At 37.2% G+C, this 54312-nt stretch overlaps 4 protein-coding genes and 1 pseudogene across 4 annotated transcripts; 3 read left to right on the forward strand and 2 right to left on the reverse strand.

The window, feature by feature from the left end:
* The first annotated feature begins 369 nt into the window (after positions 1-369).
* LOC146480731 (uncharacterized) lies at positions 370-7197 on the forward strand. Its single transcript, XM_085109077.1, has 2 exons — positions 370-1506; positions 7079-7197. Exons 1-2 carry the CDS (start codon positions 663-665, stop codon positions 7105-7107), a joined length of 873 nt encoding a protein of 290 aa, XP_084965203.1. The 5' UTR covers positions 370-662; the 3' UTR covers positions 7108-7197.
* Positions 7198-9685: 2488 nt separating this feature from the next.
* LOC146480732 (sphingosine 1-phosphate receptor 1-like) lies at positions 9686-11290 on the forward strand (annotated as a pseudogene).
* Positions 11291-12259: 969 nt separating this feature from the next.
* On the forward strand, positions 12260-13632 carry LOC146480733 (adenosine receptor A1-like). Its single transcript, XM_085109038.1, has one exon. It carries the CDS (start codon positions 12546-12548, stop codon positions 13554-13556), a length of 1011 nt encoding a protein of 336 aa, XP_084965164.1. The 5' UTR covers positions 12260-12545; the 3' UTR covers positions 13557-13632.
* Positions 13633-17447: 3815 nt separating this feature from the next.
* LOC146480734 (adenosine receptor A1-like) lies at positions 17448-18690 on the reverse strand. Its single transcript, XM_085109064.1, has one exon. It carries the CDS (start codon positions 18420-18422, stop codon positions 17448-17450), a length of 975 nt encoding a protein of 324 aa, XP_084965190.1. The 5' UTR covers positions 18423-18690.
* A 4575-nt stretch (positions 18691-23265) lies between these two features.
* On the reverse strand, positions 23266-24237 carry LOC146480735 (adenosine receptor A1-like). The gene has a single exon (XM_085109065.1). The coding sequence runs from the start codon at positions 24235-24237 to the stop codon at positions 23266-23268; it is 972 nt and encodes a 323-aa protein (XP_084965191.1).
* Between the last annotated feature and the right edge of the window lie 30075 nt (positions 24238-54312).

Below are 54312 nucleotides of genomic sequence, written 5' to 3' on the forward strand. Positions count from 1 at the left end.
CACCTCTTAATTAATGCTGATGACACCTACTTAATGTAGTCATAGATATCGCAGCGTCGGATGATTGCCCTAAGAGTCGTGGGATGTACTTTAACTGCCAGAGAACTGAGGCCGAACTGAAAAGGAACTTCCACCAAAACGCATTTCAAATTCAAGCCGTTTTGATATGAGTTGTCTGGAACAAAGTGGAAAGCTCTTAATGTCATTGGTGGTGATTCAATATATATTCATGATTGTGCGATTAGATCCCATCCTGTCTAAAGGCAGGTGTTCAATCCCATTTGCATTTGTTTGTATTGTTTTTGCTTTTTTTTTATTAGTGCTCAATAACCTTCAAAAACATCATTTTCTCTTTTAAGGATAGCCTACCCAAGGGATGGCGAATAAATTTGCGTGTCCAAAGATGTTCAGTATAAATTTGTCGTTCATGTTTTGATGTTTTCTCCAAAACACTGAACAAGACAAACGAATTAGTGAAGCTATTGGTTCCGCTTCTTTATTTATTAATGGCGTGTGAGAAGAATATGAATCCGAAACGTGATAATAGTTTAGATATAGAAAATTGACTGCTAAAAAAGCGACATCTCCCCTCGGCGTTCTGGTGCAAATTTACAGAGCCGCTCTTATCAGTACCGCAAAATTTCCTACAATTTCAGTTCTTCATGGAACGCGATTTTGAAAAGTCGCTCTGTCTGGGTACGGGAATATCCCTTCTGTTTCTTTTATTTCTAATTTCAGTTCCAAATGGTTTCATCTTGACTGTGCTTTACAGAAACCCTTTGCGATGCTTCAGGAAAGCGTTTTCCGTGTTTTTGGTGTTCATTTTTGCAGTGGATCTCTTTATCGGCATTGTAGTGTGTTCTGGGGAAACACTGATGCGATTTCTTTGCGCTTTTGGCGATCAAAGAATTCCCCAAGAGGGTGACATTCTACGGATTCTGGGATACATTGGAGTTAACAGCTCTATTTTACTGGTAACCGCAATGTCCGTCGACCGCTTTGTAGCTGTTATTTTCCCCCACTTCTATCGCCGTAAAATCAAGCCTAGGACACTAGTGATGTGCAATGCAGCCATCGTTGTGTTTTCGTCGATCTTTGCCTTACTGCAACTTTCTGGCATTTCAGTAGATGTCTACCGTGTAATAGATCAACATTTACACGCGACGTTTCCTCTTTCCACAACTTCTTTGGCCTATCTGGGAATATTTTACTTTTTGAGGAAGCAATCGCGAGTTTCTCTTCAGAACCAACCGACCTTGTCCAACAACACAGCGCTTCACAGCAGGCGACGAGAAGCAATGGCCATAAAGGAAAGAAAGTTGGCTATAACTTCCTTTTTTATTTTACTGTTTCTTGTTATTTCTCTAGTCCCATATTTTGTGGCTATCATAATTGAAGTAAACTGTCATAGCTGTGGCAAACAGAACTGGTTTTTCGCGTTGAGAGAATCGTGTGTTGGGTTCCTGTTTCTCAATTCCATCGCAAATCCTTTCTTGATGACATTTCGTATCAACGACTTGAAGAAGTCAGTTAGGATTGTTCTTGGTTTGAGTCATTAAGGCAGCGAACCAAGAGAGGATCAGGATGATTCCCACCTCCCGACAACTTCAATGAGGAACAATCGGCTTGTTCTATATGACCTATAATCAGGAAAAACCGTGATGTAAAACTTTGTACTACATGCAAAATTGGTTTTAATTCTAATGTGGAGTACATTATAACTGTTTCGCGACTTGCCTGATAATAAAAACAATTCGAATTTTATTTGCATTTCGGTCTTCCACCTGAATGTAAATTGCGTCTGTTTAATTAGAAAAATATGGCCACCTACGCATGCATTATGTGTTCAAACGTTTCAAGAAGGTAAACAAGAAAAATACATCAAGCAACAGGAAAATGATAACGACATGGCAGTTCTGAGGCCTCTACTCTAGGAACTTATTGATTGAAAATAAACTCGGGTTAAGAGATAAATATAGCGAAGAGATCTTAATTTCAGCTCCATGTTTGACGTTACGAACAACTGTCCTTCAAATAATAATACTAAAAAACTAAAATGCCACAAGGCAATGCCCAGGCCTACGCGACCTTATCTAGTAATGGTCAGTCTTATGTCAGAGGCATGGGGTCAAATAAGAAAGGGGGAGAGTACGTACCCGAATCCAGACCAGGTCAACAATGTAGCAACATAAAGTGGCAATTTTACTTTACATATACTTCAGCTTCAAAATTATGGGAAACCGTATCAGCAAATTCGAAACACTTCTTAAGCTCTTCTAACAATTTTAGAAATAAATCCAACATTTCAAGACTCATCTTCTTCGCTCTCGGTTATACAACATTTCTTTTTCTGCTTTTTCAATAACATTTATTTCTACCCATTGCCTACCTACCTTTATCTTAAGAAAATTAATAAAATTACCTGGATAGCATAGTGTAAAATAATTTTATTCAAGTTGAATTTTACCTCTAGTTTTTGTTACAGTAACTAGTTACTTACCGATTCTTAATTAATTTATTATAATTGCTCAATATTTCTTTCCTTTATTTATAAATAAACAGCAGCCAACACGAAAGCTCTGCTAATTTGCCTGCTGCACACTTATTTTAATGTATATATTTATTAGTTATATAACCTGTATTTATGTTTAATGTATTTTTTCTCCATGTTGTATTTCTAACCAGATAGAGTGAAATAAAATGATTTCATTTGAGAGTTTGTCCACATTATTATTATACAACAGCCGCCAAACAAGGAAACAAAGATAAGACCAAATCAAAGAATGTGTTTCTTTCCAATATGGTGCCAGTCAGAACTTCAACTTACTGTTGTCTGGCTAGATATTTCTCAATTATACCAAAATGTTCTTGTGAACATAACCAAATCATATTTGTAATGTCCCATTAACAATTTTTAGCAAAATTTGTTTTCCGAAAGATGATATTTAAAGATTAGTCTGTTCCTTCTGAGTGATTTGAGTGTTACTACCTTTTGTTCCACAAACTTACACAACTTGCCATTAAAGGGACACAGTCACCTGGTGCACATGCGCATTAGATACCATTTCTTAGCTGATTTGCATATTACACTTCATCCGAAAGTCTGGCGCTGAGAAGCGCATCCTTTGAAAAATCTAAACAAACCTTGTCGAGTCGAGGTGTTTGCGAGTCAAAATTATTATAGTGATTATAGACCTAATGTCATATTAAAACACTCATTTTCTTGATACCATGGAGTATTTACTGATCAATGGACTTGTCCAGGGAAAGCCAAACGTCAACGAATACCTCTGAAGTCGAAGAATCATTTAATTGTTTATTTCGGTATCCGGTCGTGTGAAAAATTATCTTAGCTGTTTCTACGTTTCACAGTGTTTGCATAAGAAGCAAATTGAGTTCAAATATTAGGGAATCGCCTGAACTGCAGTCATAGTAGCGAAACGACTTTGTAACGAAACTACCGGTAGGCTTTATTTATTTCTGCTTTCAATCATATATTTTGCGTTTATTATAATTTCGTTTCTACAACTTCTCCGTTATCTAGATTTAGGAACCAAACCCATGTCACTACAAGAACGCTTGCTCGACCCGTAGAAAACAAGGTTGTAATAGAGGTTTTCCTTGTCGAGGAGATAATCGACTGTGTACCGAAGCTTGTCTTCGTCTGAGCTCCAAACCAAGCAGCTAATAATGACGCGAAGTTCGAATCGTTTACGAAGATTCCCTTCGCGGACGAAGCTTTCGCCAGGTAGAGAAGATGCGATTTTCCAAATATATATATAATGGAGATTTGTTCTCCAGTGTTTTTGATTGATTTCTCTCGTTATATTGGTCAACGCAGGCGATTTCTTCCGCCCGGCGCCTTCACGTTTCCCACCTCTTCTTTTCATGTTCCGTTGGAGACGCGATCCACACTGTTTTTAATATAGGATGAGCAAAAGCATACTCAGAAACAGGTTTCCAGTAAAAGATTGAAAATCCAATAAAACACTGGGAAGATTGAGCGGATTTAGATGTATTCGACGCGTACTTTTGATTTCGGGTTGAGGTGGACGTTTTTCAAAATTGACAAAACTAGTGTCCAGGTCAGCACGGTCACGAAGGTGACTGTGTCCCTTTAAGACATCTATCGTCATTTGTCAATCCCTCTAGAAATATTCTTCTTTTGTCCGCAGTATCCGAGTTTGCAACAATCTCCCGTCAGACGCTGTCAATGTCCAATCCTTTTTGTCACTAACCATCAAACGGGTATTACCCGGACAGCATAAATTAATTTAACAAAATAGGCTGCTTATTGCCTGTATTAGCTTGCTATTTGGGGTTCAACTCTTGAATAAAAATGGAAGATTTACAAGGCGTTCCATTTTTGTCACGTGACCTAATATAAAATTGCCGGTAATTCGAAAGAGGTAAACATTTTTGCTATCTAGATCCTAATTTATTCGGTTAATAACATTACTTCCTACTCATCTTCGGGTGTCGAAACATAGCAACTTTCGTTCTAAGTAAAAACGATTTCACATTATTTCTTAATTAATGTTTACGCCAAATACTTAATGTAGTCATATATAGCGCAGCGTCGGCTAATTGCCCTAGGAGTCATGGGATGTACTTTAACTACCAGGAAGCTGACGCCGAACTAAAAAGGAACTTTCACCAAAAGGCATTTTAAATCCAAGCCGTTTTGATATGAGCCGTCTGGAACAAAGAAGAAAGCTTTAAATGTCATTGGTGGTGATCCAACATATATTCATGATTGTGCGATTACACTCCATCCTGTCTAAAGGCAGGTGTTAAATGTCATTTGCATTTGTTATTCCTTTAGTGCTGAGTAACGTTTTAAAACATTATGTTCACTTCTAAGGATAGCCTGGCCACGGGTTGGCGGATAAATTTACGGGTCCAAAGATGTTTAGTATACATAGGTCGTTTATTTTTTTATGTTTTTTTCCGAAACACTGAACAAGAAAAACGAATTAGTGAAGCTCTTGGTACCGCTTGTTTGTTTATTAATGGCGTTTGAGAAGAATATGAATGGGATGAATGATAATAGTTTTTGGATATAGACAATTGACTGCTAAAATAGCAACATCTCCCTTCGGCGTTTGGTGCAAATTTAAAGATCCGGTCTTATCAGTACCGCAACATTTCTTACAATTTGAGTTCATTATGGAACGCGATTTTGAAACGTCGCTTTGTCTGGGTACGGGAATATCTTTTCTGTTTCTTTTATGGTTAATTTCAGTTCCAAACACAGTGGGGCCAAACCACCCCTCAAATTAATGGATCGTTTAGATCAATTTTGCTTCTTTTTCGTATTTCGTTTCCAAACTTGGCAAAAAACCTTAGGTGGTCGCCCAATTTATTTTTAGTATGAGAATGTCAAAAATGTTCAAATTGTGACGTCATAATGTATGACGTCACAAAACGAGTTAACTGAAAATTTCAAATTTGGTATAAAATGTTATGCCATCTGAAAGAACTTGGCAAGAGGTGTAAAATGCTGAAAACAGTACCTCGCTACGACAAACGTATCTTGAGTTATGGCAATTTAAAGACATTTTAAGAGTCCACCCCGGAACCATACTTTCCTTCTAAAAACAACCCTGTTTATTATTTTTTTACAGTTTTTTTCCATGCAAGCTAATAATCTGGTAAAATGGACTTCTTGTTGTTCCAAAAAATCGTATCATTTTAGATTTTAAGTTTTTGGCTTGAAAACGATAATATTAGCAAGTGCATAATTGATCACGTGACACTTAATTACGTCACAAAACTGGTTTGGGGGCTCTAGCTCTGGCAAAAATAAAATTTTCTCAGTTTTTCTTTTTAATTTAGCTTCTGTCATTTAAGACATCTTATCTGCAACTTAAATGGCGTCGTTGACGCAACAAAGCAACACTCAATTTCAAACATATTACACAAGGGGGGCCCCTATTTTGAGACTGTGAAATTTTCAAAATCTAAAATGCCATATCTTAGCCATTATTTGTCACGTCGACAAACTGTTTACAGCATTCAACTCCTCTTTACGTGTTCTTTCTAACACACTAGAAAGAATTTAAAAATTCTAAAATTTTATTTTAGAGATTAATATGACGTCACCAATTATGACGTCATAATTTAACATTTGGCATCAATATTCATGTCAAATTGTTTGGCACAAAGTTCCACTTTAAATTACCAAGTTTAATAAGGAAATGATGAGAATAAACAAAATTATCGAGAATTAACCAAAAACCCCACGTTTTAATGATCCCTTTAGGGGGTGGTCTGGCCCCACTGTGAATAGTTTCATCTTGACTGTGCTGTACAAAAACCCTTTGCAATGCTTCAGGAAAGTTTTTTCCGTGTTTTTGGTGTTCATTTGTGCAGTGGATCTCTTTATCGGCATTGTAGTATGTTCTGGCGAAACACTGATTCGATTTCTTTGCGCGTTTGGCGATCAAATAATTCCCCGAGAGGGAGACATTCTACGGATTCTGGGTTACATTGGAGTTAACAGCTCCATTTTGCTTGTAACCGCAATGTCCATAGACCGCTTTGTAGCTGTTATTTTACCCCACTTCTATCGCCGTAAAATCAGGCCTAGGACACTAGTGATGTGCAATGCAGCCATCGTTGTGTTTTCGTCGATCTTTGCCTTACTGCAACTTTCTGGCATTTCAGTAGATGTCTACCGTTTAATAGATCAATATTTACACACAACGTTTCCTCTTTCCACAACCTCTTTGGCCTATCTGGGAATATTTTACTTTTTAAGGAAGCAATCGCGAGTTTCTCTTCAAAACCAACCGACCTTGTTTAACAACACAGCGCTTCACAGCAGGCGACGAGAAGCAATGGCCATAAACAAAAGAAAGTTGGCTATAACTTCCTTTTTCATTTTACTGTTTCTTGTTATTTCAATCTCTGGTCCCATATTTTGTGGCTATCATAATTGAAGTAAACTGTCATAGCTGTGGCAAACAGAACTGGTTTTTCGCGTTGAGAGAATCGTGTGTTGTGTTCCTGTTTCTCAATTCCATCGCCAATCCTTTCTTGATGACATTTCGCATCAACGACTTGAAGAAGTCAGTTAGGATTGTTCTTGGTTTGAGTCATTAAGGCAGCGAACCAAGAGAGTATGATTCCCACCTCCCGACAAGTTCAATGAGGAACACTCAGCTTGTTCTATATTGACCTATAATCAGGAAAAACCGTGATGTAAAACTTTAATGGTTTGACTCATCTTTAAAAAACAAAAAGAAAAAACAGGAGCAAAACAAAGCAATACAATTAAAAAATTCTGATTCTTTAGCACTATATGCAAAATTGGTTTTAATTCTAATGTGGAGTAGATTATAACTGTTTCGCGACTTGCCTGATAATAAAAACAATTCGAATTTTATTTGCATTTCGGTCTTCCACCTGAATGTAAATTGCGTCTGTTTAATTAGAAAAATATGGCCACCTACGCATGCATTATGTGTTCAAACGTTTCAAGAAGGTAAACAAGGAAAATATATCAAGCAACAGGAAAATGATAACGACTTAGCGGTTCTGAGGCTTCTACTCTAGAAACTTATTGACTGAAAGTAAACTCTAGTTAACGGGGAAAAAAACTACAAGATCTTAATTTCAGGTCCATGTTTGACGCCTTACACTCAAGTGTCCGTCAAATAATAATAATAAATAAAACTGTAAAGCCACAGGGCAATTCCTAGGCTTACACGACTTTATCGAGTTAAGGTGAGTCTTTTGTCTGAGGTATGGCGCCAACTGTGAGCGGGTGAGTACCTACCCGAATTCAGACCAGGTCGACAATGTGGCAACATCAACTGACAACTTTACTTTACATACGCTCGCTTCAAAATTATGGAAAACCGTATCAGCAAATTTGAAACACCTCTCTAGTTCTCCTAACAGTTTTAGAAATAAATCTAACATTTCAATACTCGTCTTCTTCAGTGTCGGTTATACAGCATTTCTTTTTCTGCTTCTTCAATAACATTTATTTCTACATGTGGCCTACTTACCTTTATCATAAGAAAATTAATGAATTACCTGGATAGCATAGTGTATTATAATTTTATTGAAGTTGTATCTAACCTCTAGTTTTTGTTACAGTAACTAGTTACTTACCATTTTTTCATTAATATTTAATGATTGCTCAAAATTTCTTTCCTTTATGTATAGATTAACAGAACCCATCTCGAAAGTTCTGCTACTTTGCCTGCTGCACACTGATTTCAATGTATATATTTATTAGTTATATAACCTGTATCTATGCGTTCTGTATTTTTTTCTTCCATCTTGTATTTCTAACCAGATAGTGTGAAATAAAATGATTTCATGAGACAGTTTGTCCATATTATTACACAAGAGCCGCTAAAGAAGAGACAACAAAGATAAGACCAAACCGAAGTATGGTGTTTCTTTCCAACATGGTGCCAGTCAGAACTTTAACTTACTATTGTCTTGCTAGATATTTCTCAATTATACCAAAATTTTCTTGTAAACAACGACAAATCATATTTTTAATGTCCCATTAACAACTTTTAGCAAAATTTGTTTCCCGAAAGATGATATTCATAGGTTTGTCTGTTCCTTCTGAGTGATTTAAGTGTTACCACCTTTTGTTCCACAAACGTACACAACTTGCCATTAAGACAACTATCGTTATTTGTCAACCCTTAAAGAAATATTGTTCTTTTGTCCGCGGTATCCCAGTTTGCAACAATCTCCCGTCAGAAACTGTTAATGCCCAATCCTTATATCACTTACCATCATACTGATATACCGACCACAAGAATTAATTTAAGAAAATAGACCCTTCGTTGCGTTTATTAGCTATCTATTTAAGATTCCACTTTTAAATAAACATTGAAGATTAACAAACAATTCCATCTTTGTCACGCGACCTGATATAAAATTACCGGTATTTTAAAAAAGGGTAGACATTTTTTTCGCTAAAAAGATCCTAATTTACTTGGTTAATAATATTACTTCCTACTCATCTTCGGGTGTCGAAACATGGCAACTTTCGTTCTAAGTAAAAACGATCTCACATCATATTTTAATTAATGTTGACGCCACCTACTTAATGTAGTCATAGATATCACAGCGTCCGCTAATGACCCTAAGAGTTGTGGGATGTACTTTAACTGCAAGGGAACTTACGCTGAACTAAAAAGGAACTTCTACCAAAAGGGATTTTAAATCCAAGCCGTTTTGATATGAGCTGTCTGGAACAAAGTAGAAAGCTCTAAATGTCATTGGTGGTGATACAACATATATTCATGATTGTTCGATTAGACTCCATCCTGTCTAATTTGCATTTGCATTTGTTTTTCCTATTAGTGCTGAATAACTTTTTAAAACATTATTTTCACTTTTAAGGATGGCCTGGCCATGGGTTGGCGGATAAATTTACGGATCCAAAGATGTTCAGTATAAATTTGTCGTTCATTTTTTTATGTTTTCTCCGAAAGACTGAACAAGAAAAACGAATTAGTGAAGCTATTGGTACCGCTTGTTTATTTGTTAATGGCGTTTGAGAAGAATATGAATGCGACACATAATAATAGTTTTTGGATACAGACAATTGACTGCTAAAAAAGCGACATCTCCTTTCGGCGTTTGGTGCAAATTTAAAGAGCCGCTCTTATCAGTACCGCAACATTTCGTACCATTTCAGTTCATTATGAAACGCGATTTTGAAAAGTCGACGGGAATATCCTTTCTGTTTCTTTTATGTTTAATTTCAGTTCCAAATATTTTCATCTTGATTGTGCTGTACAGAAACCCTTTGCGATGTTTCAGGAAAGCTTTTTCCGTGTTTTTGGTGTTCATTTGTGCAGTGGATCTCTTTATCGGCATTGTAGTGTGTTCTGGGGAAACACTGATGAGATTTCTTTGCGCTTTTGGCGATCAAAGAATTCCCCAAGAGGGTGACATTCCACGGATTATGGGCTACACTGAGTTAACAGCTCTATTTTACTGGCAACAGCAATGTCCCTCGACCGCTTTCTGGCAGTTATTTTCCCCCACTTCTATTGCCGTAAACTCAAGCCTAGGACACTAGTGCTATGCAATGCAGCCATCGTTGCATTTTCGTCGATCTTTGCCTCACTGCAACTTGCTGGCATTTCAGTAGATATCTACCTTTTAATAGATCAACATTTACACGCGACGTTTCCTCTTTCCACAACCACTTTGGCCTATCTGGGAATATTTTACATTTTAAGGAAGCAATCGCGAGTTTCTGTTCAGAATCAACCGACCTTTTCCAACAACACAGCGCTTCACAGCAGGCGACAAGAAGCAATGGCCAAAAAGGAAAGAAAGTTGGCTATAACTTCCTTTTTCATTTTACTGCTTCTTGTTATTTCTCTGGTCCCTTATTTTGTGGCTATCATTATTGAAGTAAACTGTCATAGCTGTGGTAAACAGAACTGGTTTTTTGCGCTGAGGGAATCGTGTGTTGTGTTATGGGTTTTCAATTCCACCGTCAACCCTATCTTCATGGCATTACGCATCATGGATTTGAAGAAGTCAGTTAGGATTGTTCTTAGTTTGAGTCATCAAGGCAGCGAACCAAGCGTGGATGATTCCCACCTCCCGACAACTTCAATGAGGAACACTCGGCTTGTTCTATATGACCGATAATCAGGAAAAACCGTGGTGTAAAACTTTACTGGTTTGACTCATCCTTCAGAGACGAAAAGAAAAAAAAAAACAGAAGAAAAACAAAGCGATACAATTAAATTTAATTCGATTTCTAATTCTTATCTTTTACCACTATATGCAACATTGGTTTTAATTTTTAATGTGGAGCAGATGAAAACTGTTTCGCGACTTGCCTGATAATAAAAACAATTTGAATTTCACTTCTATGTTAGAGGTTATCTGGTAAAGGTATACATGCACCGCCACGGACATTTGTGTTCAAAACTATATTCATGAAGGATTGGAAATCCGCAAAGTAAGGCAAGTAACACGAACATATTTTCAAGTGACATTTTCGTTGGCGTTCCCGTCGCGGTTACGGAAAGTTCCCAATATTGTCCAATATTTCAGTTTCAAAGTTCACGGAAGTCATATAACTGAAATTCGATCTTTATGTTACAAGGAAACTGCCCAGCCTTAAAGCATTTTTAACTGATTTGTTCTGTCTAAATTGGGTGTTAATTTTTAAAAAGAAAACGTGTATCATTGCCCGCGAACATAACAGTACTGTATTTTTAAACTGACATATGTTCCTCTGTGCCTTTTTACAAAAAAATAAGCACGGACGGTAACACACCCACGATGCTTTCAGGTTCAGTCGTGCGTCATCGGAACGCCTGTAATTGCCTTTTATGCTTAGAGTAATGATGTTTGGGCTAAAAGTATTTGGACCGACAGTTAATTTCCGTTGCCAGACTAAAAGTTTTTTGTCACAATAAGCGAAAGCAGTTTCTTTTAATATTTCATGACAAATCTAACCCTTTGCTTGCATTATCGGTCGTTTCTATAGTACAGAAAATTTGAGATGCACGAGCTGTTTATGACTAAAAAAAAAAAAGGAAAGAAAATAAAGAGAAAAAGGAAAAAAAATGCAGAAACATAAAATAGCGAAAATTAAAGGTAATTTTTTTAAATATAGTGCCACCAGTCACCATCTGTTTGTTAAATGACCCACTTGAAGTGCTGATGTATAATAAAAAGGCAACAAGCAAATAGAGAAATTTAGAATCACGTTTAAGGCAAACGTGAGATTCGCGTTTATATTTTCTTGACAGAATTAGTACTCAGATTAGAACAGTAAAAATTATTCTGTCCTTTGACGCTCACGCAAAATTACGAAATTATACCTAGAAACTAAAAACAGGGAGCGTTTGGCGATATAGTGTAAACATGATCACGTGGTCATTTCTGCCATTTGCATTCTGTTTGCCATAAATCTCTCTAATATCACAGGAAGCAACATTAAAATAATCATGTTTTTCGTAATTTGAAAAAGATCTAGAGTGAGCTATAGCGTTCGATGTTATCAAAAAGAATTAAATTAACGAAAAAAATTTCAAGATGGGTAGATTCATGATTGGAAAGATTTTGAAAGGCATCTCCAGCACAGTCCTTATAGTAAGTCCACTTTTTCGTAAGCTTGTGAAACACCACTGCACTGCAAACATAAACCATAAATGTTTAATGATATTGAGACTGGACTTTTTCCTTTTATGTGTTAATATCTTTTTTTAGAGTTTCCATCTGTCTTCTCAAAGTAAAAATTACAGAAAGCAATGAAAAAACCCTGCTTGTGATTGGGTCAACAAACAGTAAGCTCCATGTATGTCACACGATGAGGCAGCATTTTTACTGATTTACGGTTAGTTTTTGATTAAGTTTCGATGCGAAACAGTGTTTTTAAGAGACTCAGAACTGTCACAATCGGCTGCTCTGTGTGAATCCACGGCTAGTACGTTCACTGAAGAGATCACGTAAGTCGAAGAATCTAGACGGCGCACAAAGAACAAACTTCAAGGTGACCTGAAATTACGTTGTTCATAAATCTTCCAGTCATGGAGCGAAATTCTGAAAGATCGCTTTGTTTAGGCAGTGAAATACCTTTTACGTCTCTGTTTTTCATCATTGGGCTTCCAAATGCCTTCGTTCTGTTCGTGTTGTACAAAGACCCTCTCCACTGCTTCAGAAAAACTTTCACTGTGTTTCTGTTCTTCATTGCGATGGTGAACGTTTTCAACGGTGTCATTGTGTGCTCTGGAGAAACTGTGGTGCGGTTTCTGTGCGCTTTTGGCAGCTGGCGAATCCCGAAAGAAGGAGACATTATCACGGTGTTAGAATATGTTGGAATTAACAGCTCTATTCTCCTAATGACAGCGATGTCCATTGATCGTCTTGTAGCTGTTGCTTACCCACATTTCTATCTTGGCAAAATCAAGCCTCGGAGACTTGTGCTATTCAATGCCGCTATTTGTGTGTTTTCCTCAATTTTTGCCTCAGTACAAGTCACTCCGATTTCAATGGATGTTTACCGTTTCATAGATGTTTACTTGAATATTGCATTACCCATTGTAACAATGTTCCTAGTATATTTTAAAATGTTTTTAATTTTGAAGAAGAGATCTCGTGAAGACTTGAAGAAGCACACGATAACGCCAGCTACCAATCCAACACTTTACAATTTGAGACGACTAAGAATCGCAAAAAAAGAAAGAAAGTTCGCAATAACCACGTTCCTTATTTTACGTGTTCTACTTCTCTCGCTTCTTCCTTATTTCGTTGCAAATTTTATTGAAGCCAAATGCCATAAATGTAGAGTTCCAACATCGTTTTTCACGTTCAAGGAATCAGCCCTGGTATTTCTGTTTCTAAATTCGGCTGTCAGCCCTTTTATAACAGCATGGCGCATCAATGAACTGAGAGAATCCGTGAAAATTGTGTTGCGTTTAAGACAGCGAGTCGATCAGAGTGATTTCCACCTAAGAAGTCTTACACAAGAACGTAACAACAAAATAACAAGCCAAGCCAATGTTACCGAAAAAGAATTAAGAGAAAAAATGACAACATAACATGTCGGTGTTGCTTATCAGCTACAATAAAATGGCGTCTCTGTTTAAGCTATGTGCTCGCATATATGACGAGTCATAACTGGCTAGAATTTAAAAAAAATTAAAACAATAAAGCAAGAAAATAAATAATTACTATAAATATCGGTTTTACGTGGAATTACTCTCTTATTTACGAATTTCGCCACGTACAGGCTGTTTATAATTATCCGTGGAGCTACGATTCCAATCACCTCCACACGGTATTACTGGAGCCATTGCCTCCAAAGGCCACCCCTGCACGAGCTCCTCCCGTCACCAGTTTTGCTAGGTATAGTGGGGATGGGAGGACCATCTGTATTAATTTTAATCGTCCGCGAGGCTGCACTCTTTATGAGTGCCACTTTGCTCATGTGTGTAACCGTAAGGTAAATGGGAAGGCATGTTGGCAGTCGCACCCATCCCATACCCATCCACAGGGGGGCAGGGCTCCCATGCAGGGTCAGGGTCAGGGGCATGCACAGGGACAGGGTTCCCCACCTATGTCCATCTGACTCCCTCTGGCCTCACCCCTAAACACCAATCTCTGGCTGGCAGAATTAACTGGCGATGAGGATGAAGCATTCCTCAATGATGGCATAAGCACTGGCTTTAAGTTGGCACCCCCTAATTCCAATTTTTCCCCTGCTCAACAAGACAACTACAAATCAGCCACTAATGCAGTCTCTCGAGATGCGGTTGAGCAGACTATTTTGGACAAAATTGCAGATGGTAATTATGTTATTACTAAGAGCAAGCCTATCATTATCAGCGCATTAGGAGCTATTCCTAAACCGGACTCAACAGAAGTCCGCCTTATTCATGATTGCTCACGACCCATTGGCAGGGGTCTAAATGACTACATTGAGACGCAGTCCTTTCAATTTCAAACCTTAGATGATGCTATCAAATTGCTAGGGCCAAATTTTTTCATGGCAAAAATTGACCTGCGGCATGCTTATCGGTCAGTCCCTATTCATCATACTAATTTTGCAGCTACTGGGTTACGCTGGCAGTTTAAGGGACACGATCATTTCACTTATATGTATGACACCCGCTTACCCTTCGGGGCCAAAAGTTCACCTGAAATCTTTCATCGATTAACCCAGTCGGTACGGCGTATGATGGCAAGACGGGGCTTTAACGCAGTTGTGGTTTACCTGGATGACTTCCTGGTGGTCGGGCAGACGAAACAAGAATGCCAGCTCGCCTTTGATACCTTGCTACAGCTTCTACAGGACCTAGGATTCCAAATCAGTTGGCGTAAGGTGATTGGTCCCACTCAAAAACTTGCCCTTCTTGGCGTGGAGCTGGACACCCTGAAATGCGAGATGGCCCTCCCCCAGGCTAAACTAGAAGATTTACACCAGGTAGTGACGGCCTTCCTCTCCAGACGCAGAGCCAACATTTTGAATAGTTTTATTATTTAACAAATAAATTTCATTTTGCTGTGTGTCGGTACTCTGATAACGCACTGATGACGTCAAAACGTGGTGATGACAAAGAAGAACGCGACGAGCCGCAGGCGAGTAGCGTCACTGATGTTCTCACCACGCTTTGACGTCCTCTGTGCGTTATCAGAGCACAGACACACGGCAAAATGAAGTATATTTGTTTTATACAATAAACAAGATTTTTTGCCATATTTCGTGAGCAAGCATCACGTTGACTGAGCCGAGTCAAAAACTTTCCAGCAAAAGTGAGACCATCTCTACACAATACAACAATACTTTCAAAACTAACCTTTATTCAAGAAGGAATTTCTGTCTTTAAAATATTACAGCATATCAGTCGCTTCACAGTGATTTGTAATGGATTATTCGCCATTTACCGGATATCTATTGGCGACATAAGCTTGTTTGGACAAATGCTTCTTTTCTTGTCACGTCACAACAAATTTCCTGGTTGAGTTCACTTTCAACAGTCATTGTCCAATTTTTCATCAGACAATTTTCTTTTCCTGCGAAAATTTGCCTCTGTTTGTCCGCTTCTCGCAAAAACGGTTTGCAAAACTTTGTTGACCAGTCGCTCTGGCTGGACTCTAGACTCTGATCACCTGTGCCGGTCACACCACTCAATGTGGTCAACCGTGCGTCTATACTCTAATCACACTCTTCTCTGGACAAATCAAAACGCAAGTTTTACGCTGTTCATTGTATAATACGTATTTTTGTAGTGGTAACTTCCACAACCAGAAATATTTCATTTATGTTCATTGCTTACTTAGGATTATGACAAGGGTTTTCACTATAGTCAACGGGTTACGCTCACTCGTCCTATCATACTATTTAATGATTGTACATAGCATACAGACGTTTCTACTGCTTCATAATAGTAATAATAATAATAATAATAATAATAATAATAATAATATTAATAATAATAAAAACAATAATAAGTATCAAATGGGAAAGATCCATTTGTATCCTAGTTAGCTGAAATGAGGCAAAAATCAAAGTAAAGGCACAAATTATTGCAATGAACACCAGAAGTACTGAGATGGCTTTCTGACTTTCTGAAGCGATAAAGAGAGGATTTCTGTATATCACCAACAAAAGAAAGCTATTTGGAATTGAAATAAGAAGTAACACGAGCACAAAGAATCGGTTACGCTAACCTCAAAGAGCAAAACAGGGTAATTGCATAGCCAAGGAAGTGCTGAGTTTCCTTTTCAGTGCTGCCACGACGTACCGTATGGAACCTTAGTCCGTCATGAACAGCTCCTGAACTAACAAAAGAAACAAGGCTTAACTAAGGTCATATGTGTTTGGCCAATGGACTTATATATCGTGTTGAATACATAAGTTCTGTTTTACTAAAAAACACAGTATAAGCCCGACTACTAAGCATTTTCCATATATTATACTGTTCAGAATTTGGATCGAGAATGTTGAACAGAGAAGAGGAAGTGCTTGTCACAAATTTTAAGAGTATACAGTATATAGTATACTTTACATTTTACATTTTTAATAATTTGACTTTCAAGAGAATCTAGGACAATGACAAGAAGACGAAACTTTCATTAGTTGCGATGATAATATATATACTTAGTAGACTACATATTATGTTTAATTTCTCTCTCAAGAGAATCTGGGACGATGGTAAAATGAAAACGCTTTCATAATTATTTTAAGTTACAGTCGTAGAAGACGAGGGAAAAGCTGTATAAATTGTCGCTGGAACTAAAATGCCTCTTCAGTAAACTTTGACTCACTTTTAACTATCTGGTGCTAGTAACTCAAACTTAATAATTATATATGTAGATCATTTAAAGAAACCTCATACAATCATTCAAAAAGCGCACAGAAATCGGTTCAGTCTTTCTCGAGGACATACAACGGCCCCTGTTGACACGTATTATAATTATCTCCAAACATAAATATTTATCAGTCAAAAACTTATGGTAATATATGATGAGAGATTTTTCATTAGAGGAATCAAAGCGTAACACCTTTAGAAGAGAGAATAAAGCTTTACAAATTGACATTTTTAGAAATATTTATCTTTACACATCGAAAATTATCATTAAGAAAGCATTTTCCGATTAAGGTTTAATTCGTTGTAATAAGCCGGGGGTACTGAATTATTTATCACTAACTTAAAGATATTGCTTTCACACAAGTTCTGCCAGAAATTGAAATTACCTTCGGAAGAGACAGTATCTTCCCTTGGGGCATACATTTTGTAGGCAAAGTTTGTTTCGCATTTTCAACGAACAGCGAAATAGAAATGCCATAAAAAAAAAAAAAAACATCACCAAAATCTTTTCTCATGTTTGATTTGTGAGACTGAATTACACATATTTTTTTGACAAATCCTATGGAACAAAATGTCAACCGAAAATAATTTAATCTTTTTAAAAGATTTATGTTGCTATCACATAGGAAGGTCATTAATTGCCAAGGAGTTTTGCTGATTGCTGCAGTTACCTGAATGATTTAAATTTTTTTGACGACTCAAATGAAGAACAGTTCTTACTGACTGTTTTAACTCGTTAATGCGAAGAATTGTTAAGAGTGGATTAACAGCCGAATTAAAAAACAGAAATACAACACACGATTCCCTTAATATGAAAAACCAGGCCTGATTACCACAACTAGGACAATTCACTTCAATAATGATAGCTACAAAATATGGCACAAGGGACAAAATTATAAACAGTAGAATGAAAAATGAAGTTGATGCAAATTTTCTCTCCATTTGCGCAGTTCTTATCTTTCGCATTTCTTTGAGATCTTGATTGTTTGGCATTATCGTTTGCCTTTGAAAGCCGACTCGTGCACGCCTTTTCAGGACGAGGAATATTCCCAAATATGCAAGCGTAGTCAGGACAAGTGGAAAGGTGGTATGTAAATGTATGTCAACTGTAAGGTAAATATCCATCGGAACATCTTTGTCAAGTTGAATTAATGAGAAAATCGCTGACAAAACAACGATGGCTGTGTTGCAGAGCAGAATTTTTCGTGGCTTGACTTTGCGATGATAGAAATGTGGGCAAATAACAGCTAAGAAACGATCCACCGACATTGCTGTTACCAGGAGAATAGAGCTGTTGACTCCAATGTATCCCAGAATTTTCACATTGTCACCGTCTCGGGGAACATTTTTCTCGCCAAAAGCACACCAAAAGCGCAACACTACTTCTCCAAAACATACCACAATTCCATTGAAGAGGTCCATTGCTGCAATAAAGATTAGGAACACGGAGAATGACTTCCTGAAACAGCGCAGAGGGTTTCTGTAGTACACGATTAAGACAATACTATTTGGAACAGAAATAAGGAATATGAGACACACAAAGGGAATTCCACTGCCAAGGCAAAGCGATTGCTCAAAACTTCTTTCCATCATTGGTCGACGGACCCAAAACGAACCAGGCCAGTTAGCGATGAAAATCTAACAACTCAGTTAATTGATTGAGATGCGTCCGTGTATTTCCTCCCTTCAGAGAGTTTGTTAATAATTCAAAATTGAGCAAATATTCTGCCGTCAGAATCCAAATTTGATTAAACAGTGGCGTATCTTCTTCTTTTAACAATATACTCGACTCTAGAAATACCGCGCGCAATAGAACATGATACAAGGATTGAGCTTTGCCTGCCTCGCGGTTCCCTTTAACTATTAATGATCCGCGTATCATTTCCACTTAGTGACCTGATACATTTTTAACAAACACATATATATTAGATGTGAAAATTACCATCTTGCCACAAAAAGTCACATTAACGGTGTAAGTCCAATAAAAACAATCAACACCTGTCTCTATGTTATAAACGACCTAATACACCACCTAAAAAAAGTAATTTGAATTACACAATACAAATAATAATAAAAAAAAGATCTTCATTAGTAGAAAGGTAATGCCTAACACTATCTATCGTTTGGCTATTAATGGAGAGCAGAAAATTAAGCTTCACGTTAAAATATGGGATTTTTATTCAAAAATATTCTGATGTCGTTTTGTTTTGATTTAAAAACCTCATACGTCATATCAAAAAAGAGGAAAAGGAGAAGCATAAATGTAATTAACAATTATTTTATGAGCGTGCGTTGGATATGAGATGATAGATAGCCAACAAGGTTATAATCAACTCATATCCAACAAGCACGAGTGGAATAATTGTCTTATTTAAAACGTTAAAGAAATATTGCTAGATTTTGCTGATTTTGCTTTGCAAGAACAACCAGAAGAAAAATTTAATAGTCGCTTTTTCTCGGGCGTGGTATATTACGGCTAGGCCGCTAAGCCAATCAAATCTCTTTAGTTGCATCATCCAATGATAGATTTTAAGGGGATTTTGTAAGAAGCAGAGGTGACTAATGTTGGTGAGTGGAAATTGGAACTATGCCCGGCGGTGATCATTGTGCTGTATGGGGTTGTAATGGGGTTGACAGGCCAAGGCCACTATCATGGCGTGTTTTAGCCTAAATTAACACTGATTTTTTCCCTCACAGGTATATCTTTTTGAAAACACCCTTTTCTCTATGAAATAAGTGGTATCCCCTGTATTTTCTTTTCTTTGTATTTACTTTTTCATCTTATTAATGCCATTTATGGTTTGTAGGATTTGCGTGGTGGTCGCTGGTTTGGTATTTTGATCTCAAAAGTCATTTCTCGGTTATGCGTTCTGTTCATTAGACCTCTCGTTGTTTAGCGACTGTCGTTCTTATGCCCTTTGTGGCATTTGGTTCAGGTTTGGTATCGCTCACTACAGAACGCACGGTGACAGTATAGCCTCTCTTTTCATCTCTGTAAAGATAGGATTTGCACCCTGTAATAATCAATATCTTGCAGCATTTATATTTCCGGGCCGGGATATTTGCTTTTGTGGCAAGATGTTGTGTTTCTTAGCACGGATATTTGTCTTTTGATCCTTTCTTTAGCATTGTAGCTTCTTTGAAAGCTGTGCAATGCGTTATATTCCGTACGGTTGTGTTCTTGTTATCGCTTCGCTCCAATAGAACCAAAGGTGATCTCCCCTGAAAAGCTCTTAAAAGCTTGCTGAGATCATCCTACTACTAAATAAGTAACTTTAGATTCAATTGATGAAAGTAAGAAAAGTGGCAAAAATAAATAAAGTGAAAGTGATTACCCCATTACAACCTCATATAGCACAATGATCACCGCCGGGCATAGTTCCAATTATACTCGTTGTAAATATCAGCACACGTAATTACAACTGAAAAGGCTTTATTGAGTCAATCTCCTCAAATTTATGCCTAATTTTGTACTATTTCGAGACCATTACTTGATGAAGATTCAATAGATTTCACACAGCAGTCAACCTTACGCAAGAGAGTGTTTGTCGATAAATTTTATCGTATTAATCACACAAAACTTACAATTTTCACGTGCCAACATTAGTCACCGCCGTTTCTCAGAAAATCACGGTGAAATTGCGTTATTCTTTGTCCAAAATCCCTGCTTTTGCCGAAAAAACACCTTTACGCCGTATATTGGCAATGTTTACCCCTGGCGATCCCAGAATCCTTTGCGCGTGAGATAGGTTTCTGATTACTGGCAATTCATTCATTCCAATTCAAATTATTATTAGAGCGTTAATCAGTTTCCTTTTACCATTTGTCAAGCAGATTATTATCGATAAAACGAACTATTGGTTAGGAATGGAAAATTTTTTATTCAACGTAAGTCAGTCTGGTACCACAGCGGCAACGTGTAGCTTGCGCCCTGAGCATACTCTGTTTCGTAACTAACCTTTCGTCGAATATAACAAGAAGGCAGTTCTTTGACAAAATGTGCGACTTTTGCCGAGGTGCCGTGCACACCACATTACGCTGAATTTTACTTACCAGTGTTAGCTATTAGAGCATTTCGGTCGCTATAGTGTTAGTAATCCATCTAGCCCTAACACTTGCGGACACATTTTTTTCTTCCGTCAAATGCACATACAGTAGAACCCCGCTAACTCGAACCCCTATAACTCGAACAACCCCGCTAACTCGAACAGAGTCTCAATTCCCTTGGATTTGAACTAACTGCTTCTCCAAAACATACCACAATTCCATTGAAGAGATCCATTGCCGCAATAAAGATCACAAACACGGAGAAGGACTTCCTGAAACAGCGCAGAGGGTTTCTGTAGTACACGATTAAGACAATACTATTTAGAACAGAAATAAGTAATATGAGACACACAAAGGGAATTCCACTGCCAAGGCATAGCGATTTCTCAAAACTTCTTTCCATCATTGGTCGACGGACCCAAAACGAACCAGGCCAGTTAGCGATGAAAATCTAACAACTCCGTTAAGTGATTGAGGTGCGTCCGTGTATTTGCTCCGTTCAGGGAGTTTGTGATTCAAAATTGAGCAAATATTCTGCTGTCAGAATCCAAATTTGATTAAACAGTGGCGTACCTTCTTCTTTCAACAACATACTCGACTCTAGAAATACCGCGCGCAGTATAACTTGATGGAAGAATTGAGCTTTGCCTGCTTTACGGTTCCCTTTAACTATTAATGATCCGCGTATCATTTCCACTTAGTGACATGATACATTTTTAACAAACACATATATATTGGATGTGAAAATTACCATCTTGGCACAAAAAAACACATTAACGGAGTTTTAGTCCAATTAAAACAATTAACAGCTGTCTCTATTTTATAAACGACCCAATACACCACGTGAAAAAAACATTGAATCACACAATATAATAATAATAATAATAATAATAATAATAATAATAATAATAATAATAAGTATCAAATGGGAAATGTCCATCTGAATCCCAGTTAGCTGAAGTTAGGCAAAATTCATAGTAAAGGCACAAATTATTGCAATGAACACCAGAAGTACTGAGATGGCCTTCTTACTTTCTGAAGCGATGATAAGAGGATTTCTGTATATCACCAACAATAGAAAACTATTTGGAATTGAAGTAAGAAGTAACAGGAGCACAAAGAATCGGTTAAGCTAGCCTCAAAGAGCAAAACAGGGTAATTGCATAGCCAAGGAAGTGCTGAGTTTCCTTTTCAGTACTATTACGACGCACTAATGGAACCTTAGTCCGTCATGAACAGCTCCTGGACTAACAAAAGAAACAAGGTTTAAGTAAGGTCATATGTGATTGACCAATAGACTAATCGTGTTGAATACATGAGTTCTGTTTTACTCAAAAACACAGTGTAAGCCTGGGTACCAAGCATTGTGCGTATATTATGCCGTCCAAAAGTTGGACTGAGAATGTTGAACAGATAACAGGAAGTGTTTGTAACAAATTTCAAGAGTATATAGTATATAGTATACTTTACATATGATTTTTAATAATTTGACTTTTAAGGGAACTAAGGACAATGACAGGACGACGAAACTTTCATTAGTTATGATCATATATATCTACTCAGTAGACTACAAATTATGTTTAATTTCTCCCTCAAGAGCATCTAAGAACAATGGTAAAATGAAAACGCTTTCATAATTATTTAAATTTGCAGTCGTAGAAAACGAGGGAAAAGCTGTATAAATTGTCGCTGGAACTAAAATGCCTCTTCAGTAAACTTTGACCCACTTTTAACTATCTGATGTTAGTAACTCAAAACTTAATAATTACATATATCATTAAAAGAAACCTCATACAACCATTCAAAAAGCGCACAGAAATCGGTTCAGTCTTTCTCCAGAACATACAACGGCCCCTGTTGACACGTTTTATAATTATCACCAAACATAATTAAATATTTATCAGTCAAAAACTTATGGTAATATATGGTGATAATTTTTCCATTAGAGGAAGCGAAGCATAACGCCTTAAGAAAAGAGAGTAAAGCTGTACAAATTGACATTTCTATAACTTTTTATCTTCACGTATAGAAAATTATCATTAAAAAAGAACTTTCCGATTAAGGTTGAATTGGTTGTAATAGGCCGGGGGTACGGTATTATTTATCACTAACTTAAAGATATTGCTTTCACACAAATTCTGCCAGAAATTGAAATTACCTTCGGAAACACGCTATCTTCTCGTGGGGCATATATTTTTGTAGGCGAAATTTGTTTCGCATTTTCCACCAACAGCGAAATAGAAATGCCATAAAAAAAAAAGAAAAACATCACCAAAAACTTTTCTTATGTTTTACTTATGACACTGCATTACACATATTTCTGACAAATCCTATGGGACAAAATGTCAAACAGAAATAATATTAATCTTTTTTAAAGATTATGTTGCTATCACATTGGAAGGTCATTAATTGCCAAGGAATTTTGCTGATTGCTGCAGTTACCTGAATGATTTAAATTTTCTTGACGATTAAAATGAAGAACAGCTCTCATTGACTGTTTTAACTCGTTAATGCGAAGAATTGTTAAGAATGGATTAACAGCCGAATTAATAAACAGAAATACAACACACGATTCCCTTAATATGAAAAACCAGGCCTGACTACCACAACTAGGACAATTCACTTCAATAATGATAGCTACAAAATATGGCACAAGGGACAAAATTATAAACAGTAGAATGAAAAATGAAGTTGATGCAAATTTTTTCTCCATATGCACAGTTCTTATCCTTCGCATTTCTTGGAGATCTGGATTGTTTGGCATTATCGTTTGTCTTTGAAAGTCGACTCGTGCACGCCTTTTCAGGACGAGGAATATTCCCAAATATGCAAGCGTAGTCAGGACAAGTGGACAGGTGGTATGCAAATGTACGTCAACTGTAAGGTAAATATCCATCGGAACATGTTTGTCAAGTTGGATTAATGAGAAAATCGCTGAAAAAACAACGATGGCTGTGTTGCAAAGCAGAATTTTTCGTGGCTTGACTTTGCGATGATAGAAATGTGGGCAAATAACAGCTAAGAAACGATCCACCGACATTGCTGTTACCAGGAGAATAGAACTGTTGATTCCAATGTATCCCAGAATTTTCACATTGTCACCGTCTCGGGGAACATTTTTCTCGCCAAAAGCACACCAAAAGCGCATCACTGCTTCTCCAAAACATACCACAATTCCATTGAAGAGGTCCATTGCTGCAATAAAGATCAGGAACACGGAGAAGGACTTCCTGAAACAGCGCAGAGGGTTTCTGTAGTACACGATTAAGACAATACTATTTGGAACAGAAATAAGTAATATGAGACACACAAAGGGAATTCCACTGCCAAGGCATAGCGATTTCTCAAAACTTTTCTCCATCGCGATCGTTGGTCGATAGACCCAAAACGAACCAGGCCAGTTAGCGATGAAAATCTAACAATTCAATTAAGTGATTGAGGTGCGTCCGTGTATTTCCTTCCTTCAAACAGATTTCGAATCATTTAAAATTGAACAAATATTCTGCCGTCAGAATCCAAATTTGATTAACCAGTGGCGTACCTTCTTCTTGCAATAAAATATCGGACAACCTTTCTTTGCTTTCTAAAATTATCCCGTACTTTTCTGCTGAAAAATCATTACTCGACTCTAGAAATACCGCGCGCAATAAAACATGATACAAGGATTGAGCTTTGCCTGCCTCGCGGTTCCCTTTAACTATTAATGATCCGCGTATCATTTCCACTTAGTGACCTGATACATTTTTAACAAACACATATATCTTGAATGTGAAAATTACCATCTTGCCACAAAAAAACACATTAACGGAGTAAGTCCAATAAAAACAATCAACACCTGTCCTTATGTCATAAACGACCCAATACGCAACCTGAAAAAAGATAATTTGAGTCGCACAATATAAATAATAATAATAATAATAATAATAATAATAATAATAATAATAATAATAAAACTGTTCGTCATTAGCAGAAAGGTAATGCCTAACATTATCTAGAAGGGTTTGATGCTATTAACGGGAAGCGGAAAATTAAGCTTTACGTTGAAATACCGGATTTTATTCAAAAAATTCTGATGTTCGTGTTGTTATAATTTTAAAAACGTCTTACGTCATATAAAAAAAAGGAAAAGGAAATCCAAAAATATAATTAATAATTATTCCACTCACGCTTGTTGGGAATGAGATGATAGATATCCAACAAGGCTATAATCATCTCATATCCAACAAGCGCGAGTGGAATAATTGTCTTATGAAAAACAATCAAGAAATATTGCTAGATTTTGCTGATTTCGCTTTGCAAGAACAACCAGAAGAAAATTTAATAGTCGCTATTTTTTGGGCATGGTATATTACGGCTCATATACCACGGCCGTTAAACCAGTCAAATCTCTGGAGTTGCATCATTCAATGGTAGATTTAAGGGGATTTTGTGAGAAGCAGAGGTGACTAATTTTGGTGCGTGAAAATTGGAACTATGCCCGGCGGTGATCATTGTGCTGTATGGGGTTGTAATGGGGTTGACAGGCCTGCGTCACTCTCATAGCGTGTTTTAGCCTAAATGAACATTTTGCCCTGATGGTTATATCTTTTTGGGAACATCCTTTCCTCTATGAAATGAGCGGTGTCCCCTGTAATTTCTTTGTTTTTTTTTTTTTTTGTATTTTCTTTTTCATCTTTTTTAAATGCCATTTATGGTTTGTAAGATTTGTGTGATGGTCGCTGGTTTGGTATTTTGATCTCAAAGGTCATTTCTCGGTCATGCGTTCTGTTCATTAGACCTCTTGTTGTTTAACGACTGTCGTTCTTATGCCCTTTGTAGAATTTGGTTCAGTTTTGGTATCGCTCACTACAGAGCGCACGGTGACAGTATAGTCTCTCTTTTCATCTCTGTAAAGATTTTAACCGTCTAATAATCATTATCTTGCAGCTTTTATATTGCCGGGCCGGGTTATTTGCTTTTGTGGCAAAATGTTGTGTTTCTTAGCACGGCTATTTGTCTTTTGGTCCTTTCTTTAGCATTGTAGCTTCTTTGAAAGCTGTGCAATGCGTTAAATTCCGAACGGCTGTATTTTGTTATCGCTTCGCTTTACTCTGAAACTGTGTCGGTTTTGTTCCCATTAGCCCATTACAACCCCATACAGCACAATGATCACCGCCAGGCATAGTTCCAATTATAGTCGCTATAAATATCAGCACACGTAATTACAACTGAAAAGTCTTTATTGAGTCAATCCCCTCAAATTTATACCTAAGTTTGTACTATTTCGAGACCATTAATTGACGTAGATTCAGCAGATTTCTCAATCATCTAACGCAAGAAAGAGTGTTTATCGATAGATTTTATCGCATTAATCACACAAAACCTTACAATTTCCACGTACCAACATTAGTCACCTCCGTTTCCCAGAAAATCACGGCAAAAATGCGTTATTTTTTGTCCAAAATCACTGCTTTTGGCGAAAAAGCAAGCAACTTTACGCCGTACATTGGCAATGTTTGCCCTTGGCGATCCCAGAATCATTTGCGCGTAATATAGGTTTCTGATTGCTGGCAATTTATTCATTCAAATTCAAATTATTATTATTAGAGCGTTAGTCACTTTGCTTTCACAATTTTCAAGCAGATAATTATCGGTAAAACGAACTATTGGTTAGGAAAATCTTTATTCAACATAATAAGTCAGTCTGGTATCACAGCGGCAACTTACTTGTAGCCTACGCCATGAGCATCACTCTGTTTCGTAACCAAAACTTTCCTCGAATATAACAAGAAGGCAGTTCTTTGACAAAATGTACGACTTTTCCCGACGTACCGTGCACACCACATTGCGCTGACATACGCAGCAAAATTTTGCTTACCAGTATTAGATAATTTCGGTGCTCTATCTAGCCCTGGCGTAACAGTTGCGGACACATTTTTTTCTATCAAATGTACGTAGTTCCGCTAACTCCCCAACACGGCCTTGATATACAATACGCGATTACATGTAAACTCTCAGACCGGCATCTCTATACTGCGACCGTGGCTGCCCGGGCTGCCGCGCACCCCGGTTGTCATGTAATAACAATCCCGGATTTTTGCTGTATTTAACCCTATCTATCGTGCTAATTAAGTCATGATTGCCAAATGGCGGCCATCTTGGATTTCTGGATTTCCCCATAACTTCAGGAAAGCACCGAAACTAGACAAAAAGTTATCAAAATCAATAAAGGAACACTAATGTGAGCTAAAAACATAAAAGTTACAGTAAGAAAGGTTACTTTTCTTCATTTTAAAAAGGATTTTCTATTTTCTCAAAAAAATGCTTGTCAAAAATTAGTCGCCATGGCAACACAAATTCTGTAGAAAGCCCATGGCATTTACGCAAGTATATAAACAATAGCCTCTATTTGGCGCGAAAATATGCTCAGATATTTGTCCGCGGACATTATCTGTTCCGAGAAGCAAACAGTTTTACGAGAGGGAAACTCGAGGAAAACTGTGAGCTTCGAGGAGCAGATAATGTCCAAGGACAAATATCTGAGCATATTTTTAAAGTCAAATGGAGACTATTCTGGTTATTATCCTTCAAATATTTTTTGCAACATTTAGCAACGAGCTTGAATATTTGAACATTTCGTTTAAAGGCCGATGTTCACGGTCAAGCGCATGCGCGAGCAGACCGGCGCAAAAATAAATTGCACGGGTCGACACTAAATTTGATGTGAGCTTGTGGCGGAACCATCTGCTGAAATCACGCCCGAATTTGGATCATCCGCCCTTCGTTCTTCACTTCTTATTATCTTTTTCTCCTGTTGTAAATATAAGTTCGATTTTTGTAAGGTTAGAAGTGTTTTAGCATCCGAAAACGACATTTTTGTCGATGGATCGTCGAAGGAGACGTTGCAGTCGACCGGGAACGGCACGTTCTTTGGACTCGCTGGAAGCACAGAAGTTAAAGCGGACAGAGTGGAGTGGGTGTAGAAATCCTGTGTAGTTAACAAGATACGTCCACCAACTGTGGAAAAATTGGTAAAAGGATAAGTCAATTTAAAATAGACAACGACTTCGCGGCACATCTGCTTACGCTGGAAATGGCAAAGGTCACCAACTGGCTTTGGTTGAACTTGCGAGGATTTTCTAGATTTCAAATGTACTGTTTGTTCATTTGGAAGTCAACTGTCAAAAATAATTCGACGGACTAACAGCATCAAACATCAGTGTTTTGCTTTGGATGAAAAAAAAAAATGTACAACACTGAGACCCGAAGCAAATAAATATGTGATCAAATGTGCGAGTTAGTTGTAGTATTCAACTAGCGCGCTCGAATATCGGCCAGTAGAAAAAATACCAAAAAATTTGCCGCAAACTACAAAATCTATTGTAAGGTATTCATTTATCTTTAAAATTATGGTAATTGAGAATAGCAAACGCAGTTTTGATCTCAAAGCATGGCAGAGGTTTCTAAAAAGCATCCCAGCATCTCGGAAGGACGTTCAGTGTTGTTGTTACTGAACGGGGTTAGTAAATCTTAAGTTTGGGGGTTAGATTTCTTACATTTGGAAGTTAGGTATTCTTACGTTTGGAGGTTAGTAATTCTTACGTTTAAGGGTTTGATTTCTTACATTTAGGAGCTTATGAATCCTTACGTTTGGGGGTTAGTAATTCTTACAGTTTGGGGGTTAGGAATTCTTACATTTAGAGGTTAGTTTTCTTACCTTTAGGGGTTAGTATTTCTTACGTTTTGGGGGTTAGATTTCTTACGTTTGGGGGTTAAGAATTCTTACGTTTAGGGGTTAGGAATCCTTACGTTTTGGGGGTTAGTAATTTGTACGTTTGGGGGTCAGAATTCTTACGTTTGGAGGTTAGGAACTTTTACGTTTGGGGGTTAGTTTTCTTACGTTTGGGGGTTAACAATTCTTACGTTTGGGGGTTAGTTTTCTAACGATTGGGGATTACTTTTCTTACGTTTGGGGGTTAGTAATTCTTACGTTTGGGGGTCAGGAATTCTTACGTTTAAGGTTAGATTTCTCACGTTGGGGGGTTAGTAATTCTTAAGTTTGGGGGTTAGTTTTCTTAAGTTTCGGGGTAGGGAAATCTTACGTTTGGCGGTTAGAGTTCTTACGTTTGCGGGTTAGGAATTCTAACGTTAAGGAGTTAGTTTTCTTACGTTTGGGGTTAGTAATTCTTACCTTTGGGGTTTAGATTTCTTACGTTTGGGGGTTAGTTTTATTACGTTTTTCGGGTTAGCAATTCTTACGTTTGGGGGAGAGTTTTCTTACGTTTGGTTGTTAGAAATTTATACGTTTAGGGGTTAGTTTTCCTACGTTTGGGGTTAGTAATTCTTACGTTTGAGGGTTAGTTTTCTTACGTTTGGGGGTTAGGAATTCTTACGTTTGGGGGTTAGTTTTCTTACGTTTGGGGTTAGTAATTCTTACGTTTGGGGTTTAGATTTCTTACGTGTGGGGGTAAGGAATTTTTACGTTTGGGGGTTAGTTTTCTTACGTTGGGGGGTTAGGAATTCTTACATTTGGGTGTTAGTAATTCTTAAGTTTGGGGGTTAGATTTCTTACGTTAGGGGGTTAGTTATTCTTACGTTTGGGGGTTAGTTTTCTTACGTTTGGGCGTTAGTAATTCTTACGTTTGGGGGTTAGGAATTCTTACGTTTCGGGGTTAGTTTTCTTACGTATGGCGCTTAGTAATTCTTACGTTTACGGGTTAGGAATTCTTACGTTTTTTGGATAGTTTTCTTACGTTTGGGTGTTAGTAATTCTTACGTTTTAGGATTAGATTTCTTACGTTTGGGGGTTAGGAACTCATACGTTTAAAGGTTAGTTTTCTTACGTTTGGGGGTTAGTAAGTCTTATGTTTAGGGGTTAGATTTTTTAAGTTTGGGGTGTAGATTTCCTACGTTTGGGGGTTAGGAATTCTTACCTTTGGGGGTTAGGAATTGTTACGTTGGGGGGTAGTTTTCTTAAGTTTGGGGGTTAGGAATTCTTACGTTTGGGGGTAGATTTCTTACGTTTGGGGGGTTAGGAATTCTTACGTTTGGGGGTTAGATTTCTTTCGTTTTGGGGGTTAGGAATTCTTACGTTTGGGAGTTAGTTTTCCTACGTTTGGGGCTGGTAATGCTTACGTTTGGGGGATAGATTTCTTACGTTTTGGGTTAGGAATTCTTACGTTTAGCGGTTAGTAATTCCTACGATTGATAGTTAAATTTCGTACCTTTGGGGATTAGGAATTCTTACGTTTCGGGGTTAGTTTTCTTACGTTTGGGGTTAGTTATTCTTACGTTTGGGGGTTAGGAACTCTTACGTTTGGGGGATGGTTTTCTTACGTTTGGATGTTAGTAATTTTTAAGTTTGGGGGTTTGTTTTCTTACGTTTGGTTGTTAGGAATTCTTATGTTTGGGGGTTAGATTTTTATACGTTTGGGGGTTAGTAATTCTTACGTTTTGATGGTTAGATTTCGTACGGTTGGGGGATAGGAATTCTTACCTTTCGGGGTTAGTTTTCTTACGTTTGGGGGTTAGTAATTCTTATGTTTAAGGGTTAGATTTCTTACGTTTTGGGGGTTAGGAATTCTTACGTTTCGGAGTTAGTAATTCTCACGTTTGCGGGTTAGATTATGTACCTTTTGGAGTTAGGAATTCTTACGTGTGGGTGATAGTTATCTTACGTTAGGAGGTTAGTAATTATTACGTTTGGGGGTTAGTTTTCTTACGTTTGGTTGTTAGGAATTCTTGCATTTGGGGGTAAGTTTTCTTTTGTTTTGGGCTTAGTAATTCTTACGTTTGGGGATTAGTTTTCTTACGTTTCGGAGTTAGTAATTCTTACGTTTAGGGGTTACATTCCTTACCTTTGGTGGTTAGAAATTCTTACGTTTGGGGGATGGTTTTCTTACGTTTTGGTGTTAGTAATTTTTAAGTTTGGGGGTTAGATTTCTTCCGTTTGGTTGTTAGGAATTCTTACGTTTGGGGGTTAGATTTTTTACGTTTGGGGGTTAGTAATTCTTACGTCTGGGGGTTAGATTTTTTACGTTTGTGGGTTTTTAACTCTTAAGTTCAGGGTTTAGATTTCTTATCTTTGAGGGTTAGTAATTCTTACGTTTGGGGGTTAGATTTCTTACGTTTAGATGTTAGTTTTTTTACGTTTGGGGTTAGCAACTTTTACCTTTGGGGGTTAGGTTTCTTTCGTTTGGGTGTTAGATTTCTTAGTTTTAGCGTTAAGAATTCTTACGTTTGGGAGTTAGTTTTTCTAAGTTTAGGGTTAGTAATTCTTACGTTTAAGGGTTAGATTTCCTAGGTTTTGGGGAAAGGAATTTTTACGTTTATGATTTAGTTTTGTTACCTTTGGGGGTTAGTAATTCTTACGTTTGGGGGTTAGATTTCTTGCGTTTAGGGGTTAGTTTTCTTACGTTTTGGGGTTAGAAATTCTTACGTTTGGGGGTTAGTTTTCTTATGTTTGGAGGTTTAGAATTCTTACGTCTGGGGTTTAGTTTTCTTACGTTTTGGGGTTAGTAATTCTTACCTTAGATGGTTAGGAATTATTACCTTTGGGGGTTAGATTTCTTACGTTTAGAGGTTAGGAATTATAGCGTTTGGGGGTTAGTTTTCTTACGTTTCGGGGTTAGTTATTCTTACGTTTGGGGGTTTTAAATTCTTACGTTTGGGGTTTAAATTTCTTACCTTTGGGGGTTAGTAATTCTTACGTTTGGGGGCTAGATTTCTTACCTTTATGGTTTAGGAATTCTTACGTTTCGGGGTTGGTTTTCTTACGTTTGGGGCTTAGTAATTCCTACGTTTTGGGGTTAGACTTCTTACATTTTGGGGTTAGTAATTCTTACCTTTCGGGGTAAGTTTTCTTACGTTTTGGGGTTAGTAAATCTTACATTTGGGGGTTAGATTTCTTGCGTTTTTGGGTTAGAAATTCTTACGTTTGGAGGTTAGATTTCCTACGTTTAAGGATTAGGAAATCTTACGTTTAGGGGTTAGTTTTCTTACATTAAGGGGATAAAAATTCTTACGTTTGGGCGTTAGTTGTCTTACGTTTGGGGGTTAGTAATTCTTACGTTTGGGGGTTAGATTTCTTACGTAAGGGGGATTAAAAATTCTTAAGTTTATGGTGTAGTTTTCTGATGTTTAAGGGTTAGTAAATTTTACGTTAGGGGGTTAGATTTCTTGCGTTTGGGTGTTATATTTCTTACGTTTGGGGGTTAGTTTTCTTACGTTTGGGGTTTAGTAATTCTTATGTTTAAGGGTTAGATTTCTTACGTTTTGGGGGTCAGGAATTCTTAGGTGTGGGAGTTAGTTTTCCTACATTTAGGGTTAGTAATTCTTACGTTTAGAAGATAGATTTCTTACGTTTTGGGTTAGGAATTCTTACGTTTGTGGGTTAGTTTTCTTACGTTTGGTGGTTAGTAATTCCCACGTTTGATGGTTAGATTTCGTACCTTTTGGGATTAGGAATTCTTACGTTTCGAAATTAGATTTCTTACGCTCGGGGGTTAGTTTTCTTTTTGTTTCGGGGTTAGTAATTCTTACGTTTAGGGGTTAGATTTTTTTGCGTTTGGTGGCTAGTTTTCTTACGTTTTGGGGTTAAAAATTCTTAAGTTTATGGGCTATTTTTTTTACGTTTAGAGGTTTAGAATTCTTACGTTTTGGGGGTTAGGTTCTTACGTTTGGGGGTTAGTAATTCTTACGTTTGATGGTAAGGAATTATTACGTTTGGGGGTTAAAGTTTTTACGTTTCAAGGTTACGAATTCTTACATTTGGGGGTTAGTTTTCTTACGTTTCGGGTTTAGTAATTCTTACGTTTGGGGATTAGATTCCATACGTTAGTGGGTTAAGAATTCTTACGTTTAGGGGTTAGATTTCTTGCGTTTGGGGGTTAGGAATTCTTACGTTTGAGGGTTGATAATTCTTACGTTTTGGGGGTTAGATTTCTTACGTTTGGGGATTAGAAATTCTTACGTTTAGAGGTTAGTTTTTTTTTCACCTTTAGAAGATAGGAATTCTTACGTTTGGGGGTTAGATTTCTTACGTTTAGGGGTTTTTAACTCTTAGGTTTGGGGTTTAAATTTCTTACCTTTAAAAGTGAGTAATTATTACGTTTAGGGGTTAGATTTCTTACGTTTATGGCTTAGGAATTCTTACGTTTTGGGGGTTAGTTTTTTTTTTTGTTTGATGGTTAGTAACTCTTACGTTGAGAGGTTAGATTTCTTGCGTTTGGGAGTTAGTTTTTCTTTACGTTTGGAGGTTTGGAATTCTTACGTTTGGGGATTAGATTTCTTACGTTTGGGGATTAGGAATTCTTACGTTTAGGGGTTATTTTTTTTTTACCGTTAGGGGATAGGAATTCTTACGTTTGGGGGTTAGTAATTCCTACGTTTGGGGGTTAGATTTCCTACGATTTGGGGATAGGAATTTTTTACGTTTATAAGTTAGTTTTCTTACGTTTGGAGGTTAGTTTTGTCACGTTTGGGGTTAGTAATTCTTACGTTTGGGGGTTAGATTTCTTACGTAAGGGGGATTGAAAATTCTTACGTTTGGGGTGTAGTTTTCTTATAGTTAAGGGTTAGTAATTTTTACTTTAGGGGGTTAGATTTCTTGCGTTTTTGTGTTATATTTCTTACGTTTGGGGGTTACGTATTCTTACGTTTGGGGGTTAGGAACTCTTCGTTTTGGAGTTAGTAATTCTTACTTTTGGGAGTTAGATTACTTACCTTTGGGGGTTGAGATTATTACGTTTATGGATTAGGAAATCTTACGTTTATTGGTTAGTTTTCTTTTATTAAGGGGATAAAAATTCTTACGTTTGGGGGTTAGTTGTCTTACGTTTGGGGGTTAGATTTCTAACGTTTGGGGGTTACGAATTCTTTTTTTGGGGGGTTAGTTTTTTACGTTTAAAGGTTAGTAATTTCTTACGTTTGGGGGTTAGACTTCTTATGTTTGGGGGTTAGGAATTCTTACGTTTGGGGCTTTTTTTTCTCTTACGTTTTTGGGTTAGTAATTCTAACTTTTCGGGGTTAGAAATTTTTACGTTTGGGGGTTAGTTTTCTTAGGTTTGTTTGTTAGTAATTCTTACATTTGCGAGTTCAATTTCTGACGTTTACGGGTTAGGAATTGTTACGTTTGGGGGTTAGATTTCTTTCGTTTGGGGGTTAGGAAATCTTACGTTTGGGGGTTAGTTTTTTTAACGTTTGGGGGTTAGTAAATCTTACGTTTTGGGGTTAGATTTGTTACGTTTGGTGGTTAGGATTTCTTACGTTTGGGGGTTAGTTTTCTTATGTTTGGAAGTTAGTAATTCTTGCGATTGGAGGTTAATTTTCTTACCTTTGTGGTTTAGTAATTCTTACGTTTGGGGGTTAGATTTCTTACCTTTGGGGGTTAGTAATTCTTACGTTTGGAGGTTAATAATTGTTAAGTCTGTAGTTTAGATTTCTTACGTTTGGGAGCTAGGAATTCTTACGCTTTGGGGTTACTTTTCTTACGTTTAGGGGTTAGTAACTCTTACGGTTGGGGATTAAATTTTTCTACGTTTGGGGGTTAGGTATTCTTTTTTTTTTAGGTTTTGTTTTCTTACGTTTGGGGGTTAGTAATTCTTTCGTTTGGGGGTTAGATTACTTACGTTTGGAGGTTAGTTTTCTTATGTTTGGGGTTAAAAAATCTTACGTTTGGGGGTTAGTAATTCTTACGTTTAGGGGTTAGATTTCTTGCGTTTGGGGGTTAGTTTTCTTACGTTTTGGGGTTAGAAATTCTTACGTTTGGGGGTTATTTTTTTTACGTTTGGAGGTTTGGAATTCTTACGTCTGGGGGTTAGTTTTCTTACGTTTGAGGGTTACTAATTCTTACGTTTGATGGTTAGGAATTATTACGTTTGGGTGTTAGTTTTCTTACGTTTTGGGCTTAGTAATTCTTACGTTTGGAGATTAGATTTCTTACAATTTAGGGTTAGTAATTCTTACGTTTTGGGGTAATTTTTCTTACGTTAAGGGGATAAAACATTTTTACGTTTGGGGGTTAGTTGTCTTAGGTTTAAGGGTTAATAATTCTTACGTTTGGGGGTTAGATTTCTAACGTTTGGGAGTTACGAATTCTTTTTTTGGGAGGTTAGTTTTTTTACGTTTGAGGGTTAGTAATTCTTACGTTTGGGGGTTAGGAATTCTTACGTTTGGGGGTTAGTTTTCTTATGTTTGGGATTAGTAATTCTTGCGATTGGAGGTTAATTTTCTTACCTTTGTGGGTTAGTTATTCTTACGTTTGGGGGTTAGATTTCTTACCTTTGGGGGTTAGTAATTCTTACGTTTGGGGGTTAGATTTCTTACGTTTTAGAGTTACGAATTCTTTTTTTGGGAGGTTAGTTTTCTTTACGTTTGAGGAATAGTAATTCTTACGTTTGGTGGTTAGGAATTCTTACGTTTGGCGGTTAGTTTTTTTATGTTTGGGATTAGTTATTCTTGCGATTGGAGGTTAATTTTCTTACCTTTGTGGGTTAGTAATTCTTACGTTTGGGGGTTAGGTTTCTTACCTTTGGGGGTTAGTAATTCTTACGTTTGGGGGTTAGATTACTTACGTTTGGGGGTTAGGAATTCCTACATTTGGGGGTTAGTTTTCTTATGTTTGGGGTTTAAAAATCTTACGTTTGGGGGTTAGATTTCTAACGTTCTGGGTTAGTAATTCTTACGTTTGGAAGTTAGTAAGTTTTACGCTTGGGAGTTAGTTTTCTTACGTTTGGCTCTTAGTTATTCCTACGTTTGATTGTTAGGGTTAGGGAACTCTTACGTTTCGCAGTTAGTAATTTTTACGTTTGCGAGTTACATTACTTACCTTTGGGGTCAAGGAATTCTTACGTTTGGAGGTTAGTTTTCTTATGTTTTGGGGTTAGTAATTCTTACGTTTAGGGGTTAGAATTTTTGCGTTTGAGGGTTAGTTTTGTTTCGTTTTGGGGTTAGAAATTCTTACGTTTCAGGGTAAGTTTTCTTACGTTTGGAGGTTTGGAATTCTTACGTTTGGGGGTTAGTTTTCTTACGTTTGGGGGTTAGTAATTCTTACGTTTGATGGTTAGGAATTATTACATTTGGGAGTTAAATTTCTTACGTTTCGGGGTGAGAAATTCTTTTTTTTTTAAGGTTTGTTTTTTTACGTTTGGGGGTTAGTAATTCTTTTGTTTGGGGGTTAGATATCTTATGTTTGGGGGTTAGGAATTCTTGCGTTTGGGACTTAGTTTTCTTACGTTTAGGCTTAGTAATTCTTACGTTTAAAGGTTAGATTTTTCCTACGATTGGGGGATAGGAATTCTTGCGTTTGGGGGTTAGTTTTGTTACGTTTGGGGTTTAGTAATTCTTATGTTTGGGGGTTAGATTTCTTGCGTAAGGGGGTTAAGAATTCTTATGTTTGGGGGTTAGTTTTCCTACTTTTAGGGTTAGTAATTCTTACGTTTGGGGGTTAGATTTCCTACGTTTTGGGTTAAGAATTCTTGCGTTTGTGGGTTAGTTCTCTTACGTTTGGTGGTTAGTAATTCCCACGTTTGATGATTAGATTTCGTACCTTTTGGGATTTGGAATTCTTACGTTTCGGGGTTAGTTTTCTTACGTTTGGGGGTTAGTTATTCTTACGTTTTGGGGTTAGAAACCCTTACGTTTTGGAGTTAGTAATTCTTACTTTTGGGAGTTAGATTACTTACCTTTGAGGGTTGAGAATTCTTACGTTTGGAGGATAGTTTTCTTACGTTAAGAGGTTGGGAATTCTTACGTTTGGGGGTTAGTTTTCTTTTTGTTTGAGGGTTAGTAATTCTTACGTTTAGGGGTTAGATTTCTTGCGTTTGGGGGTTAGTTTTCTTACGTTTTGGGGTTAGAAATTCTTACGTTTATGGGTAAGTTTTCTTACGTTTGGAGGTTTAGAATTCTTACGTTTGGGGGTTAGTTTTCTTACGTTTGGGGGTTAGTAATTCTTACGTTTGATAGTTAGGAATTACAGTCGGGCCTCTATTAAGCGGTCACCCTGGGGACTTTAAAAACTGGCCGCTTAATAGAGGTTGGCCGTTGAATAGAGGTATCGAATACAGCACTTTACTGACAAAACAATAATTCGGGACTTTGGAAAGTAGCCGCTTAATGGAGGGTGGCCGCTTAATAGGTGGTTGCTTAATAGAGGTCCGACTGTATTACGTTTTGGGGTTACAAATTCTTACATTTGAGGGTAAGTTTTCTTACGTTTCGGGGTTAGTAATTCTTACGTTTGGGGGTTAGATTCCATTCGTTAGGGGGTTCGGAATTTTTACGTTTTGGGGTTAGATTTCTTACGTTTGGGGGTTAGGAATTCTTACGTTTGGGGATTAGTAATTCTTACGTTTGGGGGTTAGATTTCGTACGTTTGGGGATTAGGAATTCTTACGTTTAGTGGTTAGATTTTGTTACCTTTAGGGGATAGGAATTCTTACGTTTGGGGATTAGTAATTCCTGCGTTTGAGGGTTAGATTTCGTACGTTTGGGGATTAGGAATTCTTACATTTAGGGGTTAGATTTTGTTACCTTTAGGGGATAGGTATTGTTACGTTTAAGGGTTAGTAATTCTTACGTTTGGCGGTTAGATTTCTTACGTTTGGGGGTTAGATTTCTTACATTTTAGGGTTAGTAATTCTTACGTTTGATAGTTAGGAATTATTACGTTTGGGGGTTTAAAGTTCTTACGTTTCGGGGTTACGAATTCTTACATTTGGGGGTTAGTTTTCTTACGTTTCGGGGTTAGTAATTCTTACGTTTGGGGGTTAGATTTTATACGTTAGGGGGTTAGGAATTCTTCCGTTTGGGGGTTAGATTTAATAATTCTTTTGTTTGGCGGTTAGATTTCTTACGTTTGGGGATTAGGAATTCTTACGTTTAACGGTTAGTTTCCTTACGTTCGGGGGTAAGTAATTATTACGTCTAGGGGTTATATTTCTTACGTTTAAGGGTTTTTAATTCTTAGGTTTGGGGTTTAAATTTCTTACCTTTGGAAGTTAGTAATTCTTAAGTTTGGGGGTTAGATTTCTTACGTTTATGTTTTAGGAATTCTTATGTTTCGGAGTTAGTTTTCTTATGTTTGGTGGTTAGTAATTCTTTCGTTTAGAGGTTAGATTTCTTGCGTTTGGGGGTTAGTTTTCTAACGTTTTGGGGTTAGAAATTCTTACGTTTGAGGGTTAGTTTTCCTACGTTTGGAGGTTTAGAATTCTTACGTTTGGGGATTAGATTTCTTACGTTTGGGGATTAGGAATTCTTACGTTTAGGGGTTAGTTTTTTTACCTTTAGGGGATAGGAATTCTTACGTTTTGGGGTTAGTAATTCTTACGTTTGGGGGTTAGGTTTTTTTTTACGTTTGGGGTTAGTAATACTTACGTTTGGGGGTTAAATTTCTTACGATTATTGGATCGGATTTCTTACGTTTATGGTTTAGTTTTTTTACGTTTGGGGATTAGTAACTTTTACGTTTGGGGGTTAGAGTTCATGCCTTTGGGGGTTACTTTTCTTACGTTTGGGGTTTAGTTTTCTTACGCTTGGGGGTTGGTAAATCTTCCTTTTGTGGGTCAGATTTTTTACGTTTTGGGGGTTAGTAATTTTTACGTTTGGGAGTTAGTTTTCTTACGTTTGGGGTTAGTAAATCTTATGTTTGCGGGTTAGATATCTTACGTTAGAGGGTTAGGAATTCTTACGTTTGGGGTGTAGTTTTCTTGTGTTTGGGGGTTAGGAATTTTTACGTTTGGGGTGTAGTTTTGTTATGTTTGGGGATTAGTTATTTTTACTTTTGGGGGTGAGATTTCTTGCTTTTGGGTGTTGGATTTCTTAAGTTTGAGAGTTAGGAATTCTTACGTTTGGGGGTTAGTAATTCTTACGTTTTGGGGTTAGATTACTTACCTTTGGGGGTTAGGAATTCTTACGTTTAGGGGATAGTTTTCTTATGTTTGGGGGTTAGTAATTCTTAAGTTTGGGGGATAGATTTCTTGCGTTTTTGGGTTAGATTTCTTACGTTTGGGGGTTAGGAATTCCCACGTTTGGGGGTTAGTTTTCGTACGTTTGGGGGTTAGTAATTCTTACGTTTTGGGGTTAGATTTTTTACGTTTGGGGTTAGTAATTCTTACGTTTTGGGGGTTAGATTTCTTACGATTATGGGATAAGAATTCTTACGTTTATGGGTTAATTTTCTTACGTTTGGGGGTTAGATTTCTTGCCTTTGGGGGTTAGTTTCCTTACGTTTTGGGGTTAGAAATTCTTACGTTTAAAGGTTAGTTTTCTTACGTTTGGAGGTTTGGATTTTTTACGTTTGGGAGTTAGTAATTCTTACGTTTGACGGTTAGGAATTATTACGTTTGGGGGTTAAATTTGTTACGTTTTGGGGTTACGAATTCTTACGTTTGGGGGTTAAATTCCTTACGTTTCGGGATTAGTAATTCTTACGTTTGGGGGTTAGTTTTCTTACGTTTTGGGGTTAGACATTCTTACGTTTGGGGGTTAGTTTTCTTACGTTTGGAGGTTTGGATTTCTTACGTTTGGGGTTAGTTTTTTTACGTTTGGGGGTTAGTAATTCTTATGTTTGACGGTTGGGAATTCTTACGTTTGGGTGTTATTAACTCTTACGTTTAGGGGTTAGATTTCTTACCTTTGGGGATTAGAAATTCTTACGTTTAGGGGTTAGTAATTCTTACGTTTGGCGGTTAGATTTCTAACGTTTGGGAGTTAGGAATTCTTTTCTTTTGGGGTTAGATTTTTACGTTTGGGTGTTTGTATTTCTAACGTTTAGGGGTTAGATTTTTTACGTTTGGGAAAGGGGATTCCTACTTTTAACCTTTAGTTTCTTTACGTTTGGCGGTTAGTAATTTTTACGCTTGGGGGTTAGATTTCTTACGTTTGGGGGTTTTAAAAACTTACGTTTGGGGTTAAGATTTCTTACCTTTAAGGGTTAGTAATTCCTACGTTTGGGATTTAGATTTCGTATATTTGGGGTTTAGTAACTCTTACGTTTAGGGGTTAGATTTCTTACGTTTGCGGATTAGGAATTCTTACGTTTAGGGGTTAGTTTTTTTACCACTATGGGATAGGAATTCTTACGTTTGGGGGTTAGTTTTTTTACGTTTGGGGGTTAGATTTCTTTCATTTTGGGGTTAAAATTTCTTTTGTTTTGGGGTTAGTTTTTTTACGTTCGGGGGTTAGTAATTCTTACGTTTGGAGGTTAGATTTCTTACGTTTGGGGCTTGGGAATTCTTACGTTTGAAGGTTTTTTTTTTCTTACGTTTTTGGGTTAGTAATTCTTACGTTTCGGGGTTAGTTTTCTTACGTTTTAAGGTTAGTACTTTTTACGTTAGGACGTTAGAATTCTTACGTTAGGGGGTTAGTAATTCTTACGTTCCGGAGCTAGTTTTCTTACGTTTGAAGTTAGTAATTCTTACGTTTGTGGGTTAGATTTCTTACGTTAGTTGGTTTGGAGATCTTACGTTTCGGGAGTAGTTTTCTTATGTTTGGGGGTTAGTAATATTAACGTTGGGGGTTAGCTTTCTTGGGTTTGGGTGTTAGAATTCTTACGTTTGGGGGTTGGGAATTTTTACGTTTGGTGGTTAGTAATTCTTATGTTTGGGGGTTAGATTTCCCAGGTTTTCGGGATAGGAATTCTTACGTTCATGGTTTAGTTTTGTTACGTTTCGGGTTTAGTAATTCTTACGTTTGGGGGTTAGATTTCTTGCGTTTGGAGGGTACTTTTCTTACGTTTTGGGGTTAGAAATTTTTACGTTTGGGGGTTAGGATTCTTACGTTTGGGGATTAGGAAATCTTATCATTGACGGTTAGTTTCTTACGTTTGGGGGTTAGTAATTCCTACGTTTGATGGTTAGGAATTATTACGTTTGGGGGTTAAATTTCTTACGTTTAGTGGTTAATAATTATTACGTTTTGGGGTTAGATTCCTCACGTTTGTGGGTTTGGAATTCTTACGTTTGGAAGTTACTTTGCCTACGTTTGGGGGTTTGTAATTCTTACGTTTCGGGGTTAGGATTCTTACGTTTGGGGATTAGGAATTTTTACAATTGACGGTTAGTTTCTTACGTTTGGGGTTTAGTAATTCCTACGTTTGATGGTTAGGAATTATTACGTTTGGGGGTTAGATTTCTTACGTTTAGTGGTTAATAATTATTACGTTTTGGGGTTAGATTCCTTACGTTTGTGGGTTAGGAATTCTTACGTTTGGGAGTTACTTTTCCTACGTTTGGGGGTTTGTAATTCTTACGTTTCGGGGTTAGGATTCTTACGTTTGGGGATTAGGAATTCTTACAATTGACGGTTAGTTTCTTACGTTTGGGGTTTAGTAATTCCTACGTTTGATGGTTAGGAATTATTACGTTTGGGGGTTAGATTTCTTACGTTTAGTGGTTAATAATTATTACGTTTGGGGGTTAGATTCCTTACGTTTGTGGGTTAGGAATTCTTACGTTTGGGAGTTACTTTGCCTACGTTTGGGGGTTTGTAATTCTTACGTTTCGGGGTTAGGATTCTTACGTTTGGGGATTAAGAATTCTTACAATTGACGGTTAGTTTCTTACGTTTGGGGTTTAGTAATTCCTACGTTTGATGGTTAGGAATTATTACGTTTGGGGGTTAGATTTCTTACGTTTGTGGGTTAGGAATTCTTACGTTTGGGGGTTAGATTTCCTACGATTGGGGGTTTTTAATTCTTAGGTTTGGGGTTTAGATTTCTTACCTTTGGGGGTTAGTAATTCTTACGTTTCGGGGTTAGTTTTCTTACGTTTGGGGCTTAGTAATTCTTACGTTTGGCGGTTAGATTTCTTCTATTTTGGGGTTAGTAATTCTTTCGTTTCGGAGTTAGTTTTCTTACGTTTTGGGGTTAGTAATTCTTACGTTTGGGGGTTAAACTTGTTGCGTTTTAGGGTTAGGAATTCTTACGTTTGAGGGTTAGATTTCTTACGTTTGAGGATAAGGAAATCTTACGTTTAAGAATTAGTTTTCTTACATTAAGGGTATAAAATTTTTTACGTTTTGGGGTTAGTTGTCTTACGTTTAGGGGTCAATAATTCTTACGTTTAAGGGTAAATTTAGGGGTTAAGAATTCTTTTTTGGGGGGGTTGGTTAGTTTTTTTACGTTTGAGGGTCGGTAATTCTTACGTTTTGGGGTTAGATTTCTTACGTTTGGGGGCTAAGAATTTCTACGTTAAAGGATTATTTTTCTTACGTTTTTGGGTTAGTAATTCTTACGTTTTGGGGTTAGAAATTATTACGTTTGGGGGTTAGTTTTCTTACGTTTGTTTGTTAGTAATTCTTACATTTGCGAGTTAGATTTCTTACGTTTACGGGTGAGGAATTGATACGTTTTTGGGTTAGGTATTCTTACGTTTTGGGGTTAGATTTCTTTCGTTTGGGGGTTAGGAATTCTTACGTTTGGGGGTTAGATTTTTTACGTTTAGGGGTTAGTAATTGTTATGTTTGGGGGTTAGAATTCTTACGTTCTGGGGTAAGGTATACTTACGTTTGGGAGTTAGTTTTCTTAAGTTTGGGGGTTAATAATTCTTGCGATTGAGGGTTATTTTTCTTACCTTGGTGGGTTAGTAATTCCTACGTTGGGGGGTTAGTAATTCTTTAGTTAGGGGTTAGATTTGTTACGTTTAGGGGCCAGGAATTCTTACGTTTGTTGGTTAGTTTTCTTACGTTTAGGGGTTAGTAATTCTTACGTTTGGGAGTTAGTAATTCTTACGTTTGGGGGTTAGTTTTCCTACGTTTAAAGGTTAGTTATTCTTATGTTTTGGGGGTTAGATTTCTTACGTTTGGGGCTTAGGAACTCTTACGTTTGGGGGTTAGTTTTCTTACTTTGGGGGTTAGTAATTCTTACGTTTCGGGGTTAGGAATACTTACGTTTGGGAGTAAGTTTTCCTGCGTTTGGCGTTAGTAATTCTTACGTTTGGAGGATAGATTTCTTACTTTTGGGGGTTAGGAATTCTTACGTTTGGGGGTAAGTAATTCTTAAGTTTGGGGGTTAGATATCTTACGTTTGGGGGCTAGGAATTCTTACGTCTGGGTTAGTTTTTTTACGTTTAGGGGTTAGTAATTCTTACGTTTGGGGGTTAGATTTCTTACGTTTGGGGTTTAGGTATTCTATTTTTGTAAGCTTTATTTTCTTACGTTTGGGGGTTAGTAATTCTTTTTTGGGGGGGTTAAATTACTTATGTTTGGGGGTTAGGAATTCTTACGTTTGGGGGTTAGTTTTCTTACGTTTGAGGGTAAGATTTCTTACGTTTGGGGTTAGTAATTCTTACGTTCGGGAGTTAGTAATTTTTACGTTGGGGGGTTAGATTTCTTACGTTTCGGGGCTAGGAAATCTTTTTTTTTAAGGTTTGTTTTCTTAAGTTTGGGGGTTAGTAATTCGCTCGTTTGGGGGTTACATATCTTACGTTTTGGGGTTAGGAATTCTTACGTTTTGGGGTTATTTTTTTTACGTTAGGCGGTTAGTGGTTGTTACGTTTGGGGGTTAGATTTCTTGCGTTTGAAGGTTAGTTTTCTTACGTTTCGATGTTAGGAATTCTTACATCTGGGGGTTAGTTTTTTTAATGTTTGGTTGTTAGATTTCTTACTTCTGGGGGTTAGGGATTCTTACGATTGGGGTTAGTTTTTTTACGTTTGGGAGTTAGTAATTCTTACGTTTGGGGGTTATATTTCTTGCGTTTGGGGGTTAGTTTTCTTACGTTTGGGGGTTAATAAATCTTACGTTTATGGGTTAGATCTCTAACGTTTGGGGTTAGTAATTCTTACGTTTGGGGTTAGATATCTAACGTTTGGCGGTTAGGAATTCTTACGTTTGGGGGTTTGTTTTCTTACGTTTGGGGGTTAGTAATTCTTATGTTTGGGGGTTAGATTTCTTACGTTTGGGGGTTAGGAATTCTTTCGTTTGGGGGTTAGTTTTCTTACGTTTGCGGGTTAATAATTCTTACGTTTAGGGTTAGATATCTAACGTTGGGGGGTTAGTTTTCTTACGTTTGGGGGTTAGTTTTCTTACGTTTAGGGGTTAGTAATTCTTACGTTTGGGAGTTAGTAATTCTTACGTTTGGGGGTTAGTTTTCCTACGTTTAAAGGTTAGTTATTCTTATGTTTTGGGGGTTAGATTTCTTACGTTTGGGGCTTAGGAACTCTTACGTTTGGGGGTTAGTTTTCTTACTTTGGGGGTTAGTAATTCTTACGTTTCGGGGTTAGGAATACTTACGTTTGGGAGTAAGTTTTCCTGCGTTTGGCGTTAGTAATTCTTACGTTTGGAGGATAGATTTCTTACTTTTGGGGGTTAGGAATTCTTACGTTTGGGGGTAAGTAATTCTTAAGTTTGGGGGTTAGATATCTTACGTTTGGGGGCTAGGAATTCTTACGTCTGGGTTAGTTTTTTTACGTTTAGGGGTTAGTAATTCTTACGTTTGGGGGTTAGATTTCTTACGTTTGGGGTTTAGGTATTCTATTTTTGTAAGCTTTATTTTCTTACGTTTGGGGGTTAGTAATTCTTTTTTGGGGGGGTTAAATTACTTATGTTTGGGGGTTAGGAATTCTTACGTTTGGGGGTTAGTTTTCTTACGTTTGAGGGTAAGATTTCTTACGTTTGGGGTTAGTAATTCTTACGTTCGGGAGTTAGTAATTCTTACGTTGGGGGGTTAGATTTCTTACGTTTCGGGGCTAGGAAATCTTTTTTTTTAAGGTTTGTTTTCTTAAGTTTGGGGGTTAGTAATTCGCTCGTTTGGGGGTTACATATCTTACGTTTTGGGGTTAGGAATTCTTACGTTTTGGGGTTATTTTTTTTACGTTAGGCGGTTAGTGGTTGTTACGTTTGGGGGTTAGATTTCTTGCGTTTGAAGGTTAGTTTTCTTACGTTTCGATGTTAGGAATTCTTACATCTGGGGGTTAGTTTTTTTAATGTTTGGTTGTTAGATTTCTTACTTCTGGGGGTTAGGGATTCTTACGATTGGGGTTAGTTTTTTTACGTTTGGGAGTTAGTAATTCTTACGTTTGGGGGTTATATTTCTTGCGTTTGGGGGTTAGTTTTCTTACGTTTGGGGGTTAATAAATCTTACGTTTATGGGTTAGATCTCTAACGTTTGGGGTTAGTAATTCTTACGTTTGGGGTTAGATATCTAACGTTTGGCGGTTAGGAATTCTTACGTTTGGGGGTTTGTTTTCTTACGTTTGGGGGTTAGTAATTCTTATGTTTGGGGGTTAGATTTCTTACGTTTGGGGGTTAGGAATTCTTTCGTTTGGGGGTTAGTTTTCTTACGTTTGCGGGTTAATAATTCTTACGTTTAGGGTTAGATATCTAACGTTGGGGGGTTAGTTTTCTTACGTTTGGGGCTTAGTAATTCTTAACTTTTGAGGGATAGATTTCTTGCGTTTTAAGGTAAGTTTTCATACGTCTCGGGGTTAGGAATTCTTACGTTTGGGGGTTAGTTCTGTTACGTTTGGGAGTTAGTAATTGTTATGTTTGGGGGTTAGATTTCTTACGTTTGGGGGTTAGGAATTCTTCCTTTTTTTTGTTAGTTTTCTTACGTTTGGAGGTTAGTAATTTTTACGTTTCGGGATTAGGAATTCTTACGTTTGGGAGTTAGTTTTCTTTCGTTTGGTGTCAGTAATTCTTATGTTTGGAGGTTAGATTTCTTACTTTTGGGGGTTAGGGATTCTTACTTTTGGGGGTTAGTTTTCTTACGTTTGGGAGTTAGTAATTCTTACGTTTGGGGGTTAGATTTTTTGCGTCTGGGGGTTAGTTTTCTTATGTTTGAGGGTTAGATTTCTTACGTTTTGGGGGTTAGTAATTCTTACGATTCGGGTTTAGGAATTCTTACGTTTGGGAGTTAGTTTTCCTACGTTTGGCGTTAGTAATTCTTCAGTTTGGAGGTTAGATTTCGTACTTTTGGGGGTTAAGGTTTCTTACGTTTGGGGGTTAGTTTTCTTACGTTTGGGAGTTAGTAATTCTTACGTTTGGGGGTTAGATTTCTTGCGTCTGGGGGTTAGTTTTCTTATGTTTGGGAGTTAGATTTCTAACATTTGGGGTTAGTTATTCTTACGTCTGGGGTTAGATATCTAACGTTTGGGGGTTAGTTTTTTTTACGTTTGGGGGTTAGTTTTTCTTACGTTTGGGGTTTAGTAATTCTTACGTTTCGGGGCTAGGAATTCTTACGTTTGGGGGTTAGATTTCTTACTTTTGGGGGTTAGGAATTCTTAAGTTTGGGGGTTAGATTTCTTACGTTTGGGGACTAGGAATTCTTACGTTTGGGGGTTAGTTTTTTTACGTTTAGGGGTTAGTAATTCTTACATTTGGGAGTTAGTAATTCTTACGTTTGGGGGTTAGATTTCTTACGTTTGGGGGTTAGGTTTTCTTTTTTTTTTAAGGTTTATTTTCTTACGTTTGGGGGTTAGTAATTCTTTTGTTTGGGGTTAAATTACCTATGTTTGGGGGTTAGGAATACTTACTTTTGGGGGTTAGTTTTCTTACGTTTGGGGGTTAGATTTCTTACGTTTCGGGGTTGGGAAATCTTTTTTTTGAAGGTTTGTTTCCTTAAGTTTGGGTGTTAGTAATTCGCTCGTTTGAGGGTTAGATATCTCACGTTTTGGGGTTAGGAATTCTTGCGTTTTGGGGTTATTTTTTTTACGTTAGGGTTTAGTAGTTGTTACGTTTGGGGGTTAGATTTCTTGCGTTTCAAGGTTAGTTTTCTTACGTTTCGGGGTTAGGAATTCTTACGTCTGGGGGTTATTTTTTTTACGTTTGGGTGTTAGTAATTCTTACGTTTGGGGGTTAGGAATTCTTACGTTTGGGAGTTAGTTTTCGTACGTTTGACGCTAGTAATTCTTACGTTTGGTTGTTAGATTTCTTACTTTTGGGGGTTAGGGATTCTTACGTTTGGGGGTTAGTTTTCGTACGTTTTGGGGTTAGTAATTCTTACGTTTCGGGGTTAGGAATTCTTACGTTTGGGAGTTAGTTTTCTTCTTTTTTTTAACATTTTTTTATTTTTACCTTAAGCACAAATACTAGAGTAATACAAACAAATACAAAGTTAATTACACTAACGCTTACGCTACTGACTAACACTAATTACAAAATAACATTATATTACATTCACAGTCAGCTAGATTTAATTTATGTTGTGGTTTTATAATAATATAAACCTACATACTAATTTGTTCAAATACTTCTACATTAAATTCTTTTCTTTTTTGGTAGAAGGTCTGTATATACAACTGCGTCTATAACTATTAATACCCGATACTCATCTATTGAGATGTTATTACAATAACATGTTTTCCCATTTTTTATAATGAATAGATTCTTTTTTTATTATTTTTTTTTTTTGCAATTAAAAATTCAAGTTTCCTTAGATTGGGCAGTCGGAGAAATCTGAATTCGTATTAACACCAGAACGCCTTTGCTATGATTGGATCCGTGCGAATAATACATATCTCCCGGCCACTGAAATTTCCAACTATCAAAAACATCTGGCGTACTATATGTCTCTTGCAAAAAACTAATATCCGCTTTCTGGTTCCTAGCCCATGTAAAGATCGATTTTCGTTTGTTGAGATCACGATTTCCTCTAACATTCAAGGATAGAACATTAAAACAGACGTTATTCATAAGAGTGAGTTGATCGATATTACATTCTTAAAATATGAAAATGAGCCGGGTACAAAAATCGAGTGCGGTTTGAATGAAATAAATTGGTACCTAACAGACTGCGATAAAACTACATGAACATAAAACGAAAACGAAAACGAAGACTGAGGGCGAAAATAAGTTAACAAATCCCACATACCTCTTGCTCCAGAAGAACTGTTTACGAGCACGAACAAACGCCTAGTACATCATTCCACCCGAAACCCTTTCACCGGAATGTGAAAAAAAAAATCAAACTGGTAGTGCCCATGGGGTGTGAAAAAGAATATGCATAACGGATAAAGTAGAAAGTGACAAAAATGGCAGGAATTTTCTACTGCGTCTTAAATTCGCATTTTCTAGAGAAAAAGAATAATCATGATAGCAACGTTAACCTAAATAAACTTATTACATTTTACATTTTGACGTATTTACCGTTGATGTAAAGTTTGTCGGGCTCCGATCTACTAAAATAAGCACGTTTACCGTCCTTCTTGGCATTCTTTAACTTCTCCATTTGGAGCTTTCGCATCTTGGGATTTCTTTCGGGAGGTCTTCATACATCTTGTATCCTGTTTCCTTGAGTTTACGTCCGCATTTGAGCATCCGTTCTGGGTCTGAAAATCTTAAGAAACGCGCAATAATGATCCTTTCTCTTCCATTTTCCTTTCTTGGCTTGCCCATTCGGTGTACTCGTTGAAATTCGATGTTCTTTGCATCTTCTATTCCCAGGACTCTTTCCAAGAAATCATTCAGTACCGCTTTTGTATTTTCAGTAGACACGTCGCCCCGCTGAATAGCTCCATCTTCTTCGCTCGAAGCGAAAGTTTCGGGGATGCCTTCAAATTTCAAGTTTTCGCGTCGACTGTAGGCCTCCAAGTATAACAGTTTTCTACATGTATCGCTGACGTCGTCATTGTTTTTATGAGTCTTAGCTATCAGGTCTTGTACTTGCTCGTCAACGAATGCAGAACTTTGTTCCATTGAAGTTAAGTATTCGTCTAAGGTTTTCTGCTTCATTTTCACTGAATCTACTTCTCTCTCCAAAGACGTTACCTTGCTTTTTAGACCTTTGACTGCTGCGTTCAGTTCTTCCATTTTTGTTTCCAGGTTAGAAAGCTTCGATAACACTAAATCTATTTTGGATCCGAGTGCTTCCATGACCTCGTCTTCGTCACACAATATCTTAGCCGGAGAATTTGACTCTTTCAATCTTTTATCTTCTGATGAAAGCTCCGAATCACTGCGATAGCTACTTTTCCGTTTTGGAGTGATGAATAATTTTTCCATGGGCGTTCAAACAGTAATAAAATTGTCCGGTTTACGGAGCTTCGCAACACACGTCTACATTCTGTGACGCTCTCTTACGTTTGGGGGTTACAATTCTTATCTTTGGCGGTTAGAAATTCTTACGTTTGGGGGATAGTTTTCTTACGTTTAGGGGTCAGTAACTCTTACGTTTGGGGGTTAGTTTTCTTACGTTTGGGGGTTAGTAATTCTTACGTTTAGGGGTTAGATTTCTTACCTTTGGGGGTTAGTAATTATAATGTTTGGGGGTTGGTAATTCTTACGTTTAGGGGTTACATTTCTTATTTTTGGGGGTTAGGAATTCTTACGTTTGGGGGTTAGATTTCTTACGTTTGGGGGCTAGTGACTGTTACCTCTGGGGGTTAGTTTTCTTACGTTTAGGGGTTAGCAATTCTTACGTTTGAGGCTTAGATTTCTTACCTTTAGGGGTTAGTAATTCTTACGTTTGGGGGTTAGATTTCTTACGTTTGGAGATTACGAATTCTTACGTTTGGGGGTTAGTTTTCTTGCGTTTAAGGGTTAGTAATCCTTACGTTTAGGGGTTAGATTTCTTACGTTTGGGTGTTAGAAATTCTTTTGTTTGGGGGTTAGTTTTTTTACGTTTAGGGGTTAGTAATTCTTACGTTTAAGGTTTAGATTTCTTACGTTTGGGGGTTAAGAATTTTTATGTCTGGGGGTTAGAAATTCTTACGTTTGGGGGTTAGTTATTTTACGTTTGGAGGTTACTAATTCTTACATTTGCGGGTTAGATGACTTACTTTTGGGGGTTAGGAATTGTTACGTTTGGGGAATAGATTTCTGACGTTTGGGGGTTAGTTTTCTTTCGTTTGTGGATCAGTAATTGTTACGTTTGGGGGTTAGTTTTCTTAGGTTTGAAGGTTAGATTTCTTACGTTTGCGGTTAGCAATTCTTACGTTTAAGGGTTAGTTTTCTAACCTTTGGGGGTTAGTAATTCTTACGTTTGGGGGGTAGATTTCTTACTTTCTGGGGTTAAAAATTCTTATTTTGGGGGTTTAGTTTTCTTACGTTTCTGGGTTAGTAATTCTTACGTTTGGGGGTTAGACTTCGTACGTTTAAGGGTTAAGAATTCTTACGTTTGGCGTTAGTAATTCTTCTTTTTGGGGGTTAGATCTCTTACTTTTGAGGGTTAGGGATTCTTACGTTTGGGGGTTAGTTTTCTTACGTATGAGAGTTAGTAATTCTTACGTGTAGAGGTTAGATTTCTAACGTTTGGGGTTAATAATTCTTACGTTTGGGGTTAGATATCTTACGTTTGGGGGTTAGTAATTCTAAACTTTTAAGGGGTTACGTTTGGGGGTTAGTAACTCTTATTTTTTGGGGTTACGTTTGGGGGTTAGTAACTCTTATTTTTTGGGGTTACATTTCTTACGTTTAGGGGGTTAGGAATTCTTACATTTTGGGGTTATATTTATTACGTTTGGGGGTTAGGAATTCTTACGTTTGGGAGTTAGTTCTCCCAAGTTTGGCGTTAGTAATTCTTACGTTTGGAGGTTAGATTTCTTACTTCTGAGGGTTAGGAATTCTTACGTTTGGGGGTTAGTTTTCTTACGTTTGGGAGTTAGTAATTCTTACGTTTGGGGGTTAGATTTCTTGCGTTATGGGGTTAGTTTTCTTACGTTTTGGAATTAGAATTCTTACGTTTGGGTGTTATTTTTTGTACGTTTGGAGGTTAGGAATATGTACGTTTGGAGGTTAGTTTTCTTACATTTCGAGGTTAGTATTTCGTACGTTTAAAGGGTTAGAAATTGCTACGTTTTTGGGTTAGATTTCTTACGTTTGGGGGTTAGTTTTCTTACATTTTGGGTTACTAATTCTTACGTTTTTGTCGTTGGGTATTCTTACGTTTGGGGGTTAGTTTTCCTACGTTTAGGGGTTAGTAATTCTTACGTTTGTGGGTTAGATTTTTTACGTTTGCGGGTTAGAATTTCATACGTTTGGAGGTTAGTTTTCTTACGTCTAAGGGTTACTAATTGTTACGTTTTAGGGTTACATTCCTTACGTTTGGGGGTTAGGATTTTTTCCGTTTTGGGGTTAGTTTTCTTAAATTTGGGGGTTAGTTATTCTTACGTTTAGGGGTTAGATTTCTTACCTTTAGGGGTTAGGAATTCTTTCGTTTGGGGGTTAAATTTCTTATTTTTAGAGGTAAGTAATTCTTACGTTTCGGGTGTAGATTTCTTACCATTGGGGGTTAGTAATTATAACGTTCGGGGGTTAGTAATTCTTACGTTTGGGGGTTAGATTTCTTATGTTTGAGGGTGACGAATTCTTATGTTTGGGGGTTAGTTTTCTTACGTTTGGGGGTTAGTAACTCTTATGTTTTGGAGTTAGTTTTCTTTTGTTTGGGGGTTAAAAATTCTTACGTTTGGGGCTTAAATTTCTTACCTTTTAGGGTTAGTAATTTTTACCTTTCGGGGTTAGATTCCTTACGTTTGGGGGTTGGGAATTCTTACGTTTTGGGGTTAGTAATTCTTACGTTTGGGGGCTAGATTTCTTACGTTTAGGGATTAGGAATTTGTTACGTTTAGGGTTAGGAATTCTTACGTTTGGGGGTTAGTTTTCTTACCCTTGGGGGTTAGTAATTCTTACGTTTGGGGGTTAGATTTCTTACGTTTGGGGGTTAGGAATTCTTTTGTTTGGGGGTTAGTTTTTATACGTTAGAGTATTAGTAATTCTTACGTTTAAGGGTTAGATTTCTAACGTTTTCGGGTTAGAGATTTTTACGTTTAGGGGTTAGTTCTCTTACGCTTGGAGGTTAGTAATTCTTACGTTTGGGGGCTAGTTTTCTTTCGTTTAGGGGTTAGTAATTCTTACATTTGTGGGTTAGATTTCTTACGTTTAGGGGTTAGGAATTGTTACCCTTGGGGGTTAGATTTCTGACTTTTTTGGGTTAGTTTTCTTACGTTTGGGGGTTAGATTTCTTACGTTTTGGGGTTAAAAATTATTATGTTTTGGGGTTAGTTTTCTTCCGTTTATGGGTTAATAATTTTCACGTTTGGGGGTTAGATTTCTGACGTTTGGGAGTTAGTTTTCTGACGTTTGGGGGTTAGTTTTCTTACGTTTGGGGGTTAGTAATTCTTACGTTTAGGGGTTAGATTTCTTACGTTTTGGGGTTAGGAATTCTTAATTTTGGGGGTTAGTTTTTTTACGTTTGTGAGTTAGTAAGTTTTATCTTTGGGGGTTAGATTTCTTAGGTTTGGGGGTTAGGAATTCTTACGTTTAGGGGTTAGTTTTCTTACGTTTAGGGGATTAGTAAGTCGTACGTTTAGGGGTTAGATTTCTTACGTTTGGGGGTTAGGAATTCTTCTCTTTGTGGGTTAGTTCTCTTACGTTTGGGGATTAGGAATTCTTACGTTTGGGGGTTACATTTCATCTGTTTGGGAGTTAGGAATTCTTACGTCTAAAGGTTAGTTTTTTTACATTTGGGAGTTAGTAACTCGTACGTGCGGCGGTTAGTTCTCTTACTTTTGTGATTTAGTAAATTTTACGTTTTGAAGTTAGATTTCTTACCTTTAGAGGTTAGTAATTATAACATTTAGGGGTTCGTAATTTTTACGTTTTTGGGTTACATTTCTTATGTTTGGGGGTTAAGAATTCTTACGTTTTTGGGTTAGTTTCCTTACCTTTGTGGGTTATTAATTCGTACGTTTAAGGGTTAGATTACTTACGTTTGAGGGTTAGGAATTATTACGTTTTGGGGTTAGATTTCTTACGTTTGGTGGTTAGGAATTCTTCTCTTTGTGGGTTAGTTTTCTTACCTTTCGGGTTTAGTAATTCTTACGTTTGGGGGTTATATTTCTTATGTTTGGGGGTTAGGAATTCTTACTTTTGGGGGTGAGTAACACTTACGTTTGGGGGTAAGTTTTCTTACGTTTGGGGGTTACTAATTCTTACGTTTGAATGTTAGATTTCTTAGCTTTGGGGGTTAGTAAATATAACGCTTGGGGGTTAGTAATTCTTACGTTTGGGGGTTACATTTGTTATGTTTTGGGGTTAGGAATTCTTACGTTTGGGGGTTAGTTTTCTTACGTATGAGAGTTAGTAATTCTTACGTGTAGAGGTTAGATTTCTAACGTTTGGGGTTAGTAATTCTTACGTTTGGGTTTAGATATCTTATATTTGGGGTTTAGTAATTCTAAACTTTTAAGGGGTTAGATTTCTTGCGTTTTAAGGTTAGTTTTCTTACGTTTGGGGGTTAGTAACTCTTATTTTTTGGGGTTACATTTCTTACGTTTGGCGGTTAGGAATTCTTACATTTACGGGTTATATTTATTACGTTTGGGGGTTAGTAATTCTTACGTTTCGGGGTTAGGAATTCTTACGTTTGGGAGTTAGTTCTCCCAAGTTTGGCGTTAGTAATTCTTACGTTTGGAGGTTAGATTTCTTACTTCTGAGGGTTAGGAATTCTTACGTTTGGGGGTTAGTTTTCTTACGTTTGGGAGTTAGTAATTCTTACGTTTGGGGGTTAGATTTCTTGCGTTATGGGGTTAGTTTTCTTACGTTTTGGAATTAGAATTCTTACGTTTGGGTGTTATTTTTTGTACGTTTGGAGGTTAGGAATATGTACGTTTGGAGGTTAGTTTTCTTACATTTCGAGGTTAGTATTTCGTACGTTTAAAGGGTTAGAAATTGCTACGTTTTTGGGTTAGATTTCTTACGTTTGGGGGTTAGTTTTCTTACATTTTGGGTTACTAATTCTTACGTTTTTGTCGTTGGGTATTCTTACGTTTGGGGGTTAGTTTTCCTACGTTTAGGGGTTAGTAATTCTTACGTTTGTGGGTTAGATTTTTTACGTTTGCGGGTTAGAATTTCATACGTTTGGAGGTTAGTTTTCTTACGTCTAAGGGTTACTAATTGTTACGTTTTAGGGTTACATTCCTTACGTTTGGGGGTTAGGATTTTTTCCGTTTTGGGGTTAGTTTTCTTAAATTTGGGGGTTAGTTATTCTTATGTTTAGGGGTTAGATTTCTTACCTTTAGGGGTTAGGAATTCTTTCGTTTGGGGGTTAAATTTCTTATTTTTAGAGGTAAGTAATTCTTACGTTTGGGGTGTAGATTTCTTACTATTGGGGGTTAGTAATTATAACGTTCGGGGGTTAGTAATTCTTGCGTTTGGGGGTTAGATTTCTTATGTTTGAGGGTGACGAATTCTTATGTTTGGGGGTTAGTTTTCTTACGTTTGGGGGTTAGTAATTCTTACCCTTGGGGGTTATATTTCTTACGTTTCGGGGTGAAAAATTCTTATGCTTGGGGGTTTAGTTTTTTTACGTTTGGCGGTTCGTAATTCTTATATTTGGGAGTTAGTTTTCTTACATTTCTTACGTTTGGGGATTAGATATCTTAAGTTTATGGCTTAGTTTTTTTACATTTAGGGGTTGATAATTCTTACGTTTGGGGTCTAGATTTTTTTTCCTTTTGGGGTTAAAAGTTCTTACTTTTGAGAGTTAGGAATTCTTATGGTAGGGGGTTAATTTTCTTACGTTTTGGG

Source organism: Pavona decussata, unplaced genomic scaffold (assembly GCF_977016875.1).
Source record: "Pavona decussata unplaced genomic scaffold, jaPavDecu1.1 SCAFFOLD_52, whole genome shotgun sequence".
Lineage (NCBI taxonomy): Eukaryota > Metazoa > Cnidaria > Anthozoa > Scleractinia > Agariciidae > Pavona > Pavona decussata.

Bases quoted from the DNA above. Each gene is read 5' to 3' on its own strand.
- LOC146480733 (XM_085109038.1), top strand. From the start codon at position 12,546: ATGGAGCGAAATTCTGAAAGATCGCTTTGTTTAGGCAGTGAAATACCT.
- LOC146480731 (XM_085109077.1), top strand. From the start codon at position 663: ATGGAACGCGATTTTGAAAAGTCGCTCTGTCTGGGTACGGGAATATCC. The intron at 1,507-7,078 runs GTATCAACGACT...TGAAGAAGTCAG, and splicing joins TCCTTTCTTGATGACATTTC to TTAGGATTGTTCTTGGTTTG.
- LOC146480735 (XM_085109065.1), bottom strand. From the start codon at position 24,237: ATGGAGAAAAGTTTTGAGAAATCGCTATGCCTTGGCAGTGGAATTCCC.
- LOC146480734 (XM_085109064.1), bottom strand. From the start codon at position 18,422: ATGATGGAAAGAAGTTTTGAGCAATCGCTTTGCCTTGGCAGTGGAATT.